Genomic DNA, 72089 nt, shown 5'->3' with positions numbered 1-72089 from the left:
TAATGACTATTAATACTGCAACAGTTCCAGCTAATGTATGGGTGACTGGTAGTTCCGCCTCCGGAATGATTTCGGAATGAATTTCTAAGAAATGAAAGTGAAAATCATGAAACTTTTTTAATTATATGTTTATTTCTTTAAATCATATGATCATAGACTTCAGCACGTCTTTGAAACGCGTACATGCTTTAGAAGAAGAGAAAAAACTTTAAAAAGCTCATGTCATTCCGGCTTTGGATCGAAGAATATTACCAATGGAAGCAGCGAAAAAAGAATGAAATTGTTCATTTGTTTACTACATTTCACTTACGTTTTATTTTGTAGCTTTGAGTTGAGTTAACCAAAACGATTTTTGTACTGTCATCATCTTCATGATTGATTGCAATTTGAAAATAATATTCCTTGCCAGTCTGTACTTCCGGTATAGAAAGTGTACTTGACATCTGAACTACGTCATTTCCGCCGCAAGTTCCAGATGTGCATACCGTTAAAAACCTAACAGTTGGTGAACCCATCTGGTGCAGTCTAGGTTTTTGGCCTGCCTGATTGTATGCATAATAAAATTGACTTAGTCATAATGTGAATGCTTATAGTTACAAAATTTACACAAAAAATCTACAAATATTGTTATTGTATAGTATAGTATGTATACAATATTGGATTTTTACAACTTGACACTAACATTTTATAAATAAACTTGTATCATAGCTCGGTGTTTTTTCTTCACAAATTTGGTGCATGTAATTCGTATACTCTGAGTACAGGGTGTGGTAACTAAACGTGTGCAGGTATTTAATACCCGCACGCTAGTTACCGCACTGTTAGATAGGAAAGTATGCCAGCCTGTCTGGAACAGTAGACAGCAAAGTGTATTTTATTGATTTTCTACTCTAGCATTGGTTTATTTTACCTGGGCTTTACACATTTGTAAAGCAAGGATTTTAAGTACTCACTGAACTGCTGTATATGGCAATGTGGACCGCCTACAACTACCATATATGGATGGCTATGATACAAAACAAAAAGAACATTAAAACTCTCGGGTAAACGATTTATACTCGGGGGGCTACGCCCCCTCGTACAAATCGTTTACCCTCGAGTTTCAATGCTCTTTCTATTACAAGTTCTATAATATACAGATTTTTAAGATAGTCACAAAATAAATTAATAGTTTAACCGTTCCTGCTTTATCCTATATGTTGCATTTCAATTTACAAGATCTTTGCGTAAAGGACCTCTCCTTTATGCCTGTTGATTTTGTATGAAATGACATTGTTCGTCTTTGTAGAAATGTTGTGCGGATATATAAACTGAAAACGCTTTACTCAAATGGTTTAAATTTCAAAGTTGTATTTGGTAATAACTGACCTATTAACTATTTGTATTAATCAATATAATGCAGAGTATATCGTTTTTTGTTTTTTGTTGTTGTTTTTTTTTTTCTTCTTATTTCTGTTTATATACATGTGATGAAATTATGTTTAAACACTATCCGACTTTTTACTCGACATGTTTGTTAAATTCTTACATGTTCGGCTAAAGAAACGTATTTTGAATTCATTTAACATTGCACAAATGTAGACCTCCGCATCGCTGTCATGTATACTTTTAACTGCTTTTTAAGGCGACGTTGTTGTAACTACGTCGCGTCTGTTGTTTTTAACGTTATTCTTCCCTGATGAAGGCTTTACGTTGAAACGTTGAAAGTTAATAACATAGATCTATAAACAAACACTGCGCGTGTTATTGTTGCATTTCCTGTTTATTTAAGATAGTTACATATTTGTTAACTCTAGTTTTGTAAAATGTTAAAGCAATTCAATAATGGCAAAATCCGCGATCCAATAAAAGATGCCATTATCCTTAGTCAGTGATGTCTGGTGTGCCTAAGGTACTAGTGTATTTTCACAAGGAATGTATAATGTCAGATATGCTTTGGTTGTTCCAGCACCGATATATAATGTCTGTAGTACTGGCTAAGGATGTGTCGCCTTATTTTACTTTATTTTCGCTTCTATTAAGGTAAATAACTGACAAATATACACAAGTTACTGCCTTAAGACTGCTATCTTTGAAATAAAACAACTGCCTTTGAATAATAAAGTATGATAAAAATTTGTTTCACAGCAATAAACCTTAAAAAATGTTTTAAATGATATAACAACACCTTTATATTTCTTGAAGAATAAAGTAAACATACACATGATAGAACTGTTTATTCTGTTTGAATTTTTAAATCAAGAGTTGTCAGATTGTGGTTGGGCTTGTTGCATATGGGTGATACAGCGGCTAAGAGCACTTTTTATAGGTTCCACGTCAACCTAAACACATATTAACCAAAATGACTAATGGCGAAAACGACAATTTACTTTTTCATGAGAACAGAATGTAAAAATGCGATGACCAAGTATAACATCTTTACGAAAATCTTTACGAAATAAAGGAAATAACCAAAGAAACTAACAGCCGACATGCACTGTTTGCTCAAATCTTTTCATAAAGTGTAATGACAAGCGAAACATCCCTCCTGTCCCCTATCACTGGCTAAAGCAGACTTAAATTGTTATACAGGTACATAGTTTAGACCTAGTGATCCAAAAGTATCGAAAATAAATTAAAACGAGTCAAGTACAGGATACTTTCAAGATCGCCACGCTCTTAAGACTGCTCTTGTGGTTATTTATATTATTAACAAGAGCCATGTCAGACATGGCTAATCCCCCCACCGGGCATATCATAATTGAAGGATGTGGTCCGCATCCGGGGGTTTTAAGATGTGGAAGAAAGAATAAGTCAGTAGTGAGTTTACTGCTAAATTTTATTAATTTTCATGAACAGTATAGCTATGATGTTTTTCTATATGGCTACTGTAAAAAGAAGGAATGGAAAGCTAACAGGGAACAAGAGTGCCAGAATGTCACAATATATGCCCGTCAAAGCAAATTTCTTTACTCTAGCAGCTGTATTTGCAAATGGAATGTTAATTTTGTGGTTGTTTAGTAATCATTGTAAGTCTTTTGTTTTTTAAAGTCCACAAAAAAACTCCTTACTAGATAGAGATACCTTATATATAATAAAATTAATAAAATACACCTAAAACTGGAGAGTAACATCTATGCTGTACCACAGAAAAGTGGTCTTGTTTTTTCCCTAGGGTCAATTATAAAAATGTTACAATATAAGTTATTTATAGTAACAACTAAGGGAAGTTAATCTTTAAAAAAAAAAAAAAAAAAAAATTGCAAGTCCACACAAAAATCTTTATCAGGAAGAGACTGGTCAAAATACACCTCAAAATTGGATTAAGCATGTTTGTTGTACTACAGAAAAGTGGTCTCGATTTTTCCCTACGACTAGTAATGAAAAAGTTACAATAAAAGCTATTTAAAGTAAAAACAAAGGGAAGTAATTCTAAAGAAGGGAACTGCGCATGACACTTCGTCTCATGATGGTGTATAATTGTGCCAAGTTACATCAAAATCCCTCCATGCTTGAAGAAGAAATGCTTCGGACAAAGTCATTCTTGTACCTGACCTTTGGCCTCTAAGTGTGACCTTGACCTATGGCCTAGTGACCTGGATCTTGCGCATGACACTCCGTCTTGTGGTGGTGAACATTTGTGCCAAGTTATATCAAAATGCCTCAATGCATGAAGAAGAAATGCTCCGGACAAGATTTTTATTCTTGTATCCTTTGACCTCTAAGTGTGACCTTGACCTTAGACCTAGGGACCTGGTTCATGCGTATGACACTCCGCCTCGTGGTGGTAAACATTTGTGCCAAGATATATCAAAATCCCTCCATGCATGAAGAAGATATGCTCCGGACAATTTTTTTTAAGAAAATATGATAAGGGGGAATAACTCAAAAAATAGGCAAGGTAGAGTTATTGTTCTTGCACACTGCACTTCCTCCCAATGTGTTCTATCAGTGTATGAAGTTTGAAGAAAATCCCTCCAGTACTTTTGGAGTTATGCTCCGGACAAAATGTTTTAAGAAAATATGATAAAGGGGAATAACTCAAAAAATAGGCAAGGCAGAGTTATTGTTCTTGCACACTGCACTTTCTCCCAATGTGTTCTATCAGTGTATGAAGTTTGAAGAAAATCCCTCCAGTACTTTTGGAGTTATGCTGCGGACAAAATTTTTCAAGAAAATAAGATAAAGGGGAATAACTCAAAAAATAGGCAAGGTAGAGTTATTGTTCTTCCACACTGCACTTCCTCCCAATGTGTTCTATCAGTGTATGAAGTTTGAAGAAAATCCCTCAAGTACTTTTGGAGTTATGCTCCGGACAAAGATCGTTGCGGACGCACGGACGGACGGACGGACGGACGGAGAGCATTTCTAATATCCCCTTCACCTTTGGTGGGGGGGATAAATAAAGTCTATCATCTTCATTTTAATTCTTTCATGTTTCTGATTTGCTTTGTCAATATAATTTTGAAAATAAATTATAGATTATAAATATCTACACTTGAATTGACAGTAAGGGGAAAATCAGGGTTTTTAATAAATAGTGGATAATATTTGAAAAGATTTCGCTTAAATAGAACCCCAGTATGCACTGACTCAATTATTAGACAATATATTCTCACCTCGTAATAATACCATTGCAAAGTTATGGCTGAACTAGGAAATACACATCCGGATATCGCAGTTATGTTGATCATATCCTGTCTATCATCTTTTGGTTCGGATATTATTGTTGTACTTTGTTCAGGAAAAACTAAAATAAACAATATGTTATTTATCAGAGGACTTTCATTTTTAATGTTCCCCAGCATACTTTGTAATAGCCTTTAACAAGGCCTTTGAAACCACTTAAAAGAGTGCGTAGAAAATGAAAATTCACCTTTCACTGCCAGTGTCACATGAACAGTATCCGAACCATCTTTACATTTTATTACTCGTCCATCAGCTTTAAATGTTACAGGATTAATCGTCATGTTGAATACTCCATTGCTTGTGTCATGGAAAAATTCAATATTTTGGAGTTTGTATGGCGGGTATTGAACACAGTTGGTTGTTGTACACTCTGCCGCTTTATCAGAGTCAATTAACCAGGTCATTGTGTATTGATATGTCGGGATCGAACAGATAAACGTGACCTTAGAACCACATCGGACATATCCGGTTTCTCGTAGGCTACCAACACTATGTATCCTGACAGTTGTGGATACTTCTGGAATAGAAGGAAAGCGACTTTAGATGGTGCAACAATTTCTATAGACTCGTCATACATACTTATAACTATGGAGGGAAAAAGAGAACAAAATAAACCCATAAAAACAAAAAGCAAACAGAAACAAAATACTTTTAGAGTGAAAACATTTATACAATGCTTTAGTTCCTCTTAATATGCATACAGTATTTCAATGAAATATAAAAAAAATGTTGTAACTGGATATATATTTCCGACCTTTTGGTCTCAAAATATTTATTACAATAAATGACATTCAGATAGTAAATAATTGACAACTTCAAATAGTATATTGTTCTTCTTAACTGTATTTAACTTTGAATGCATCTAATGACTGCTTTCGATATGGTACTAAATGGTATATAATTTCACGTTTTCTTAAATATGGTTTGTACGATGTGATACATAAACGAAATTTCCGCCCGGGTATGCTATATGTTTATATATTGTACAATGTATGTTGCACGCAAATGACTTAAGCGTGAGTGTATGATCTTTTATTTCAAAATTTCTCTTTTTAAGATTATGGAAAAAAACGCTCATTTTCATACAAATATATTGCATAAATAAGCTCTACTTTAAATAAATACACACTTCTTGTTTTAAACTTAAATCTATACATGTATTAGTTGATAAATATTTCTCAAAGAACGTTACACAGCAGTTTAATAGAAGGCTCGGATTGACTGTGTCTGCTTGTAATAGGTTATGGAAAGTGCAACTCTGCCTATGCGCCCCCCGCCCTTCTCCCCCTCCCCTAGCATAGCTCCGTTATCATAAAGCAACATTGAATAGGCGTCCTCATGCTACAGCCACCAGACCTACATACGTGTAACTATAATGTCCTGGTCCTTTGGGATCACGGATTATAGATTGAAGAGCGTGAGAAGTGTTGTAAATTCCATTTCCTCTCATGGTCAGACTTGATCAAACTAAATATACTATTAGTTTTGTTGCTTTCTGCACTTCCGGATGATCTGCATTGGCATTTCATTTGATTTAGTGACATAAATATGGATTTTAGAACATGACTGGTACAGAATTTCTGTTGAACACTATGCTTGATAGGAACTTATTTTCTACGATTTCATATGATTAAACAAAATCTAGTTCTATATAAAATAGCTAATTCACAAATTTATAGAATATCTATATGGAAGACAGAAGTGTATGTTATTATTATATATTGCTTATTTCTACTCAATATGGAAAATATAATCTAAACAACAATATTAATATTTATTTAGCATAAAGCACTAGTACACACAGTTTATATACATATCTATCCTGTTTCGTCAATTGCTTCGACAATTACATAATTATGCAAATTAATGTTGACCTTGAATGTTGTATTGATTTTCTACAGGACAATGGTTGCTATTGTATGGCGTGTAGTATGAAGATAAACGATTCTTCATGTACAATACAAGCAAGTTATATATTTAAAGTGCATGTGTATTAAAATTAATAATAATTAATTGGTGTCTCTTGAAAGGCAACAACTTACCAAATACAAATGTTACAGCACTCAACAAAATACGGCTCATCAGTACATATCTTCCTTCAAGTTTCATATTTCAACCTATAGAAAATAATAAATGTTTCATTTCGATGAAACGAACAAGGACATAAATACGAATATTTTAAATGGATTTTTCTTTAACATCTCTGAACCATAGCAAGCGAAGATATAGTTGCAAAGTTTATATGTGCAAAATCAGTTACTTTTCTACATAGCAGACAACATTTTATTAATATTCTTCGACTCAAACTAATGCATATGATATCTGCGCCAAAAAAAGGATTTTACTAATTTGTTATGGTTTTAAGAAAGATTTACCTGTCCTGATATTGTTCAACGGGTTTATATAAACAACTGTTAATTCTAATTGTTTTACGACCTCGTGTAAATATTTTACTTCCTCTTTCGGTTCAGTTTTCTTGTTATGGGGTCAAGGGACAGTTAAGGTATTAGATCACTAATAGTAATGTTTACAAAACGGCCTTTGCTTGGTATATTCTGAAAGGTAATTGTGTTTTGCACTATTTTGCATTTTTTAAATAATTTTTACCATGCCATTTTTTATCAATTTTGTATAACTTATGGTATCTCCTCAAGCTCAAGTAGAGACAAATTTCAAAGTGATAGCCACTATCCAAAACGTTTGCAGAGAACTTATTTTACCATTAATTTTAATAAAAGAAACATCAAACTATTGGTAAATAATTATAAAACACAAAATAAAAATGTCAATATCATTTTTTCTATTGTGCCTCAAGTAAATGGATTTAATGAGACATAATTCGTACTTCAACATTGAAAAGATATTAAAGGTCGAATGCCGCGTTTCTGTTTTGAATTTTGCTTACTCCATTTAAAAATAACCTATCTACATTTCTTCCACAATATACAATCTAAGAGTGAAAGCAAAATAGAGAACTTTCACCGCGTGTAACTCAATATTTTTAAAGATGTGTAACCCTACCCCTTCTGTTTAAGTAGTAAATTCACTTTGAACACCAAAAAATCGTTTATAAGATTAATCTGTTTCCATTTTTGTACAAGAAATCAATAATAAGTCTTGAAAGAAGTAAAACTTACTAGAAAAAAGGAAAATAAGGAGAAAAAAAATTGGTCCCAGTAAGGCTACGCACCCCTAAGAATTGCAGTAAAAGTAGGTTTATGGTAGGAATTGAATACTCTTCAAAAAGGAGGTTCTTTATTAGTGATCTAATACCTTAATTTGAAAATTCCACAAATCTGCGCTGATACCAGTGCGAAACAAATCATGAAAAATCCAATTTTGATAAATTCAAGGCAAGTGTTGAGCAAATGTATTGCACAGCCTTAGCGCTTCATTTTGTGACATTTTCAGCCTGTCGATTCTGTTGCTTCTGTGATAAAAACGTGTAAAAAGCAGGTTTCAGGACACTAATTTTTGAGGCAAAAATGGCCCAAAATGAACACCTTGCGCGACCTGTACCGTATTATCTGCAAATGACTGACCTAAAACACATGCATATTTTTAAGCATGTGGCCAGACGAAAATAATGTTGGGAAAAAATGGTCTCATAACCGTTAACTTTTTACGCTATCTTGAGCTGAATCTGGATGGATGAATGACCGTTTCCATTTCGTCTGAATTCCGTTACGTCAGGTAAGACTTTAGACCCGGCCGTCTACACGGAACTAGGAAAATCGATTCAAGTACATATTTACTTTACACAATAACTACTCGTACGCATGAATCCTCAGTTCTATAAACATCATAAATAACCAATTGAATATAAATGCCTTTAAAGTACATCTCTCTATCACAACACTATTATACTGAGTAACAAGAGCTATGGATGGAAATCAGTATCTGGTTTCAAATGTTTTGTCACATTATAACTTTTACTAATACTTAACCAAAATTGGCTAAGTTGGCAAAGGGACATATGTCTCTACAAAAATAGAGCTATAGAGTTGCTTCGCACAATGTATTAATAAGTACAGAAATGTATGAAGTTTCAGCCAAATAGAAAAAAAAATGTAACTTCACAGGTCGCTCAACACGACAATAACAAAAATGTTGCAGGCTCGGTTTGCTTGTATTTTTTAATAAGCCAAGGACCATAACAGTTACTATGGTCTTGATTAGTTTTATGACTCTAGGTCAAATATATTTAAGGATACGTAGAAAACAAACTTATGCTCTTAATGAGTATTTTTGACCAAGTCAAGGGCCTTAACTTGTACAGCGTAAATCGTAAATACAATGTGAATTTTCAATTAAAACACAAGGTACTAAACTTCACCTGCTGAATAACAATCATTTGAGGTGTACTGACTTTAGGTCAAACATTTATTGAAATATTCATGACATGAAATCGGACAGACGGACGGACGGACTGAAAAAGAAATTATAATTGTTTAATTTATGTAATAAAATGTAATGAAAAATAAGTAAAGAATATTGAAGTAAATGATTAACAAATAAAAACGCTTTTGCATTTGAAACACCTACACATCGGCTTATATCCAGCGCCGTTTAGTAAGCTAGAGAGCGGAAATCCAGTACCGAACTCGCAGCGCATTATGACAACATGTAAACAATAACTTCCTGTTATGAATTTACGTAGCTACGATGTGAATTTCCAATTAAAACACCAGGTACAAAACTTCACCAGTCCTGCAGAATAACAATCATTTCAGGTGTTATGACTTTAGGTCAACATTTATTGAAATATACATGACATGGAATCGGACAGACGGACTTACTGAAAAAGTAATTATAATTGTTTAATTTATGTAAAGGAAAGTTATGAAAAATAAGTAAAGAATATGGAAGTAATCGATTAACAAATAAAAACGCTTTTGCATTTTAAACACCTACACATCGACTTATATCCAGCGCCGTTTAGTAAGCCATAGAGCGAACATCCAGTACCGTACTCGCAGCTCGTCATGACAACATGTAAACAATAACTTCCTGTTATGAATTTACGTACCATGATATGTTCGGGAACTATAACTTAACTGAAATGAAAATTGAAATCAATATTTAAATCTTTAAATGCTCGGTTCGTTTATCTAGCATAAAAACATACCAAACATATCTATCTGAATTCGAAAATGACACTAAATGACACTAAATCTAGATTATTGTACGGCTCTCAGGGAAGTTATTTCATATATTTTAATAAGGAACTCTACTGGCAATTATTTCTTCGCCGGATTGCTTGCACAGTTTATGAATAATTGTATTTAAAATTAGATTACAAGTCTTGTGTTAAGTTCCATTATACAATTATAATAGCAGTTGGCTAAAGATACGGCCGCGGCGACACAATCAAAATATCACTAAGACGTAGAATCATGCCGCTTATCTGTCTCATTTACCGAGTTATTTAAGAATTATTAAAGACTACATCTTATATAATTTTACGGTATACGGACATTTAGAAGCATTCAAACCTTCTGAACAAACTGAATAATTTTCTCTATAGTTAGCTGTTGAAACACAGCAAGCGTTTTGATTTAAAGACGATGCCACCAACACTTCTTGGCACGTATATACCTGGACCCATACCGTTGTTTTCATGGACAGGTTTCCCTGGAATCAAACAATACAACATGAAACATTAAAAACACTATTCGTTTACAATACAAAATTGTATTCATAAAACTAAATTTCTCCACTATATGTCAGTTTTAGTTTGGCATAATTGTTGAATTCAAGGATTACGCGTAGATAAGATATAGTTTAATGTATTTTAACTGTTTTATAAATTTATGCATTGAACATATTTATTTGAAATTAATATATGTATCATGATTTCGGTGGAGCACACTGCATTGCGCAGTTAAAACAATAAAATGTTTTCAATGACTTTATATTGCTTAGTTTCGTTGCTTAATATACTGGGCTATGAAGTGCTGTATAAAAGCCAATAATTTTTTTTTTAGAAGTGGTAAATGTCTTAGCATTGTTTACTTACAGGTGGTTGCATTGCAAACTCGAAATCCAAAATTATGGTCGGCAATAAACGTGGATATGTACTATATTATTTTGTTCGTCGATAAATTGAAACAAACATACACTACAAGTTTGAAGTTGTGCTCAAAAGAAGGGTTCAAATCATGACTAAACAGTCTTTTATGTGATATGTATTAATAAACTTGCTGATAGAAAAATACACCAAAGAAACAAAGTTATTGCATGTATAAGGCGTTTATTAATTCAGTAGTTTACTTCCACTTACATTTTAGATGAAAAGGCTTGTCTGTTTCAATGATGATGTCTGTATTATCAGGATGTTTTACCAAAACCTGGAAATAATATTCGTCATCGCTAGGTTATTCTACTATGACGAGTGTACTTGTCACTTTCACAACCCCTTTCCCGCCACAAGGTCCGTCTGTACAGCCATATTCATCAGTTGATAGATAGGAATGGTTTTTATCGTATAAGACTGGCGAATTTCCAGCCTATATGGTGTAAAAATCGTAAAAATACTACTCTTTACAAAAACGATCATGTACAGCATATGTATGCCAACCCTTGTTACCAATAACAGTTATCATACTGTTTTCAAAGAATCATTGAACAAATAAGAATATGTGCTAGTAAATTCAACAAACTTTATCAGAGTTATAATGATTTGAATACTATTTGTATAATTTTCATAACTTACATATCCTACCTTGAAGTAATACCATTGAAACGTTATGCTTGTACTCGGATAAAGGCATCCTGATGTCGCTTTTATTTTAATAGAGTTGGATGGACCTTTTGCAGACGAGATAGTGTTGGCACTGTTTTCAGGGATAACTGTGAAAAATAGATGTAAAGTAGTTACATGAAAAGCAATCAATGTTTGCAGTACGAAAATACTTTAAAGTAAAAGTCGTACATAAAATTATGTACTCATATTCATTCAAAGCGTGTAAAAGCTACAACTGACAAAAGATAGATAATGTACTGTTTTTTTACTACTTTCGTCAATGTGTTATTAAGAAGGAAGTTACTTTCATGCTGTTAACGAATTCACTTTCATGAAACAAGGGTCTATAGTTTTTTATTGAACGTCCTACTCAGGAAGAGATTTCTTCCCTTTACCTTTCAAATAGTCATGGCATTTAGAGACGATTAAGAACGTCATGAAAGCAGCATAACGTCATCATGTATGGCATTTTTTTTTTCATGTTATCAATGGAAAATTGAAATTTATGCGTATTACTAAGTTAAACTTTATATCATATATTTGAATATTAAGAGAATATTTATGATGACTATACTAAAAAATAACTAAACCATATCTGTTTGGATTCATCACGTGTCTTTTAACTATACACCTCTATATTCTCATCATGTGTGGATGCATTGAAATTTGAATTGCCATGACAACACAACGTTTATTTGTAGATCATGGTAGAATTTGTCTTGCCTTTGATAACTAAATTGCAATATATGAACATGATAAACTAGCTTCCAGATAATTCAATCCTCATGTACGTAAGAAAAAATGGGCTTCCCTATTTTAAACTAATTATCATGCAATAATTAAATAATGTGAATTCTACAGGGTTTCACATGGAACGGCCAATATATATTTAGTGAGCTAAAGTAAAATGTATATGTACTGTCAACCTATATGTACTGTCAACCTTTCTGCTTCACATTCATCAAAAGCAGCATCCACAAAAATATAACAATTTCAAACAAGTTAAACTGACAATACTTTAATGGTCGATTGTATGAGATTAATATATACAAATAAAAAAAATTAGAGGACAATACTATTCTATTTGATGTCTACGTGTTTGTTTCTTTAATGAAATAAGTCATTCTTATTTAACATGAACTAGAGTAAAACTGTTTGTTCTATGTATATCTTGTTCGGTGACACAAATGACTGCTTTACGTGCAAATAGTAGGGTCAATATGTTTTGTTAAATACTTAAATGACGATATGCACATATATGCAGTGTCCATAGATTCTGATGCAGTGGTGTATGCATTATGGTGTAACTTTCCAGGACTCCTTATCTAAGTTTATGCTATCTATCGGTCTATAGTTCGACCAGCAGTTTGCTGAGCAAAAGTAAAAACTTGTATAAAATGTTTTTTTCTTTATTTTTCATAAGTCATGTTCTAATATGCTACATTAACACCTACGCAAGTGTAAGAATAATGCATGTTTTAGTAAGCCGCCTATGACACTAGGTTCTTGGGACAAAAACAGTTAGAGAATAATATATAAATCTCACCATTAACCATTGCGTTGAAAACGGCAAAAGAGGTATCACCATCATCACATTTGAATGTCCTCCCATTGTCAGCAAAGGTCACGGGATCCATGGTGATATTGAATATCCCAATACTCGTATCAAAGGAAAATCTATAGTTTATTCCTTCAATTTGATATATCTCACATGTTTTATATGTGCAATCGGCGGCTGGCTGACCGTCTATCGCCAAAGTCATGATATCATAGTCTTTAACTTCACACATCAACACCGGCATAGAGTTACATTTGAGATCGTTCAATGCTTTAAGGGTCACTTTTTCCTCTGAAAACATTTCCCATGAGAGAGATCAATGTAACATTTATAAAACATTAGCTTTATATGTGCAAATGTTATGTGTGTGTGAAAACCTTGAAAACCTTGATTTAATAGAAATCGTTAACAGAAATTAGAAAAATTCAGCAATATGTACTTTACAGTTCTCATTTTCAAATGCCAAAACTGGGTCGATTCTGTATCTAAACTAATAACATCATTAGAGTCTGACTAAGCAATGAAATCATTATCATTAAAGTTAAACTGCTCATTTAAGCCTTATTTAAGATGAGGTCCCGTTGAGTTAAGATGATATGGATACTACCCTACAGGTAAAGCTACGTTCAAATATGGAGTCTCCACAAAGGGCAACACCAAGCGGACTTGCACATGGCAAGCACTCTTACACAAACACAACACACAGACACAAACAAAGCAAGCAGACGAGGACAAAACGAACAAACAAAGGAAACCAGAGGAGCACCGCCTTGGAAACCACCAATGACAAACTTTAACCAGTATATGGAAATCATCCCAAACAACACTTATTTTAAATACATTATCCTTAAGTAGCAATCTATCGTACCAATCGTGGTATATGATATAAGCACGTACTGGAAAAATGTTTAAGCATTTTGTTTGATTGAGAACGTAACCAAAACTTTCTAAAATTTATACCGCATCGCTGTTCTATTTTACCACTTCCAAAGCAAAAGTGGAAATACCCAGAGAATACAGTTTATACTCGTCAGGTAAACACGAAAATAGTGTTGAATAAATGTGTATCTGTACAACCAGCAAGTGTTGTGTGTTATCAATAATATATATATACTGATGAAAAATATACATACTTTTTTTTATAGTTTTCATCTCAGTTTAGACGCTTTATCTCTTCTTCAACAAACCGAAACTAACTTTGCTTATGACCTAGAGGCTTACGTCCAATTAATGATACCATGGTATTTTTCAAGTTGATTTGAAATTGATACACCTATTTCATTAAATGTTTCGACTTACTGAAGTAGATAATAACTAATTTGACCAGAAAAATATAAGCGCAACTTTGAAGTGTCGCTTTCAGAGTTACATTCGCCTATATATAAATGTAAATGTACAACTTACGAGACATAATATTCTCTAGTATAAGCACGAATACGACTATTATATGTTTTACGTACGGCTTCATTTTTCAGCTTCTAGCATATTGTTAATAACACAAACTTACAAAATGTTTAACCAATAGTGCAGTAGTGTAGTTTAAAGCTTTATATCTTTCAAAATTATCAGTAAAGTATTGGCAAAATATCAAGTGCCGGGTAAAACAGTTCAAAATCTATACAAGGTTTATTACGTGATAATAACAAATATACAAGACCGAGTAATGGTATACCATACTATTTCATATTTCAAATTGAGAAACACATGTAACATTAGTTCGTTAATTCTTAATTAATGTTATCTTTAATTACAATGGAATAAATACCATGTTTGGACAGTCACAGGCCTATCTGTTTTAATTGTAATCTTGTTTTTTTTGCATACACATGTATAATTCTAACTCTAGGTTAATTAACATGTTCTGTACAATACGGCAACATCTTCGAACGAGTTCCCATTCACGCGAGCTGATATGCGAGTACAGTATGATTTTGGGATAGGTAAGAGTCCACGTATTTACAGGAAATGTTTATTAAATGGGTTTATTTCTCAGCCGTCAGAAGAACGCGGCAAACGAATATTGATATATATTGATATTGAAGCAGGTTCATTTATCATTTAACTGTGTTGATGGATTAGCTAAAATGTACATTCAAATTAATGCATAATCCGTAATGAAACAAAAAGTACGGTTTTCGCAAAATCCGATAAGTTACTTTTAGGGTTTGTTTCGTTTTCAACAGTAATCGTAAAAAAATTAAATCAATAAATGATCAATTTAATATACCTTCCTTCGTAAGGTAAGCATGATTTCCAGGTAGCAAAACAAAAAACAGATTCCATTTAAAGTATCCATGATTTATTGCACCCACCGAATTATAGATAAGTGTGTCTAGATCAATTTGTTGTTCGATAAAGTTTGTTTGATTTGTACTTACATATATAGATATTAAATCGTCCAGTGTTTAAGAACATACTTTCGCTTTAAACCGAATACTGATCAAAGAATGTTTCTTTTCTCCTATCTATTTCATACTGCAGACCTGGAAAATAATTTCAGTTTCAAAGGTTTTCTATCAAGTATGTATTTTTCATCAAATTCTGTTGAAAATCGTTGTTTCCCTAATAAATTTAAGATAAAAACATTCATCTTTAATTTCTGATAAGGGTTTCCCGGTTTATGAAATAAACGGATTCCCGTTCAGCAAACGTCATGCGATTATTAATAAAGCGCAGACGTATAGATATCGCACAATATTGTGACGTTTTGAAATAAAAACAAACAAAACAATAATTTAAAATGAAGTCAGCACTACTCGCGCACGGTATTTGTGACGGTAACATGATTATGTTATTACTGAGAAAAGGGGAATCAGGTAGTGAAACCATTATCCGTTACAAATTAGTTGTACTACTTTTGAATCGTACTGACCATAAAGAAAACTCTGAATTACCAATAAAGACATAATCGACTTTTCCAATAATGTTTTTGTTATCGTTTTCTATTTATACACTTATTATCAATAATATGTTTACGTTCTCGTTGGCCTGGATCGGTTACGGTATTCGTATTATACTTTTTCGTCGTGAGTTTGATTCTCATAACCGTTTAATTCAGTATTTATTTCTTTTCTTCAATACAATTCAATGCAGACAAAACAAGTTAGTAAATCTAGTTCTAGCATATTCACTAAAATTATATGTCACAACTGACACGCAATTATGTCTAAATACACCCCACCTTTAGTCTTATCTAATATTTTTAAGCTTTTTCCTGTGATGTTTTTAAACCTGTACGAGTTTGTTGTATAAGTTTTATAACAATCTTACACTTCACTTTAATAAACACATTGCCCAGCCATAATTAAAGGATTTATATATATTTTATACCAATTAGACCAATTTTATACGAAAATAAGAAACAAGACTATAAATTAGAAATTAGAGAAAAACAAACTTACACAAAGTATGTAAAGCCCACTGAAACAAATGGGGATCGAACTCCCGACGAAAAAAGGTACAATACGAATATCATAACCGCTCGGCAAACAAAGAATCACTGACTAAATCTTAAACTTAGTGTATGTTATTGCTTTGTTTTTACTTCTAAACGCCATAATACTGTGCTCTACCTATAGTTCGGTTTTGAGGTTAGTGATGTTTGCGTACTTTTAATAATGGAACGGTCCGTTATTTACGTAGTGTTATTCAGCACGCTAGTGGTTCTTACATAACTAAGGCAAAGTAACTTCCTTAATCGGAAGATGGGTAGATTACCTGAAACACCACACGATATGCGAATTTTTTGTTTGCTGCCAACGCGATGATAGTGTCTAAATATACTGTCGCGTCTCGTTCTATATTATATTTATTAATGTTTAAAAAATAAAGCGTTGTAACGGTTTATAAAGGTTCATGTGTAAAACTGCAAAGAAAACTCGAATTTTCTCGTACTTTTGGAAACTATAAACTGGTCAACCATTATTTTTCAGGTAAATATATAAAACAGTGGCGGCATTTTGCCTTACGGTGATAAATTATTTTAAAAATTACAAATCACAATATGTGGGTTAGTCGCTTTCAGCTTGGAGTCCGAAAGTTATAAACGCCGAATAGACTTAATATGGGGTACTTTTGTTCCTAGTTATATTAAAGTCCCTTCATGAATTACGCGGATGCGCAGACTGGTCTGGATCCATGCTGGTCGCAAAGCCACTATGTTTGTTATCTCTTGGCGCGGCTCATATAATTTTATAATTTGGTTTAATTTAGTCTAACTATATGGACAGGAGAGAGGTTTTAACTTAAATTAATTAATTAACTTCAATTAATACAAGTCGGAAAATATATTGCTTGGCTACCTTCTGTTTTTGTTTTACTATTTGATCTTCCTGTTTTGATGAGACCATGATTAGTTTTCTAAAGTTCGCTTCAGAAAATAATGAATTGAGCAAATGTAAAAGATTAATTTTCCAAAAATACCTCATAATAAATAAAATATGTTAACTTTGAGTTCAAAAAGACAGAATATAAAATATATTGAATGAACATATCACAAGATACAATCGTACAATGTTAACTTAACTTACATTACCGTGACAAACTATACAGACTATGTATCGTATAAACTTATCATATCTATAATACAAGATTAGATTTTTACTTTGTGAGATATTACTTAAACCACATTTCTTTTTTCATTGCATCTGTTCTCAAATGTCTATAATGATTACCCCAATTCGTTTACCTATACCATTGGCAACTAGTTTACGTTAAGTGCTTCCAACTGAAAGGAGCTAGTGAAGTTATATGCAGTGATATTTTGAAATAGGACTACTTTTAAAAGGTAATACATTATTCTACATTAGGAAAGTAAAAATGATAATAATTTGAATACCATGACAATAGTTGTCTTATATATTATTTCACCTTTAACGTTTACATGAAAATAAACTCCTTCCTCTACCAATAAAAATACACAAAGAAAGTGAATGTAAATATGTACGTTAGACGTAACGGAACAATTGCTCTTTTCCAAATTCACGTCTCTTCATTTAAAAGAACAGTGGTATTGTGGTTTAGGTGTTGCCGCTCAGCCCGGGATATGTGAGTTCGAGTCTATTTGTGGCCAAAACCGCGCCTTGTAATATGCAGTTCTGAATTTGATCTCATCGTTATCAAAATTAGTAAAATTTTGGCATTATACCACACCATGTGAAAAGAAAATTTAATCTTGACATATCGATTTTCCTCACTTTAATGGAGATGGGTTGGGTTCATTTTTTACAGCTAGTAACGTTTTTTTTCAGAACCACTATCAATGTTGAAAACTTTAATCAATAGCAGTAAGATTCTTCTGGAGCGCTACCTTTATCATAAAATCATAAATCATTTGCTTAACTATATCGCCGTAATTCGATATTAGTTATTAAAATCAATATCAATATATTAAGACTCTTTTGCGACAAGGTATTTCAAAACTCAAACTTAATGGAGACGTAACTGATTTATGATATTCGCAAAATGCTTTGACATAACCATTTCCGACAACTATTTATCGAACTTGTCAAACGTTTAATTGCTAGTGGCTATGACCGTATTGTTCCAAGACAAATCTTTGGTATGCAGCTGTTTTAGAATGAATCACTACTCTTCCTTTTTGATTGTGCGATGGCGGAACAAGTAATGGACACTCCATGCCAACTAGCCCTGAAACCCCCTACTTAGGACTGACTGGTTTCATTATTCTCCTTGTCCTGTTCGCCGTGCCTTTTACGGTTTTACTTGATGCTTTGAGTTCTTCAAAGTCAACGGGTACAAAGGTTTACATTTCAATGGTCAGTGGTTTATATATCTGTTCATGAGCATATTTTGTGTTTTACAATGTGATCTCGTGGTTACTATCACGAGTGCAAGGCATTCAGTATTTTACTTACTCTGTCCTTTTTACATAGGTGTTAAAGTCAAGAAGGCGAAATAGAGCGCCATCTAGTGGAACGTTGAACATTAGGTCTTTCCATTCAGAGCGTTCACAGTAAACAGCTTGTATGCTTAACATTTCAGTTATTCTTCATATTTAAACAATTAAATACTTGTAATTCATAAAAAGGAGTGTATATAGCTACTGCCTACTTTAAATATTTTCTGATATCATTATTTTCAATCAAAACTAGAAAAATGTCTTTCACAAAGTATTTATTCTGTATATTATGTAGGCCGGCAATAGAAATAATAAATGAAATGTATTTGTAGGCCCATTTCGGCGATGACTTACGTCAATGCCATCTTTACAAATCTACGATATATACCTTTGACATTATACAATATACTAAATATATGTTTCAACCTTTATTTGTTGAGGTTATAACATAACTGTATCATTGAGAGACAAAATTACTGATTTGATGTCTGGATTTCATATTCAATAATTGTTGTTTGGCACTCTGTCAGCATTTTGATACAAACTGAAACGTCACTAGTATTAACTATCAGTGATAAAAAATGCCATAATAAATTTAGCCCTAAGTTTAAAATTGTATGCGACATGATAATTAAAATCACTATTACTTTACTTTTAGAAGCCATTTTATTTAGATTTTATTTTTTTGGTTCTCCATGTCTGATTTTTAAAATCATTTCACAGCATTAATTCAGAATAATTTTATGATCTCTGTCAAATTGATTATATCATTGATTTTATTTTCATTTAATTGTTTGTATCAAAGGAAAATATGACTAGTAAATGCTTCAAGTTCATATTACTTTCCTAGACTTACAATTTATATTAAACAAAAAAAAAGAAGTATTTCAATTTTGTATAACTTATCTATTACCTTCTTTGTTTGCATGCTTATATAAATCGATAAATACTTCCAGGGTAACTGCTTTTCGATTGCATACTGTGGTTTCAGTGTTGTCATTTTAAAACCGTAAATCAATAATAGGACTTCTTTTCAATAGTCATTATATATTCAAGAGGATATTTTCTTACACTGAATCGCTGTAGTGTTTTGTTCCTTACAACTTACGAAAATAGAAACTTATCAGATAAGGGTGTAATTTAAATGATTTTGGAACCTTTTTGAATTCATCATACATAATTGATAATCAGGAAGTTAAGCCTGAACGAGGTATAAGTACGAGCATAGTCTATGGATGGTAAAGAATGTACTTAATATTTACTTAGTAATTCTTTATAAAAGAAAAGACATAGTACATTCTTCCCAGACATAGAAATTCCTACATTTTTCAAGTTCATATATCTACTTACCTTTATAATAACATTTCCTTGCCATTTCGAATAACGAAAAGAAAGATAAAACAAGGAAATCAATCCAGTAGGTATTAAACATCATAAGAAGAAAGCAATTTTGAAATGGAAAGGAAATTAATACATAAACAACCTTGCAATAATAGGACGAAAAACAAAAAAAAAATATAACGCTCTTTCCATCTATAAAATAAACGTTCAAAAGCGATGTAAACTTTAAAAAGCGATATTCAAGGGAAACAACTACGATAGTTTATTGACACATATTTCTTTTAATATATTTTAGCTTAAGGGAAACGATTCAGATTGCTGCTGTTACAGTTAATAAAATCCACAAGTTGTAGAACTTGTTTCACAATCGACCTAACATAAATTAGTGTTCACTACACCAGGGTCGATTCAAATTTATTATATGCCTGTATAAATTTTGTAAAACAAATCGCCTTGTATTTCACAATTAGATATTAATAGGCAGAAAATAATCCGTATTGTGCCTTGTAAATTCGTATTGTACCGAGCTTCGTTTGTGATTATCGCATGTCGTTTGATAATGTCGTCGTCGCGTTTGCAGGGTCGACACACGACAACGCGAAGTGACATCGCGACATTACGAAGTGACATAGCGACAATGCGATATGACGCTCGACAACGCGAAGTTACATCGCGATATATCGTGCTTTTGAAAGGCGACATTTCAAAGTCGATATAGCGACATCGTCGTTTGGGATTGTCGCCGTCGTTTGCGATTGTCGGGTGTCACTTCGTAATGTCGCTTTGTCGCTTCGCGTTGTCGTGTGTCGACCCCACAAACGAGACATTATAAACGGCCCCAACATGATTCCATATAAAATAGAACCGAATGTACTCCGTGAGAGGACCGGAAAAAATAACACCACTGAGTCCACGCACTAAGAGACATTTTACAACCGACACAAGACACTTGAAGGCTGCTGCTGTGATAGTTAATAAAATCCACAAGATCATTTGGAACCAAGCCGTTTAAAAGCAGACTCGGTTTAACTGACAGTTTATAAACTTTGGTAAACGTAATCTTCTGAACATATGTGACAGAGCATGAGATTTTGGGTCCAAATGCAATTTTGGTCAAAAATGGGGTTTGGGCTAATCTGACAGACTGACCCGTTCTGAGTAAAAATCTTCAATTTGACAACAAAAATCAGTCGTTGTCATGGAGATATTACCATTTTTCGGACACTATGTTTTTGTCTAACTGTATCAAATTGAGGCAGTATATCTTAACAATGACACCATATTTAAATAATATCAAGATAAAATACATGATAAAATAACAAAAGCAACATGCAATTTATGGAATGTATTTCTTTTTGTCTCTTTCTTTCATGTAGTATAAAAATATTTATGTTCTAAAAATCGTTTCTATAGCAACACTGTTGTTTAACCTCTTTTTTAACAGTCTCTTGATGAATCTAGCAATAAAATTACATAGAATGTGAAATAAATACACAATTAACTTTTTCTAGTGTGCAAACAGTTTACAGACAACTGTTTTATGACATTCTTTTGAACAAGATACAGAATTTATTTGATATCAAATTAGACAACATCTCAAAAACTAGGACATTAATCTTATTGTTATAGACACCTTATCTATTAAACAGTAAGAAAGAAAATCACGCAAGAAGATATAATTATTAGACTGTTATTATCAACTGTGAGTTTGCTAAAATTTCAAAAGACTTAGATATACTGATCAGTGAATCATTACCATGGCAACGATGTGGTATTTTCTTACAAAAATACTAACATTACCATGGCAACAATGTGGTATTTTCTTACAAAAATACTAACATTTTTGGCATTTTCTTTGTAATAAATTGAATATAGGAAGTACTTTTCCATATATTTACATCAAAAGCTGTCTGTTTTCTTAGTTAAAAGTAAGAGAATAGACATCATTCCATGGAAAGTAATGTAATATGGTTTGAGAAATACATAATTTTCAGATACACCTCTCCCAGTTACAACTATTGCCATTTTAAGGCAGGCTTGTGTAATAACATAGTGCTCTGTTGATGCATTTATTACATATGAATATATATTCACTAACATAACACAGATTAACATATATAACATATAAACAAGAAAGATGTTGTTTACATATGATGATATCCAAAATAATTTAAAAGTTAAATTAATGTTACCATGGCAACAATGCACTATTTTCTTAAAATAGTAGTTTTTTTGTAAATTTTCCAGAAAGAATCAGAACATTCATTTAGCATCTGTTCAGTATACATTTGTTTTACACCACAAATGGTCAATTATGATCATTTATAAAAAACAAACATCATTTTATGTAATATAACTTGTCTTTGAGAACTACATATCTTCCTGATATGCCTACCTGCATTACAGCTCTTCCATTTTATGAGAGATTTGTGTTATAACATGTTTTGTTGATGGTTACACATAAAAGATCTTTTCTTGCAGAACATAGTCTGATTAGCAGAATATAAACAAGACACATGCTGTTTACATAATCAAACAAATCTAAATTTAAGTCAAATTTGTGTTACCATGGCAACTCACAATGTTTTGCAAAAAAAATTAGCTATTTCTGCAAAGGTCATGTCATGTAAAAATATCTTTTAACACAATTATAACCATGGATTAACATGATTAATTCTTGAAATAAGATATATTATATTCAGCCAGTAACAAATATTTTCTGCTATATTGGTAGTTTTCTGCCATTTCTGGAAAAATCCTTCTTACAATCACACTGGCAAGGCAGTTTTTATTGTAAAAATGTTTCCTCCAAAGGGTGTGCTTTAATGTCACACATGTTGTAGTTTTGAAACAACTAGGAGTCATTCAACAGACATGTCTTAGTATTTCATGCATGCAGTTTTGGAAAATTTATAAGTTAAATGCTGTATTGTTAGAACAATTAGGATAGTGCTTCTCAAACAACTTCACAGCTGTCATGACATCAAAACACTACTTTTACCCAATATTTCTCATAGTTGACTAAGTTTTACTTTTTCTTGAAACACATTTGTAATTTGAACTAGAATTTTTCACTTTTTCAGGTCATGAGGGCAGGAAACATGACCTTATTTGTGCAATATGGAGTTATTTGCTCATATCAGTATTTGTGACATGCACTCTATTCCACAGGCATGATTTCAGCTGGATGATCAGTAGAACATATTAATTCCTTCTGTTTCATTCCCATTTGCATATTCATAGTTCTTTCATCACTGCAAAACAAAAATTCATCAACATTAGAACTTCATTTTAATAAGATTAGTATAAGGTTACAGAATATAAGACTATAAAGCATCTTTTTAAGCTTAAGAGAGTCTTTTTGTTAAAAGCTGAATGAAAGCAGATTTGATAAGTATAAACTCATCCAAGAATCTTACAGTATTATAAACTAGCTAAGATTCCTACAGACTAGGCATACAATTCATGCAATCGAACTGAATGTAAACACAAATACTGTAAAAATAATTTTGAAAATATGAAAAAATACATACATGATATATTCAATTATTGTATGTCATTACTTATTCACTTCTTAATATATTACACATTTTTGTTGAATGGGTCTATAATCAAAATCATTTCTCTTAAAATGTTATGAATGAAATAGATCATTTATGTTTATGCTACTTTAATGTCTTTATCTTTCTTAGAATAGCAGTATAGTAACTGTAAAAAATTACTAAAAATGTATGAAGAAATTTACAAACCCCCATAAAATCCAGGTTGTTGTGTATAGACCTTCCTGGAAAATCATTTCACTGTTTAACATCATTGCATCAAGCCAAACAATCCTCAGTGGTTGATCTGTAAAATGAAAAAAAAATACTGAAAAAGGCTGTAATGTGAGATAAAAATGCCCTGGGCAATTAGCTCAGTACATATTTAGCACAAAGACTTCTATAAAAAGAGTATTAGGTTTGAATTCCTGGAAAGGCTTTCAAAACAAAATGTATCTAAAGTTTATTTATTTTACTAAGTGGTTTTTAGTCACTTGCCAAGAACAGTAAAAAAAATGGTGAGGAATCCAGAAATAATGGCCAAGTGAACAGTATGCAAATTTAACATGAAAAGCTTTGGAAAACACTGTCTCTTTCCAAGTAAAAACAATATTTATGCCTTGTAGAAGTTTTATGTATGGACTGATTTGACATTACATGTAAGAAATTAGTGGTTGAAGCTGACAATAGATGTGTTTCAACTATTCCTAATCAGTCACTTTCATGGCATGACTATATTTATAAAATGATCAGGGCTTTAACTTTAATATGTAACTAAACATTATGACTGACTGTTGTAATTTTGTCTGGCACCAGAGTCACAAGGTCTTCATGTAATTGTCTTGCATACTGATTCTACTGAATACTTGTAATTGTCTTGCATACAGATTCTACTGAATAAGAGTCAAAACCGATTTAAAAAAAGTTGAATTCATGGCAGATTTAGTAAATAAAATATAGTCTACAATATATTGACACTTGTAAATAAAATGTGAACTGCGCTAAATCTACCTCGAATCTGTCATTAGTGTCAAATCCGGGCTATTTTTGGAAAAGATATCGGACAAAACTGTCGATATGAACTCAAATAATATTTTAACACTACATATCGCTTAAATACTTACTTACCTTGAGATTCGCCAACTGTCATTCTTTATACAATCGAAATAAATCTTCAAATAATTGTTTTTGGTAGTTTCATTTTCTCCACGACCTTCGATGTTTACAAATGGCGTGTCGATTCAAAGGGCGATAAATTATCAATCATTTAAATTTTTTAAAGAAACGGAATTGCAAATCACGGAAATGTTTATAAATGTCACTTCATTTTTTTCTTGTGGCAAGGTAGAGTATTATTGAAAACAAGAAATGCATTAATTGCCGCGAACACGTGGTAACGTCCACCATTTTTTGTGACGTAACTTTAATCGATGTTTTCTCAAATGACGTAACGCCGAATTTGGACCCAAAATGTCATGGTGCGTCACATATTTTGAAATGCTCAAAGTTCATCTGGTATCAAAAAACCACAAGAACATGTTTCAGACTCTGTATTGCACCAGTTTGCAAAATTTACAGCCGATATCACAGAAAGATTGTGTAAATAAAGCTTGGAAAGGTCATATTTAAAAATGCAGTGTCATATTTTAACAATCATTGGTATTAAGAACAAAAGACATATTATATCAGCAATAACTGAGTAGCAGTTAAATGATGAACAGGTGGTATAATTCAATTTGGACTACATATCCAGTGTTACATCATTGTCCTTCTAAAATCCACATCAAACTTATACAAACATTGGTTTCGAGTGAATTCTAGTTTCGGCAATTCTAATACTTTTTGTGCACGTGTGAAAAATTAAGTTCTCTTACCTATACCCAGTCCATAAATCAATGATGGTAATGCTTTACCTTGAGACCAAAAAGCAGATAAAAGTCCATTTGTGCATTCTTAGGACAAATATAGTAAGGGCAATGAAATATACATGTGTTTATTTAATGCAATCTGACATTTGTAAAATATATGCTTTCGAGTTTGTTCAAGGTTCAAGACTTTGACCTATTCCAAAGTAATGTAGAGCAAGACGCATAAAATATCTTACGCTTGTCCTCCTGTTCTACTATCATAACTTGTAAGGAATAAAGTATTGTTGACATAACTTTGATTTTAAGAAATGGTCATTGCTTCTATTAGCTATGAAACTGTGAAATAAGTCATTAAATTTACAAGTGAATTTGGCCATCAGTGGATTATGATGGACTTCTAAGCATATGGCGATATTGCATTGAAAGTTGACAGACACGTCACCGTGAGGTAATTGCATTGTTTTCCATATATCTATAATGATTTCTATTAAAACACTACAAGAGAGAACTAACTTTCATATTCTTATGCAGTGACATAGATTCGAATAAGAAACCGTTTGTTTATGTGGCAAGGGCACTGCGTTGCCTAGGATACAAACTTAGCGAACATTAGTTCTATACACTAGAAATAAGTTTAAATTTCCAGCTTTTCTTGTATCCGCCTGTTGTCCTTTACTCTCAATGTTTGTAAATGTTACAATGTAGCGGGTCCCGATAAGCATAAAGATTTATCGGAATCATGTGTTGAGTGGCTGCAATGTATTTTGGGACAGTTTGTCATTAAACCTCCAATATTTAAGGATTTTTTTGTCCTTTTATGCATTTTCAAGCCTTTTTAATATGTTTTGGCAGTGATTGCTGATTTTTGTGGCAAGGTTTTTTTTCATCAAATCGCTCCTCGCCCGCTTCAGAAATAGATGAAATCCAAAGAAAAATATTTATATTTTTATTTCGCTCGCCCGCTCCTAAATATTTTCGGAAAAATTCTGATGACCAAGAAATTAATTTGGGGTGGCCTCAGGTATTTGTCGTTAACCTAATAGTATTTAATATTTTGATTATCGGAGTTTTGAATGCCATATATGAAATCTGATATTCGTCAATACTTCTTTTTTTCTATTCATTCACGTCCGATTTTATCTTCACTATTTTTCCGCTTAGCATGTCAAAGTTGTGTTAGTAACTTGTTACCACAGTGTCTCATTAAGTTTATAAGCTATGTTATTATGTAAAAGTAGCGTATGATCTTTTTACAGATCATGGTATTATAATGAAAACATGTGTTATCTTGTTGAAATACCATATCATGCGCTTTTATGTTAAAACATCTATGTTATTTTGTCCTTTCTACTGGAAAATCACTTACGCCCAGTGTAGGAATTGTCATTGAATAACTAGGTAATTGGTACGTTGCAGGTTTTGTTTTCGATTGTTCGATTGCTATAGAAAGGACGAGCAATCAGGCGTTATAACTGCATTTAACAATACCTCTCGCTATATAGGTGCAATTTATATATGGATAACCGTTGATAACATTTATTAACAGGATCTTCAGTGGTAAATAAACCGACTTATTCGGCTATCAGTGTGTTGCATACTACTACATGTAGCAACATAGAGGAGTAGTGAGAAGATTTGAACACTCGTATTATATATTGTAAATATCCCGCGCTTGAAGTAGCAGAAACGCTTTCAACGTTGGTATAATGTAAGTGCCGCATACCGTATAACATTGGTACTTAAATTAGCTAGACATAGTCATCAACAAATGTGCTGCTGTAGTGTAATTGTTTAGATGATAAACCTAAATATATAATAATTTATCTCTCACAAAATAAAAGAAAAGAATTTTCTGTCTACCTGTACCATAATTCCAATATTTGAAGACGCTAATTATGCAGTTATATAAAGAAAGTGTATTAATCAAAGTACTAGGATATCTTTAGCCACTCATTATATATAGCGTGTTTGAAGTTACTGCCGAGGGTTCATCATCGTCAGAAAAAAAAATGTGTTATTGAAACATTACAAAATTGTATTGTGTAATTCATGCAATGACAATAGAACTCGATATCCATAGTAGAGAGTTTGAGATTTCAACCTTCGCCTTCCCCTTCAACGTCTCTTGCGAAGTTAACGTATGAAGTTGAAGTTCGATTAAAATTCCTTTAGATTTCAAACATTAGAATGAACATTACTTTTTTTAATCCGCCCATTCAATTTATCCGTAATTATGATCGTTTTTTTTTTCGTGCATTTTGAAACCAATTATCCGAAAGGGCAGGAATTTTACAAGAGGTTTTAAAAATGAAAAAATAAAAATTAAATAAAAAAAAACATTTCAATTAATATAATCATCGCATAGATATTAGAGCGATTTCCAAAACAACAAACCAAAAAAAAAACAAAAAGAAAAAACAAAAAAAAAAAAACGATAAAACAATGTGAACAATGTAAAAACTCGTTAGTGTTGCTCCAAACATTTAGGTTTTATATAAGGTATAGTCAGTATACAATGCACGATTGTAAATCATAAATGAGAGGAAATAAAAATGATTATTACATACCTAAAATTATTTTCCATTGGGTTTCAATGGACCGCGATCATGCAATATTTTTCCATATCATGACGTTGAACGCTTTCATATCGAACCAGTCCCAATCCTTGACTCTAGTTACCTCCCCTGACGATCCGTCCATTGCGGATCTACGTTTCTTTAGATTTTTGTTGCTATTGTGTGTTTGTTAAATTTGTAATTTATGAAACATTTTGTTTACTTTTACACTTTGATTAATCTGACCTATTAGATACTGGCACGTAGTAATTTATCAGACTGAAATGAAATGAAAGTTATAATTACGTCATGAGTTGGACTAATATAGGACGTGGAATGTTTTCTTAACGTTATAATGGAAAGAATCGCGTGACGTCCATGGCGTCCACGCGCATGTTGCGACAACAAGTTGACGTCATTTTCGCGGAAAACATTAATACGCGTCAGTTTGATTTGTTTATTGCGTTTTCGGAGAATTTTTTTCCCGTATTTTTTCCTGTCTTTCGTGACAGAACGATAATTTAGATATAAATTAATCATTTGATAGTGGATATGTAATAAAAAGGTTATTAACTTTGTACGTGGGTATATGCACTCGTTCTTTCGCGGACAATATTGCGCTCCTAAAGTCGAGCAATATTACCGCTGCAGAACTCGTGCATATATCCACGTACAAAGTTAATAACCTATAATGATCATATCAACGTGATAATGACACTCTGTATGACTCTGTATAATGCCAAACTCTCAGACAGCACAATATGATTTTAATAAACTATTTTATAAGTAACGCATCTGCGGATCCAGGAATTTTGGTTAGAGGGACACCAACATTAAAGAGGGGGTCACCAATTTCAGGGGGTGGGGGGAGGGGGTTAGGGGTAGGTTAGGGTCACACCGAGTTTCAAGACCGACTTTCTTTGTTAAATGTAAGAATCAAAGGGGAAATTAACCCACAATGTCCCTCTACCAGGCTCTGGTTCCGTGCATTTAAATAATGGAGTTATCCCATACGGCTAACAGGAAACGTCTCTCATCATGATATCATAGATCTGACATTGTCTTATACTTCAGAAGCATTTTCCGTCTTACTAGTACCATTTTATGTTTGTTATTAAAACGCAATTGTCGTATTAATTGTCCGACAGAAACAGATTGATTTTATTTGGATGTGAAAATAAAATGTTCCACCAAATGATAATCGCGCGTAATTATTTATTTTTCAAGTAAAATGACTGTAATGCCATGTGCCTCCATCCAGATTTCAGTCTTTAATGCCGAGTATATGGACAGAGTAGATGTAAAAAGGAATGAAGCTTCGACTTTCGTGATATCACATCTTCGGACGTTCAAAACTTCACTTCATACGACAAAAAGGCCCATCTGGTATAATTGATACCGCCTGGGGACACAAATATGCCGTAGAAGTTAAAGTTTGAACAAAATCTCAAAGTTTCTCAAAATCAGTTGATAACTTCATACTTCCAGGTTCAATTCAATGTATTTAGATAAAATTATTAGCCATACAAAACTTCATTATTCTTATACCTATTGATAGTGTTTCGCATCAAATTTAGTCTAATTATATATATGGATAATCAAATAACTTAATAAGCAGAAATCCTGAAACTAAGCTTTTTATTTCGCATAGTAATATAGAGAAGTCTTAGGCTTACGTGATATTACATGGAAAACTTTAGTAGCAACGTGTGATATAAATAAAATACACGCATATCGGTGACGTTTTACCCAAAATATATATGAGAGACGTTGAAGAGGAAGGCGAAGTTTGAAATCTCAAACTCTTTATTATTTTGGTAGTTCCGACGTCAAATGGTCACTTTGGACACCGAGGAGTTAAAAATGATAAAACTAAAATTGTTCCTGGTGATATAGTCGTCGCATAAATTGAGCACATAAATTGAGATACATGATTAATCTACATAGATTTTTTATCATTACCAGGTTTTATTCTTTCGTTTTCCAATAAGTTTGCAAGGAATATCATAGACAAATCAGTATATACATATAGACTTTTCTAGACCTAGTACAACACAAAGGTATGCCGAAAAGGTAAGTGAAAAAAAAAGAAATTTATGCAAACAAGAATAGTGTAATCTCATGGACAATCATTACTTACAGAGAATATTATGCTAAACTACATGCTTCATAACTTCTCTCAAGTGCACAAGCAATTTTTCCCGCTAATCTTACGTCAGTCACAATTCAACAAATCAGTCAAAAAGTTTTTCAAGTTATGCAACCTCTGCGACTTATACTGTAAAATATACAAGGTCTAAACTACAAATAAAAAAAACGTAACACAAAACAATGAAACATTGCTTAACACAACTCACTGGTGATTTTTATAAGACCAAGTAGAAAATGTCCGCCATTTGCAATGTCCGCCCTGCAATGTCTCTGCTACTTCCTTTAAGGTATTAGGCCCCTAATAGCAATGTTTAGAAATGGAATTTTCTTGGTATAGTCTTACAGTTGACCATGCTTCGCACTTTGTTGCAAATTTTTAATATGAAATAAGGCAAAGCCTCAAAGCGAGCTCAAAGAAATCGGATTTAGCTAAAAATATTATGCATCATTTTCTTGTCACAAAGAAACTATTCCCTACTCACAAGAATTCAGGAGAAACCATTCACTTGAAAAAGTCTACATTTAGTGTCACCATACCTGTAACAGTGAATATCATACGTTGCAAAAATTATGGGAAGCCGGTGTCACGGTGACGTCATTACCGCGTTCCCGTTTCTTTCTGCTTAATAATGACATTTTATCCATTTTCTGGCCGATGCTTGCTCTTTTAAATGAAAATAATATTTTTTTCAAACAACTGGAAAGCATTCTTTCATTATTGTTGAGTGGTGAATATATTTTAGCAATTGAATGAAGTTCTGTATTCACTCCGGAAAGAAGTACTTCCTGTGAGCACCTATCCGCTAGGGTGCGCTTTTTAAAAACTTCCGACGAAACTTTTCAAATCCATCACCAAGTGTGCAAGTATACTTGCGTTACCGTAAAGTTCGATTCTCGAGCAGGCCCTTCGGGCCTGCTCTTCGAGCTCGCTATAAACTTTTACCGTGCCGTTTTTTTGTTGTTTTTTAAATAAATTTTGTATTATTTATGGTATTTCCTCAAGCTCAAATACAGCCAAACTTCAAAGTGGCGGCCTTTATCCAAAACGTTTGCAGAGAATTCATTATACAATTATTTTTTTTATGAAATAAACATCAGACTATTGGGAAACAATTATAAAACTTGAAATAAAACTGTCAATATAATTTTTTCTAGGGTGTCTCAAGTAAACGGATTAAATGAGGCAGAATTCTAACTCCAACATTGAAAAACTAAGGCCGAATCCTGTGGGTCTGTTTTGAATTTTGCTCACTTCATTCAAAAATAACCTTGGAACAGGAGTAAAACCCACCTACATTTATTCCACAATAATGTAATCTGAAGGTAGAAGGCAAAATAAAGAACTTTTAACGCACGTAACTCAGTATTTTTAAAGATGTCTAAACCTACCCCTTCTGTTTCAGAGGTAGATTCAATTTGAACAGCAAGAAATCGCTTAACAAATGGAATTTTTCCACTTTTTTACAATAAATCAATAATGGACCTAAAACCTTAAATGTCTCTCTCATCCGCAGAGTTACCGTTCCTTACCCTCACTAGTTCACAGTAGCCCTAGATCTATATACATGAATTTATGTGTGGATACAAGGTGGAACTTTAACGTAGGAGAATTTCCTACAAAGTCATAACTTTTCTTAGAATGCACCTGGCTTTTATTTTGGAAACGAAGCGAGATGAGGGCTAAGTCCTTGGGCCCCTTCTATACTTAGCCTATATAAATTACCTCCCAGAAAATATCAACCCCAAAGTCCGCCTGTTTGCAGATGACACAGCAATATATGTAGCTCTGACATCTGCAAATGAATCAGTCACCCTTCAAAATGACGTTAGGCGGTTAGAAAAGTGGGACTTGGAGTGGGATATGGAATTTAACCCCTTCAAGTGTCAAGTTATCCACAACACAAAAAGGAAACATCCAATCCCCACCGAATACTTCCTACATGGAGTCCAGGTAGAATGTCAGTTCAGCAAAATACCTTGGCGTGGATATCTCAAATAACCTTACATGGGGTGAACACATCAACAGGACAACAAAGAAAGCAAACCAGTTATAAGGTTTCTTACGCAGGAACATTAAGATTAAGTCAAAGCCCATTAAGTCAATGGCTTACTAGACTCTAGTCAGACCCCAGCTTGAGTATGGCTCCGAGGTATGGTCGCCCCACACAAAACTCAAATAGACTAAACTAAAGTGTGTAGAGGAGAGCTGCTCTCTGGATTAAGGCAGATTATGGCCAAACATCAAGTGTAACAGATATGCTCCAATTCCTAAATCTCCGTCGCCTGGATCTAAGGCGCATAGACTCACGGTTATTCCTTTTCTACAAAATTCACCATGAACTGGTTGTTATTCCAATCACGGACTACTTTACCCCTCTATCCCACACTCCACGTTTTGGCCATTCCCTGAGTTATAGGCTAATCTCAGCAACCATGGATTACTATAAATTTAATTCTTCCCTAGGTCTGAATTTGGGGTCAATTGAAAAACAAAACATTTTTTATTGCTTTACATTACCATATATCCGGAGAGTAGTGATTTAAATACCTTTCCAGATTCTTTGTACTGATAGTATTTAGCTATACAATTTGAACATCAGTCAAAGTATGCATTAGATACGTGTATGATGGTCTTTTTATGTAGAAAGTATTTTGTATAACTCTATCATATATACCATATTTAGAAATGATATGTGGATTACCGAATCCACCCAAAATAGCCACATGATTCAATATATAAGGATTACTACAAATTTAGTTCTTCCCTAGGTCTGAATTTGGGGTCAATTGAAAAAAAATAATTTTTTCATTGCTTTACAGTACCATATATCCGGAGAGTAGTGATTTAAATACCTTTCCAGATTCTTTGTACTGATAGTATTTAGCTATACAATTTGAACATCAGTCAAAGTATGCATTAGTTACGTGTATGATGGTCTTTTTATGTAGAAAATATTTTGTATAAATCTATTATATATACCATATTTAGAAATTATATATGGATTACCGAATCCCCTAAAATAGCCACATGATTCAATATGACTATCAAATTATAAATGAAATCTCCTCTTCAAGAAGTTGCATAACTAGTTATAACTGAAATTGAAGATGACTGAATAACTCAGTAGAATTAAGCAGTTACGAAAGTGTCCGATTTGTTGGCCGTCCTTATTTGGTGGTCCTCAACCAGTAATGATAATCTATTAGAGGCACGATGATAAAAGAACGGGTATATAATGTATTACCCTCTTACGTAACAGAAATATAAAAGTACCAAATGGAAGTAACAAATGAAAGAGAAGTGCGCAATGGAATAGAAAAAGTGGAAACTTCACAGGTCGAACAACACGACAAAAACGAAAATGTTGCAGGCTCGGTTCGATTGAGCCTGATCATGGACGGTAGTGGAAATGCATGCTATCGTCCACGCCCTCTAGCCCCGGGTTGAGCAGAACTCAACATTTACACATGCTAAAAGTACAAAAAGCAATTTAGAGACATCCGCAGATATATTCAAACGGTGGTGAACATGGAACCTTTAATGATACACGGCTTGTGGCCTGTAATTCCATGAAAAGCGGCGTTTGGTCCCCAGATAAAGTAATGGGTTTGCCCCAAACGAGAAAACAATGGGCAGAACTAAACAAACTGAAAGGGGATATGAGGTTATGGAGTCTGCATATCACAGGAACTGTCAAAAGACAAAATTAAAAAGCAGGCACCATATCCAAGGGGTGATTATACAATACCCAAGGCTATGAAAGCGGGAGAATTGGAATCACCCAGGCCGAAATGGTCATGCTGAGAAACTAAACAGTACCAATAACACGACATAAAAGTCGTGCTGAACGATCTTAGTAGATCGAAATATAACAGCCCTGAAATCGGAAGTACAATGTATTTTTACTTACCTAAACTATATTTGCGCATAGATCTGATTAGATAATTTATTTTCATCGAAAGAAAAGTAAAATATTTTCTTAAAGTCGATGTCGCAATATTCTAAATTTTAGTCAAATTCAAATCTTGTTAATTGATTTTCATCTGAACAATGGAACCACTACATGGTAATGGATGTATCATAGGAATATAATCTTGCTTAATGTATGTTACAATATTGAGTACGGAATGAACCCTTGTAGTTTACTTTTTTATTTATTTTAGATATTCGGGTGTATTAATCACTATTAAACGAAAGGTATTAATAATTATATTCTATTACATAACACTGAAAGACAATGCTTTCAACGATAGTAGGCCTAAGAACATGAAAGTGGAAAATTATTGTTAAAATGTTAAAAAGGATGGAGCAAAGGGATGCCAGACAATTGCAATTAATTAGGAACTGAGCAGGGCAAGTGCCTCCTTGAAGGCTCTATTACACAAGACTGTAGTATGAGGAAAAAGGGAATATTTGAAGTAATCTAACCTGACATGACTCGAGGAAGACTTAGTAGATGTGCGTGTCTAGCAAACTTAGAAGGGGCTTTTAAGTAATTGGGATGGGAGTGATTACGAGGACATGGTATATCTTATAGAATAAGACGAGCTTGTAATCTAGACGTATATTCTCAAGCGTGTACCAGTTAAGGGTAGTTTGCATTTGTTTTAGGCTGGAGTAATGGGGGTATTTGTTTTTAACGCCCCTGATCGTGCGTAGTTCTGACCAGTGTTTTGCATGAGTTAACATTGTGAGGACAAACCGATATCCTGGTTCCCGCTCTTATTATCTGGTTCCCAAAGAAATGGCTAGAGAGAGTTAACATTGTAAGGACAAACCGATATCCTGGTTCCCGCTCTTATTGTCTGGTTCCAAAAGGGCGGGAAACCTTCGTACCACCTTGCTTACGGTAAAGAGAGTGTGATTAACGGTAGTGAGGACTGTTGTCCTCACAATATTTTTATTTTTGCACAATTTGAAATTGATGTTAATAGTTAATTTTAACGACCGTAATTGTTAGGACAAAGGTTTGCCCTCATAATGCATACAATGACCTCACAAGTTTGGTAAAAGAGCTAATAAATTTCCTAACAATAACGGATTTGTCATCTCTCTCTCTCTCCCCCCCCCCCCCCCCCTCTCTCTCTCTCTCTCTCTCTCTCTCTCTCTCTCTGTGTATGCATGTGCGAGTGCGTGTGCATGTTTGTGCGTCTGCGCGTGCGCAATTTCTACGATATTAATAAAACAATAATATAATAAAATAAGTAAAACCCAACACCAGTACAAGAAATATAAGTATGTAGTTTGATATCAATATTTTATTCTTTTCATGTAGCAGAACACAATCGTTTACCTCGCTTTAGCGCACTGTTTTTAAATCTTGGTATGTTCATTAAAGCTGGACGCCTCCAGATTTATATCAAATATACCAAAATTAGAAAATGCTTCCATGAGTTTGTAATTATTAAAGACAGCAATTTGAAATGATGTTATGTAATCTATAGATAATATTACTCCAATTAGTTTATCTGTACCATATATGAGTTTGTGTTTTAATGCACAGATGTGAAATGAAGAATACACCTAATTGTCGCCCTTATGGTAGTCAGCTATGCAAATCCACATCATTATTAGAAACTAGAAGGTGCTTTTGTAGAAAAGCACACGTCTCCCCCAAAGCATAGTCGTAATATGCAAGGCTTCAATATCTGACTGGGAGTGGAAGTCAAAGAGACACTTGCGGTTGGCTTAGTGACTAAAATGCAGTAGGGATCTACTCGGCATGTCCATTTATCCCACGAAGTTTCAACGTTCTAGGTCTTTAGTGGATCTCAAGTGTTAGATTGGAAACGGGTTTTCCATGTTATGTTCCTGTGAACCTGACGTTCTAGGTCTTTAGTGGATCTCAAGTGTTAGATTGGAAACGGGTTTTCCATGTTATGTTCCTGTGAACCTGACCTCTTTAAAGGATGGCCACATGATAAACAGCGGTCGTTTACTCCTTAAGCCCTATCACAATATGAAGCTTGAAGTTTCAAGGTTAAATGGTTCTCAAGTTATTGATCTGAAATGAAGTGTGACGGACGGATGGATGGACGCACGGACAGGGCAAAAACAATATGTCTCATCCGGGAGTATTAGGGGAGAGATATAACTATTTTACATTGAAATTAATTTTACGCTACGGCAAAAATATCATCAAGGAAATATTATTAAAACACATTTTAACATTGTGATAACAATCATCACTACTGGATGCACATGCTATTAAAAGCGTCATAAAATTGGCCTTAATTTTTTCAAACGTTTTTAAAAGAGTTTTAACAGGTCAGCATTAAAATTCACCCATTACTCCTTACTATTTAATGGGATTTTCATGACCATAGTTTTAATGCCATACATTAAAAAGCCATGAAATAAGTATATTAAAACCCTGGTAAAATATACATTGTTAAATTGATGTTGATGGCCATGAAAAGCTGCTTAAAATAAACCATTAAAATAAGTTTACCGGCTCCTTAAAACACCATGAAAAATATTAATTGGCATGAAATTAATGTGCCATTAAAAAGTACCTCTTAATTCCACAATAATTAGTAAGAACTAATGGGGCCATTCATTTTTAGTACCCTGGTAATGGCCGTTTATTATTAAAAAAATGTTTAATGGTCTCATTAAATACGTCAGATTTAATTTTAATTGGTTCGTAATATTTTAATGGTATATCAAATTATGGGCCATGAAAATTTGCTATCAGAATTATACATCTTAAGATAATCAACTTTATATTGATATTTGCTGTATTGATTTAAACTACGTATTACTACACATGTAATAGTATTTATACATATGTACTGTTTTGTAAAACGCTATCTAGAAGGACATTTGTTTCTTCTTTTTTCCCTCATTATTTTGTAATGTAAACACATGTAACAGCCTCTTACAAACATTGGTCATATTGTATCCTTATTTTGTCATATGTTCATATGAAATGAGAAAATAAATATATTGTATTATATTGTGTTGTACTGAGAAGGGTTTACAGGTACCGGTTTAATAGATCAAGTGCCCATGTGGGCAGTTTTAACTATTCAACATTATAATATTGACAAACATTCTGGCCAAGTTTTTATTGGTACAGACATTAGGCATCAGGTGTATTCAAAAAGCAACTGTTGTTGAAAATGTCAGCGCACTATGGGCAATCACAATTTAGCTCTACTTCAGTACTTTGTGCTCAGGTGCATGCACTTAAACAACTAATAGCAAGGAATTGCATCACAAGTAGCTTCCCCCATCCCCAGTCAAGCATACCATACTCTTTGATTCATTGAAACGAAGAAGCGATTGATCTGCCCATGCCCCAAATGAATTTAAATCAGACTGTAAATCTTCACAATCATGTGACCTGTTCACTTCTCTAGAAAAAAACCTTAGTTTCTACTCAAGGATTGGAAAATTTGAAAATCTAAACTGGTCTGAACACATTTTATAATATAAATTCCTTACCCCACCCATTTTCTTGTACAAATGCTGATTATTTGGACAGGAAAAAAACAAAAAACAAAAAACAAAAAAGTGGCATGCATCAATACGTATTTACTCTTACCAGAATAATGTAGATTGATGTTATCAAATAAATTAATATGTTTTCATCCGACTTTCATTGAAATAAATCCGAGTTTTTTTAGGAACACAATTTTGCAAAGATTTGAAAAAATGGCGTAACTGCATCAAGGGGAAATAACTTTAATGCAACTAAATATAACATCATGATATATTATAGAAGATGAGTGCGTAGTATGTATTTATTGTGATTAAAGTCCATTTTAGAACAATATGGGACTGGAATTATAAGCATTCAATGGGAGTGCAAGTCAAAAACCAAAAACAGAAAATATACGAATCACATTTTACAGAATGTAGGAATTAATGGGCATCACATTGCTGTTAAGGGCCATTAAGTTTACTCTTAAATGAAATTGTATAGAACCTGAACATTTAATGGGCATCAAATCAAATTTAAGGGCCATGAATAATCCTGTTAAATTCAAAATATACAGAATTTCACTATTTTTTCAAAGCCATTAACATTTTTAGCTACCAAACAAAATTTTTAATGTCATGATTCATGGTCAAAACTAGGTGTTTTAATGGTATTTTAACATGTAACCCATTAATATTGTGAAACCGGTTAAATAAAGTGATGCAAGAATTAATGGGGTTAATTAACGATTTTTCCTTTTTAATGGATATTGTACAAAGTTTTAAGCAATGTTTAATGGTATGTGCATCCAGTAGTGCATTAAACTCAAAATTGGAAGAAATCGTGAACAAATGTAGGGAGCACAAAATCGAGTACATGAATAAGAATTTGAAGTTTCCAGATCTGTGTTTTATATATATATATATATATATATATATATATATATATATATATATATATATATAAACCTTTAAATTAATGCATGTGTTTTTGTGTCTAGTATTTTAGCTATTCCAATATATTTTGTAATGTTGAAATACAACCATTTCTAATACCTTTCTTGTATCATACGTATCAGCTGTCAATATATATCTTTTTGCTAAAATAAAACAATGAAAACAAAGATGGTCAATCAGTTTTAATAAAGTAATTAAACCATTTGTACATATTTGTATTCTTTGAATGCTTTATATGATATTAGTAAATAATTATGTTAGAGACTTTAGATTTTCCTGTTCTGGTCATCCAACCAAGAAAGAATTATTTTAGCATAATTGCTTATTTATTTCTTTGGTTTTAAAGTCGCACCAACACGGTTACAGGTAATATGGTGACTTTACAGTTTTGATGATGGAGGTAGACTCAATGTGTCCCTCTATGTATCATTTCACGGGCTGGTACCTGGGTAAAACAACCGACCATCCGTGAGCCAGCTACATGGCTTCCTCGCATGGAGAATTCAACACCTAGAGTGAGGGCCGAGCCAACATCGGTGAGGGGCAAGTGATTTGAAGTTAGCGACTTTAACCACTCGGAGATGAAGGTCCCCTATTTTAGCAGAATTATGTATATTTGATAAACATGCTTTTTCTATGAAATGATATGAAAAATAAGAACTTTTGTATTTTTATTTTTAAAAGATTTGCATTTAAAACAAATCTAAACCTAACAAAATCTGGAAAGTAGATGCTGATCAAGTCTGTATCATAATTATAACCTCCCTTTACCAAACTTTATTGTGCAACTAGGATAAGTGAAAAATAAACAAATTTTAGAGCCTCATGTTGTTTTAAACACGCCTTTTGGTTCAGTTTGGTAACACTTCCTCATAGTTATCAAATGCACATTTTAAACTAGAAATCATAATAAAATCGAAACAATAAGATTTCTGTCTGAATACATTCATCTTAAACGGACACTATCATATGCTTCTAGCCTACATTTTAAAGGCAAAATTCACATTAAGTATTTAAACAATACCCAAATCGTTTCAAGTCAATGGTAAACCAATGTTTTAGTTAACTTATTACAGCAGAAACTGGTTTGTATCTGTTTCTATCAATATGTTTTTCTTATATTATCTAGGCCAGGGTATATTTTAAAAAAATGAAATGTTTAATTTCCGTAAAAGTATAATGTCAATTAAATATATGAATTCAAGTCAAATAAAGTGACAAAATCTGTTTATTTAGGAAAAAATAACATTTTTAGATTAAAATCCTATAAATAAATAAAAAATCGAACGATATTTTTGCAAACAATCTGTACTTGATTTATCTATACACTGTTCGTAATGTAAAGTTATTGATGCATTACATGTGTGAATATGTATACATGTATTAGTGACCGGTCAGTTTTATAACAGTAGTTCAGGTAGTTATTTAAGTAAATGTACATGTCTGTATAGTTCTGTTATAAGTGATGGCAGATATTTGTGTGCTGTATAACATTAATACTAAAGGCAGTCATCTTATCAAGGCCGTAGGCTTGGTTCTTGCTTGGGATAAGTACCAGTGGCACAGATAACATTTGAGCCGCGCCATGAGAAAACCAACATAGTGCAATTGCGACCAGCAAGGATCCAGACCAGCCAGACCAGCCTGTTTATTTTTCTACGAAACATTGTATTGATATGCGGTAAATATGTCCTAACTTTACGTCATACCTACAAAAATATTCACTTGCCTAGATTTATGGTGTATAGAAAACAGTTCAAATTTGATTCTCACATAGACAATTTGATTATCCACAGATTATTGCATTTAAACAGTATTACATCTTTATGAACATTCTTTGGCGGTAAAATCTTTAAATGCGCGAATAATGAGCGTAATGGGCAGCATTGCAAGCTAACTCACAATGTCATAAAACTATACAATGTTCAATAATAGTAGTATGAATATATATCAAAACATAACGTTAGACAATCTAAACAAATTATAATGGTTTTCCGTTTACATGATTTTTTTAATCAGACCTCTCACACCGGGTTTTCGTAAAATGTAATTCAGTTGCATTACGGTTATCACACGTTTATAAACTTTAAGGCAAAAACGTTGCTGATTGCTTTTATAATATTATAAGTCAGGTATACATTGGTAATACACAAACAGATCAAAATAGTACGATGCCATTAATAGCTTCTTCTTCTTCCCTTTTAAAGTCCCGTTTGTTTAACGTCTCTGTCCTCTTCTAGCGACGTCTTCGTTTCATGTGCGGCAATGGCCTTCGCCTGAAACACACGTTTTAAATCAAGAAGTACATTTAGTAAAACAAGACTATATTTCCTAAGAAAATCTTGAAATCATGTCTCATAGAAATCTTTGATTATGTTCATCCTTGCCATCGAATGTCAGCTATAAATTAGCCTTATCCGCATTTTGTTTATGTTTTTGTGCACTTTTACTTAAAGTGTCTATATTTTCACATTGACTCTTTGACAATGTGGTTTCTGTACTTTATTGGATAGACTTAATAAGATACGCTTTAGTATGTATCTTATCCTTAATATGTTCATTTGAAATATATTATCCTATTTAAGATCAAAACATTAAGTCTATTTGCGACATCGGTTCACAGTCAAATCAAATATATAGAGGACACGAGCGTCTTATTAATGTTGGATGAGCATTCTTTCTTTGGATATTTGCCACTTTGAAAAGAATTTCTTTGCATATTTCTTTGCAGCAAACTTTATGAGGAAGTAAAAAGCTAAATCATCAAAATTTGAACAGTAATGTACAATTTAACTTCACAGTTTCTACTTGCAAACATAAATTTTTGGCCCTTATTTTTGACCGAAATTTGCTTTAATCTGATGTAAGATGCACATTTGGGTAGAGGTCGGTAATTTTTAACATAACTATATTTTAAGTCATTTTTCTGAATTATATATATATATAAGATATAACGTTACAAAGGAAATAAAACAAAACGCACTTTCAAGTTATCTAGGAAAGTTCAATTAAAACAAAGAGGACTGAAATTCAACAGGTTTTACTTGTTTTCCTAAATACATCTTTAAATGGACGGTGACATATTTTTCTTTCAATTTGGAAGTGTCTGTAAGTGTCATTTAAACAGCAAAATAAGTGAAAAATATCTGCTCGACATATTTTTTTTTGTAGATTTAAGTATGTTTTCCCATTGAAATTAATGGACGTAGAAATTATGTCCACATGCAAAAATTGAAGAGATTTATAATGATATTACCATGCATTCATTGTAACGTGTAAGACCTCGAATCCCTTTGATATTACGTTTAATAAAGTACCCCCGTTTTATAAATTGTACTCAATTTCAGAAATGCTTCAACAATGTTCTCTAAGTTCACGGAGTATAAAACATCTTATTTGTAGAAAAGATTTTATCATACATACTTAAACAAGCTGAATAAAACATAAAATGCGAGACAGTTTTACTTATTTATTAAAGATTAATAAATTCAATATATAACGATACAAATATAACATTCTTTTCATTACATATACGCATATTCATCTGAAAATTGGGAACATTATTGTTTTATATCTTAGTCCAAAAGATAATAGGTAGAGTTTTTCTCGAAAACACAGAGCACCAAAACAGCCTCAGTGCCACGCATTTGCAAAGTAGGCCGGCAGCAAATATAAGCTGTGATGGAAAAGTATTACAGACGAGTTGCTTCAAAAATCTAACAAGTACAAACAGATGCCAAATATAGATAGGGGTGGGGGTGGTAAGGGTTGAAGGTGGGGGATCACTGGGAAAGTAAAACAAGGATGAATGAAATTTAAAAATGGGCATTAATTTGAACAAGAGAGCCATAAAGGCCCTGTATCGCTCACCTGACCTAAAGGTCATCAAGATTAACATTCTGACCAAGTTTCATTAAGATATGGTCATAAATGTGGCCTCTAAAGTGTTAACTAGCTTGTTTTCTTTGATATGACACGGTGAACCAGTTTTTTTATTGCCCCGACATGACTCAGATTGGAACTGGACCTAAAGATCATCAATATTAACAGTCTGGCTAACTTTCATGAAAATATAGTCATAAATGTGGCCTCAAGAGTGTTAACAAGCTTTTTCTTTAATTTGACATAGAGACCTAGTTTTTTATCCCATTTGACACAGATCTGACCGGGACCTATAAATCATCAATATTAACATTCTGATTAAGTTTCATTAAGATATGGTCATAAATATGGCCTCTACAGTGTTAACTAACTTTTCCTTCGATTTAATCTGGTGACCTAGTTTTTAATCCTACATGACCCAGATTTAAATGTGACCTATAGATCATCACGATTAACATTCTGACTAAGTTTCATGAAGATACAATCATAAATGTGACCTCTACAGAGTTAACAAGCTTTTCCTTTGATTTGACCTGGTGACCTAGTCTTTGACCCCCGATGACCCAATATCCAAGATTTTATCAAGAACAACATTCTGACCAAGATTCATTTAGATAGGGGCAAAATTGTGACCTCTAGACTGTTAACAAGCATTTCGTTTGATTTGACCTGGTGACCTAGTTTTTATTTCTACATGACTCTGATTCAAACTGGATCTTGAAATCATTAAGATTAACATTCTGGCCAAGCTTCATGAAAATACAGTCATATATCTGGCCTCGACAGTGTTAACAATCATTTCCTTTGATTTAATCTAGTGACCTAGTTTTTTACCCCACCTAATCTACATTTAAATGTGACCTATAGATCATCAAGATTAATATTCTGACCAAGTTTCATTAAGATATGGTCATAAATGTGGCCTTTACAGTGTTAACTAGCTTTCCCTCTGATATGACCTGGTGGCCTATTTTTTGATTTTACATAATCCAGATTCAAACTGGACCTTGAAATCATTAAGATTAACATTCTGAATAAGTTTCATGAAAATACAGTCATAAATGTGACCTCTACAATGTTAACAAGCTTTTCTTTTGATTTAATCTAGTGACCTAGTTTTTTACCCCACCTAACCCAGATTAACCCAAAGGTGAGTGCATGTCAGATCATGACAGTGAACAAGTACGTGAAGTTTCAATCCATTCCCATTAGGAAGTACTGAGATACCAGCTTACATACAAAACCTTAACCAAAAATTTCTAAGTCTAAAAACGGCCATAATTTTGTAAAAAAGAAAAATAGAGTTATGGAACCTGTGCAGTGTAAGTTCGTTTATCACAGTAAATAAGTGTGTGAAGTTTCAATCCATTCCCACATGTGGGTACTGAGATACTAGCGTACATACAAAACCTTAACCAAACATTACTTAGTCGATAAAGGGGCATAATTTTGTAAAAAGCAAAATAGAGTTATGGAACCTGTGCAATGTAAGTCCGTTTATCACAGTGAATAAGTATGTGAAGTGTCAATCCATTCCCACAAGTGGTTACTGAGATACCAGTTTACATACAAAACCTTAACCAAAACTTTCTAAGTTTAAAAGGGGGCATATTTTTGTAAAAAAGAAAAACAGAGTTATGGAACCTGTGCAGTGTAAGTCCGTTTATAACAGTGAATAAATGTGTGAAGTTTCAATCCATTCCCATGAGTGGTTACTGAGATACTAGCTTACATACAAAAAATTAACTAAATCGGGACGCGGACGCCGACGCCGACGCGAACGCACGGGCGAGTCCAATAGCTCTACTATTCTATGAATAGTCGAGCTAAAAACTAACTCAAAGAAAAGGGAGAGGGGATGCAAACAGGAGCGCCAATGAAAGGGGAAAAGAGGAGGCGGTAGGGGTAGTGAGAAGGAGGGAAAAAAAGCTTACAACACACAAGACTACAGATGCAACAGACAATTCAATGCAGACAGAAAACCATTTGAAAATATGGGCACCACCTTGGAACGGTCAGTAATCTACATAAAGACAACTAGCGATAGGAAAACGTAGCGATTAACTGTAGAGAGGTCAATCACTAAACATGCACCGTGCTTCACGATTTTCGCATCTTATACTCTTTTGATGAACTTTTAAACCCATGTTACAAATATTTGATTAAAATAAGATCTATGTTTGATTTTTCGAATTTTATAGACAACATCTCCATAGTATTCCGGGTGTGTAAGCCCAAGTTTTAAAAGTGCTTTTAGGTTAGTGTTGCATTTTTCAAACAGTTTTGAGCCATTCATTTTTTAAAATAACATTATGTAAAATGATATTATTATAGATACAACAAATACGAGGGTTGTCCCAGAAAATCGCGAACTTTTATCATTTCAAAAAAAAGCGGCGCATCAAATAATTATTTCAACTGATGATATTTCAATGTATACACGATATGAATATAGAGTTTAAAATTTAATACCTCTCATATTATTTGAGTATTCTTTAAATAATGGACGGCAGTTAGTGCTAGTCGGCGCACGCTCAGTTTTCCTCCTACAAAAAGAAGCGACTTCCGTTTAAACGCAGGTAACTTACCCGATATACATCTCATAGGATTAAAATTTATATCGTCGCTTATGGCAACGTGTGGTGCCTAATTATATTTCGTTTCAAGTCTTTGACATCACTTGCTTTAAAATGGTGATGTAACTTTGAAAGTAACGGTCGCACGCACTTTCAGAAATTCCGACGTCAAATAAGTTCGCGACGCAGGAAGTATTAATAAAATTTTGTGAATGTCGCGGTGTGACTCCTTCACAAACAAAAACGGGAAGCGAAAAATTCTGGAGGCCAGTCAAATGTTAGCAGGACACTTGTCTTTACGTGGCACAAACGTTTTAAGGAAGGTTGGGCGAGTGATTCAAAGACAGGGCGACATAATACTTTTAATACTTTCTGCACCGCGAACTTATCTGATGTCGTTATTTCCGGAAGTGCGCGCGACCGTTACCTTAAAAATTACATCACTGTCTTAACATAAGAAATGTCAAAGACTTGAAATGTAAAATATTTACGCGCCACGCGTTGCCATTAATTACGATATAAATTTAAAGGCTGTCAGATGTATATCGGGAAAGTTACATGAAATTAAAAGGAAGCCGCTTCTTTTTGTAGAAGGAAAAGTAAGCGTAATTTTAGAAAGGTAGCAACCATGCCATTGTTATAAATTTACTCAGATTGCTATTAATTCATTAAAATGTTTCTCATTTCCGTACACCGGATCAAGGCTTTCCTTTTAAGTTTTAGAAATAAATGACGTTACGCTATCACTTCCGGTTTATCAAACGTGCACAACTACCTTAACACTATTTTATGACAAATACAAATTAATGCAAAATATTAAAAAAAATGGCAATAATACTAATAAACAAATACACCACTGTATAACTGTTTTGATAGGAAATAATTTCAATTACGATTAATACCATGAAATAAGCAGGAATGTGAGTTCCATTGAACTGTGAAAAACTAATTATAGAGGAATACATATTTCATTTGGCTTAATGATTTAAATTAGGTAAATCTACAAATAGTTTAATTACATGTACAGTCTACATTGTGGAACTTTATCGATAAGCGAACATGACACCAAAAGTTCGTAGGATATATATGTGTACAACGATCTACATTCATTTCAGAAACAATGATACTTTGATTAATTAAACTGAACATTGCAGAGCAATATTTGTTTCAAAAGTGCATAAGTTCCTTGATAAAATCTATAGTAATACAAGTATGATTGAATAAGTAAAATTATATTGTTAATATAAACTAATAACGATTCATTTAAGTCAGTAGCGCTTTTAAATATGAAAGGAACCACTGATGTTTACCTGACGTATTACAGGTAGAGGGAAGAAAAACTGTTTACGCATAGAACAATCAAATTGTACAGATTGCAGGACTCCACCACTTGTAAATTCCCCAACCATTTCGTTGACCTGTAAATCAAATTGAAACAACAATTAAAATTTTACCTGCAATCTTACCTGGGTATATTAATCCTCTTAGCAGAACAATTTCAATTGTTTTAGTGTTGATTAAACAGGTTAGAACTACTTTAGATACTATCAGATCGATTATTTAACGTTCAATTTCAAATGGTACTCGCTGTACTTGGATGTTTGAACTTCTGTCTTTTCGATTTTTTTGATAATACATGTACAATAAAACCTTTAGCTTTGAAATGTTGTGCACTTGTTTAGAATTATTCGATAATAAAAGTAAGTAGAGAACCATTACATCCTCAAACATGTTGATAAATTAATTGTCCGATTTGTATTTAGAAAATGGTGAAATAATGAGCGGTTTACGCTCCAATGTAGTGTTTTTGCCACTTCCGATTTTGGGAAGCTACGTGAAACGTGGCATTCTATATTGGAGGTTTATCATTGTTTTATTTTCTTGATTTAGTTGTCGTGGTATATTACACATTACATCATTGAATATCTGAAAACAGTGATGTCTTTTATGTGTTTGAAAATATGGCCATAAAGACATTGAATTATATCTAAGACAAGAAGCGATAGCTTGTGTATAGCGCTCTTTTCATCTAGTCTATAAAATAAACGTTCAAGAGCGCTGTACAAACTACATATCACAGAATGATATGGACATACAATACAACACAAAAATGTATCAACAATAAAAGGTATTTAGCCTGAATCAGGTTTTACTCAACATTTTAATTGTACTAGGTATTTTAAAGAACAATCAACAATAAGAAATAAGTTCCATTGCAAAGCTTGTTTTTCAGTGCAAAGTGAGTTTCAATAGACCTTGAAGAAAAAGTGTGTTTTCAATGATCGTTTGAAAGCATCCAAGCTTTTAACGTCTCTAATGGTAGCCGGAAGAGCATTCCATAACTTCGGTGCAGCTGATGAAAAACTACGATCACCGTACCTCACAGTTTTGCTTTTGTAACAACTAGTTGTTTTGAGTTGTTCTTGGATCTCAAATTTCTTGCTGGCTGATAGAGTTCCAGCAAGTCTTTAACATAGATCGGTGATTGGTCATGCAATGCTTTGTATGTGTGAATTAGAATCTTAAAGTCCACTCTATGAGTAACTGGTATCCAATGCAGTTCTTTTAATACCGGCGTAATGTGATCATAACGCGACATTTTCGTTATAATTCGAGTGCAGTGTTCTGAAGACATGTTCAAATACAGTATACATTAAGTATAATTTGGAAAAATGCTAATTGTTGAAAATCATACATGAAATTCAAAACATTGTTCGCATAATATCGGTAGTTGAACACTATACTATTAAGATTGCCTTACCAATTAAAAATGATGATATATGTAATCGACAAAATATGGCTATATAAGAGCCATATAAGTACAGAAAGAAAAACATAATTAAAACAACAATTACTTAGTACTCTATACTATTTAAAACACAGTTAAATTAGTAAGGCATAAGACATTGGACACACATCGAGATATTTGATAGCATATATGCTCCTATTGGAATCATACAGGTCTCAATGCTATTGCAGAGTCCGTTTAGGCTCGTGCTAGGTGGTGTATTGACTGTTCTTTTGTAAGTTAGCTTTTATAGAAAGTGTGGCATATATTTAATTAATTAATTTGATGATATGATTGCCGTAGTTTGGTAACGAATACATTAATTTTTATGATTAAGAAACAGTTTTAGTAGACTTTGTTTAATTAGCATTACGTGACACACACACACGCGCGCGCGCACACACACACACACACACATACACATGCACACACGCGCTAGCACACGAGTAAGAAACATTTTAGCGGGCATTGTCATAATTAGCATGGCATGACATATAGCACACACACGCACGCACGCAAGCACTCACGCGCGCACAAGCCCCCCCCCCCCCCCCCCCCCCCCCCCAACAAAAACACACAAACACACCTAGCCCAGCATTAAGCTCTGGTAATTTAATATGTACTTACATGAATATAAGAACTAGTTTTTTAATTCTCTACTTTATCATATCGATATTACCACCGCATATCCCAAGTTATAGTTCTGTAATCTTTACGTAGATTGCTACATAAAATATTACATGCACATAGAAAAAAGTACCATCATATCTTGGATTGCTTTATACAATATTACTTTCATTTGAATAAATTACTTACCATTAAAAGCATGTCTAAAATGCTATATCTGCAAGCATTTTCACTGACCACTTTTACGAAACTTCGACAGAATCTGGACCCATAGTTCCGATCGCAAAATGAAACATAATCTGCATAAGAAATACGGGAATAAAAAATTACAAACTCAAGCAAAACATGCAGAGGAAATAAATGATTAGAACAGAAAACATTTTTATTCGCTATTTTAGATCTTCGATAAATTTACTTACCATTTGTAGTTGCATGGGCAACTAAAATATCAGATTTTGTTGGTGGAATCATTGTGTAGTTCACTATTTTCTTGGCTTTCAGCTGGACCAGGTCTACACCACCTGTTTGGAATAATAAGAAATTATTGAAACTTACTTTTCCCCTTGGCATATGTGCAATCCCATAATGATAAGCTTGAAACAGTATGTATCATTGGAGAATTTTAACGTAAATAGATCTTTCATCAGGTATCAAATATGAAATTCGACGCAGTAATGTCATAATTATGACAGTTTTGTTCACATAGAGATGACCCAATACGATATAATCTCGAATTTACCATTTTTCGATAGTAAAGGAACTAATATATAAATAACAGACTTTCACTGAAACTGCAATAAAAACAGTGATAATAACATCTATGAAATTTCTACTGGCAAACAAAAAAAACAAAAAACGCTCTCTAATTTCAATATAATGCAATGTAAAAAAATCTTGCCGCTGAAATGCAAGTCTTTTAAAAATTCGATGTGAATCTAAGAGTGAAGTGTTCTTGATACTATTCTATTTATATTTACAGTTTAAGTTGTATATTCATGAGTTTAAATGGAAACGATAAGTCCAGTGTCTGGGGATTTTGTTACAATACAATTCTACACTTGATGTCAAATTTATCAAAAAGCATTAGAAACAAAATGTACTGGAACAAAACACATAGCAGACACAATTTTATCAAGTCTATTTAGGACTTTGATTTTACTTTTCGTGAATCCAGCTTTCCTTTTGGAAGTAAGTACATTATGTTGACTTCATGACGTAATGGCGGACGCATTGGTCGAGACGGCTAGGACGCTTTCCTGCGGAGGTGAAGGCCCCTGGTTCGAATCCTGGCTACACCCATTGCGGTGTGTCCTTGAGCAAGGTACTTTATCACGATTGCCTCAGCCGATCCAGCTGTAAATGGTTACCATGAAATTGCTGGGGGTAGGGTATAATTGGTTTTAACTGTACTTAATATAGGATCGGGTGTTAATTGTTTCCCAAAGCGACGGTAAATAAAACTTACTTTTACCTTTTACCTTTTAATATAAATACCCCCAAAATTGTCAAAGCTACCACTTGGCCACCTTTAAAATGCTGTACCGTCCAGACTCTGCGCAATACAGACAATACAAGAAAATGTTATTGTAAGAGAAAATAAGAAGTGTATTAAAACACGTTACGTTTACAATGTGCTGTTATTGGCAAAAAAAAGTAAACTAACTTCTTCGACAGACATCAAAGAGAAACAGTTTTGGCTTGTTTGCCAGTTCAGGGCAATGGTCTCTGTCAAACATGTCCAGAATGTTCTGAAACTCGATCACTGCGTCATCAATTCCTAGAATTCCTCTTGGATCTCCATGGCTCGTTATTACACATGCAAAACACTCAAGGTCAACGTCAAGGTGTCTTTTCTTGTCTTCTAGGAATGCCTTTATTCCCTTTTAATGAATATAAATATTGACAGCTGTTTTACATGTATAATTGCATATTTAATCGAACATGAAATCATAGGTACTTATATTAAACTTAGGAGGAAAATATGTGGTCAGACGACAAATATCGTAGTAAACTAAAATAAAGTATACGTGTTTAAAAAAACAAGGGTCAACTAAACCGCACGTATGGGTCGTTTAATGTAATATTACGGGTCAACATTTGACACCGTTCTGTTGATATACGTCAATATTGTATGAGAAGCAATTACACAGGTCAATAAAGAGCGTGACTTTATATAGAAAGTAATATTTTAGTTTATATCACGATTTTCTAGACTAAACAGCATCATATATTTGGTAAACGGTTAAAATCGTCAATACATATCATTCCAGACAGAAGCAGGATTTAAACACGCGTCGATACAATGACAGCGTCTAGAAACAACACATTCCATCAATTCTAAAATTGCATTTACACTACACATAATGAGTAATTGTAAATATAAATAACTTCAGCCGGTTACTAGAATCTTGTTATGTCAAAGAGTGTCGTGATGGCTATAGATCGCTCACCTGCTTGTACCGTCTTGAAAGATGGTTATAGAAGGTTAATATGAGTGACATTTTTTTCAATAAGTGTCAGTGTTTTATAAAAGTTTCTGCTTTATAATGTGTACGTGTGTGTGTTTGTGCGCATGCGTGCGTGCGTTTTTGTATGGAGTTTTAGGCAAGTGTGGCAAGAGGTTAGAAAAATGACGACATAGGATATTAAGATACAATATGAAACCTTAAGATTTCTAAGGTTTCCACTACATACATACGAGTAGTAAAAGGTTTCCACAATTTTTGGCAGCCATATGTTTGACGAAACGAAATAATTTGTCAAGTCTTTGTCAAGAGTCACCCAACAAAAAAAAATGTATATAAAATCGGACAAGCAGTTTCAAAAAATGATTTTATTTTTAGAATTTCTACAATATACGTATAGGGAAAAGTGATCACTCGGGCTAGCAGTTTCTAAAAGATATTTCCACCGTATACTTGCCAAAAGTGACTACGCCTACTGTAGGATATGTTGTTGACGAAACGGATTAATTTGAAAAGTCTTGGTGGAGGGTAGAGCAAGGCAGATTATTGTGAAATTATTTTAAACTAGAACTAACAGTTAATTACAAGACGATTTATAAAAATTCCATCATATACAGGGAGGGGTGACCAAGGCCCTTGGCAGCTATGTTTCTTACAATTCGGAATAAGTTGAACAAGCTTCGAGCCGATAAAACATAAATGCCGTGCTGAACCATCTGAACAGATCAACATATAACAGCTGATTGAATATACGTAGATACCTACTTTAGGCCGCCGCAAGGCACAAACAACAATCTTTTGATAATAAAATAAAATAAATATGTGGAAAATCAACAAGTCGGATATAAGGACCCAATAGCAATGTTACAAGTTAGGATGGAATCTTAAAGCCTAATTAGAAGCATGTGCCTTTTCGAACATACTCTGATCCAAAGCCTAAGAACTTTATGACAGCAAGGCTCATCTAAATTCAAATGTTTAAGTTTACTACAGAGTGTTATTCGGCTCTGCAAGCAAAATGGATACACTTGCAAACAGACATGACTTCATAAAAATACATGTATGTGTTTACCACTGAAATGTGTTTCGACAAAGGAGGGCAAGATGCAACATTTTCATGAGTAATGAAAACAAATATAATGATTATATATATCAATATCATTCCATATAAATATACATTGAATTAAACTGTAATATATGCAATAAAACTTTCTATTATATGACGAAAATAAAACTTATCCTACGTAAAATATTGGTTATTCAGAAAATCAATTTTAGGAGTCAATACAAACCTGCTGTTTTAGAATCATTTGATGAATACATAAGCTTACTGAAAATGTCTAGAAACAACATTATCTTACCTCAGCGGTAAGATTTTCTTTCCCCTCTACATCGAAATTAAGTCCTGTGAACAAAGCTGTTAGGTAACGACAATCTAGTTTACATGCCTCCAACCTTGCCTGCCTACTAAACTTTGAGTTTGCAATAATGAGACACATTTTTCTCCCGCCTTCCGTCATCTTGTAAATCTGATACAAAAAAACCCCAAAGAAATAGTCATTTGGTACATGATTAATAAGCGAGGCTTGTGATTAAAGAATAATCTTTATATAAGTAATTGTCATGAGAAATGTAATGCGTTACAATGAAGTACATTTGTGTTTCAGATGGAGAAAGAGCATCCCTGAAATACACTCGATCAAGCTATTACGAACACTATGTATCCATTCATACCCATATGTTTGTCGTCGTAGCGGTGTCTTATTTTAAATCGTGCACTGAATGTTTGTATTCCCTCTCTGGTATATTTAATCTTGGAAACTATCTGATTTATTAAACTGGTATATCCGTGTATATTTGTACAGTTATAGACACTGGCACCAGAACAGAACGAAAATACCTCTGCACAAGTTATACCCTACTGCTAGGTATTCTATAACAAGCATGGTCATAAACGGGACAATAAACTCATTTCAACTGCGCATTTCATACCTAAAACGAGCAGTCCGGTAAATGTGCACTATTGATATTGAACAAGAGGTAATTTACCGGTATCTTTAATTGTGTACCGGTCACATTTTTTCAATATTTCTCATCTAAGAGAAACAACGCGTACTTTATAGTTTTACAATGTTACACAAAAACCTTTGTTGAAGTTCCCTGGTGAAGTTCCGGTCTTGATTACAAAACCACTCTGCTTGGCTGATATAAAATGTATGTCAGTCGTTGTTTAACTACACGTGTACAGTCCATAAAATAAACAAACGTGTCTGTAAACATGGACGGATCCAAACGGAAGGGGAAGAAGCATTTTATAGAAATATTCTGATGGCAAAATACAATACATATCCGTAGCCCTGACCAACCTATAAACCGGGCAAGTCTATTTTATAAGTACATCAACACGGCTGACCCATTTAAACGAGCTGTACGCTAATATGTGTATATGCATTATAAATGCGCAATATGAAAATACTTTGCGTTCTGTTTTTGTCTGTTTACATTTCGCTTAACATGGGGGAGTTCATGCGATTTTTTTTTCTGTAACGTGTACGGAAGGATAAAATATGTGGAGTATCTCTGCAATATGAAGTATTGAGACAAAGTGACTGGTACGCGATGTAAGATATATTACCGCTTGTTCAATGTGCTGGGTACCCATTCACCGAACTGCACGTTTTAGGTGAGAAATGTACGATTGAAATGGGTTAGTGCACATTGCCATTCATGACAATGGTTCTTATAGAATACCTAATGGTAGGATATAACATGTAAAAAGGCATTTTTGTTTTGTTCTGGTGCCAGTGGTTATAGAAAAAATTTCAACACCTTATTTAGTTGGTACCTTAGTGAATATATTGTCTATTTACTTAACAAGAAATTTGTCACAACAGCCTGTAAAAGTCGAGAAATGGTAAGACTGTGCACAGTGTTGATATATTTTCTGGTAATTGGTTGTAACAGGTTTAATTAGAATATCATGTTTCAATAGAGGATGCGGAAAAGGAGAAATATTTTAAATATTGTGATTAATCTTACTAATTTTGCTTCCTCCAATTGCTCTATCCGTATTTCCATGTCTTCTGTTCTTTCCATAACTTTAAGAGCTGTATAGCTTTTATTCAGCCAATCTAAAGTGCAATATGATAATGAGTTACAGGTTATATCTGATAGCAAAATCAGCTATTCATACAGTTCAAAGCTTACTTTCAATGCCTATACATCTTATGAACTGAAAGTGAAAAAAAAACAGATTTATAAATTTAATAATATTATAAAGTCTTGGAAAAATAAAATTGCATTAAGTTTAAGACTTACATATATGCCTAAAACCTTTTTGGATCATCAGATGACTGATAAATATTTTAAATTAAAAACTGTAAAAAAATATTTAAATTTATTCAAAGCTTCGTTAAACAGAATAGGAAAAACTTTATCTGGAAGTGTTCAATTATTACATTTTAATATGAAAATATAGTTCTGAAATAGATATATCTCCCACACTATTCTTTAAAGTTGCTCTTAACCCAGAACAAAGTGACAAAGGCAAGTATATACTAAACAATATTATATGTGTCGTCACGTACTAGCATTTGCCTAATGTTCAGGAAAGACCAAGAAGGTATGCCTCAAACTAGTCAGGCCCTTTTAATAATTATGTTTATTATTTTACGCTTGAAAAAATATTATGATCCAGAAACTTACGATGAGTGTTTCTCAATAATAAAAGCTGTCACTAACGGTGACAAATGTCCCCACAACGCCTTGACCTTTGACCTGGTGACCTTGACATGTGACCTGGTGACCCCAAAGTCAATAGGGGTCGTGTAATCAATAAGTACTATCAGTATGTGAAGTTTAAAGGTCCTGGGTGCAGTGGTTCACGAGTAAAGTGCCTTCATGCAAAAAGTTAACGTTGTGACGAACGAACTAACGAACGAACGGACGGACAGTTGTAAACTAATATGCCTCCCTTTGGGGGCATAAAATTGTCCCATTAAAATCAGAATTTAATACACCTTGTTGAATAAATGTCTTTTTAATCACTTTTATACCTTAAATCCATGTTTGAATAAGAACGGACGGGCAGTTGAAAACTAATATGCCTCCCTTTGGGGGCATAAAAATGTCCCATTGAAATAAGAATTTAATACACCTTATTGAATAATTTTTAATCACTTTTATAGCTTAAATCCATGTTTGGACAAAGATAGTAATGTTTATTCATGGTAGCTCTGCTGAAAGAAATCATTAATTCATACATTTTCCTTGGAAAACATCATCACCTAGCTAATGGCTTGACAAAAAGTAATCATTTTACAAAAATCTGCAGAATAAACAACAATTTACAAAATAAAATCATAATTAACAAGAGCTGTCGGAGGACAGCAACGCTCGACTATTCAACAGCCTTGTCAATTGAATGAATACAAAAGTCGAAAAAGGGGCATAATTTTGTAAAATGCAAAGTAGAGGTATTGAACCTCTGTACTGCATGTCATATCATGACAGTGAACAAGTGTGTGAAGTTTCAATCCTTTCCAATTTGTGGATACTGAGATACCAGCTTACATACAAAAACTTAACCAAAAACTGCTAAGTCAAAGGGGCATAATTTTGTAAAAATGCAAAGTAGAGTTATGGGACCTTCACAGTGCATGTTAGATCATAACAGTGAACAAGTGTGTGAAGTTTCAATCCAATCCAATTAGTGGATACTGAGATATCAGATTACATACAAAAATTTAACCAAAAACTGCTAAGTCGAAAAAGGGGCATAATTTTGAAAAAAAAGAGTAGAGTTACGGGACTTGCTTAGTGCATGTCAGATCATGACAGTGAACAAGTATGTGAAGTTTCAAGCCATTCCCATTAGTAAGTACTGAGATACCAGCTTACATACAAAACCTTAACCAAAAATTTCTAAGTCGAAAAAGGGGCATAATTTTGTAAAAAAAAACAAAATAGAGTTATGGAACCTGTGCAATGTAGGTCAGTTCACCACAGCGAATAAGTGCGTGAAGTTTCAATCCATTCCAACAAGTGGTTACTGAGTTACCAGCTTACATACAAAACCTTAACCAAAAATTTCTAAGTCGAAAAAGGGGCATAATTTTGTACAAAAAAGCAAAAAAGAGTTATGGAACCTGTGCAATGTAAGTCAGTTTGTCACAATGAATAAGTGTGTGAAGTTTCAATCCATTCCCACAAGTGGTTACTGAGATACCAGCTTACATACAAAACCTTAACCAAAAATTACTAAGTCGAAAAAGGGGCATAATTTTGTAAAAAAGCAAAAAAGAGTTATGGAACCTGTGCAATGTAAGTCAGTTTGTCACAGTGAATAAGTGTGTGAAGTTTCAATCCATTCCCACAAGTGATTACTGAGATACCAGCTTACATACAAAACCTTAACCAAAATCGGGACGCGGACGCCAACGCGGACGCCGACGTATGGGCGAGTGCAATAGCTCTACTATTCTATGAATAGTCGAGCTAAAAATCATACAAAAATCTAACGAATAAACTTCTTACCTCGATCGAACAAAATTTAATTTCTACAAAAAATGGAAAAGAGTGACAAAATCATCAGTCGGTATAATGTGGTGTGCGCTGAGCATATCTGGTCAATTTGTATGGTTATGTCCCGCCAAATGCTGGTTTGTGCACGGGAATCACGACATAGACGTGAGCTCGGACTATTATGGCGCGAAAGGGAAACGGATAGTTTCAGGCCAGTTATAGTGGTTTTGGAGATAAAAACATACATTACTGAAGTTTAAAACATATCAACTTCTTAATTACTGAATCGTTTTGCATTGATATTTTTGTAATTACTGATTTTTCTGCATTAAAGAAAAATAAACTGGCGAGGTTTTGTCGTTCAAACAGTACTACATTACAATATTATTCAAAATTGGAAACAATAAGCGGGACGCTTGAATCAATAATGAAGAAACCCAAATCACACCGATTCCATTAATACCGCGAATTTTCAACTCGTTAGAATACGATAGAATAAGAATAATTTGTTTTCTTTCTACATATCTATACCGGTAATGCGGCGCCTGTAGGTCTGCTTATGATTGTTAATAAGCAACTTTATTTGATCGAATGTCTTCCTGAAAATTATTCACTGCGGACACCACGGCAGCAGTTCCGGGAATTGTGGGTAGAAACAACAACAACAGAAAACGGTGAAGGTATAGAACATATTCCCAAGTCGAACGGTATATAGGTTTACTTTGACATATAAACACGTACTCATTATCTATAGATGGAAAAACCTTTGGTTTCCCGTATAATCGCGCAGATTAATCATTCTGCCCCACAGTTTAATATTTGAAATTACAACAGTCAAAGAAACAAATATATTTGAAAACAAATAAATGTTTTACCAAAGGTAACATTCATTTTACTACTCATATTGTTACTGTATATGTATAGTGTGCTATAAAACAAAAAGTGCCGGCAACTTCTAAAAGAATATATTAGTATGATTTCAGTAAAGAGTACAATTTGACCTTCCATTAAAATCAAAACGCAAATGAATTTAATACAAAAGCCACTGTCTTGAAGATGCCACATTAAAATGAAACCATTCTCCATCCGTTTTAGTGTTACTTAACGTTCTCTGTAATCCTGGTAATGTATTTTGATAATGTTTCTTATCATCTTTGTAATGCAGATAAATTTCAATATGTTAAGTCTGTTCGAAGCAGAAATCATGAACAAGTCTTTGCTATCTGTACAGTGATGCCGATAAAGGCCTCAGTGTTGCACTGTAGTTTGTTGATATCCGATAAGTTAGTATAGTGACGTGATAAACAAAATTACAACGGTGAGTCAGTCAGTTAACATGGTTTCTTCAAATAAAAAGCATAAAAATGTTATCGTTGATGTGTTTTCAATGTTGCAATTTATACAAGTGTCGACAGTAACGTATGTTACATTTAAAAGAAACATTACCCACTTTAAGTCAAAATTATACAAGTAAGCTTAATTTGGCATCTACAAAAAAGAAACTGCTGGTACCGAAAACCTTTCTGAATGGAACATAAATTGGCTCAGTTTATTGAAAAACCGCGTATTATTTATACATTTGTAGGCACGTTATCAGTAATCTAAACTGATTCCAGGATATCATATATTACATATATATATTTATTAATCTTAATATAATTGCTTTATGATATCGTATTTAAAATAAAGTTATTTTGATAATTTTGTTTCTTATTAAAACTGGCAAAAATGTAGCTCAGGTAATAATATTTGTAAAGAACGGTTAACAAATAATTATTGATTGTCTTCGAGAAATGACACAGATCCTGACAGACATTGAGACGCAAAATCATTCGAAAAAATCAAGAGGTTCATGATGACCCTAAAGCGCTCACCTGAGTAATATGAGCTACATGTTTCAAACGTCAAACTGATGCTAAAATATTAAGAAAGTAGGTCAATAGATCACATTCATGCTCACTGAAAGTCAGTTTTAAGATCGGTATGCAAAACTGAATGTCATCCAAATTTCAAGGATGTACCTTTAAAAAAACAAGAAAGTATGTCAGTAGATCAAGGTCACAGTCAATTGACCCCTACTTACTTAGTGTCATCCGGTAACTCTAATTTAGCAGTCTAGGAAATATGATCAGATAATTTCTGAAGTATTTTTTCCTATTTAACTCATATAACGAGTGACCCCCGGAGCTACAAAGTTACCAGTCGAATATATAAAATGATGTTTGATACGGTAGTTATCCCATTACTATAATCTTTACTTTAAGCGGTTTTATCTGCTCCTTAAAATGAATTATGAAATTAACAACAAAAAATTCTACAGACGGAGGAAAATCGACTGGAAATTGTAAACTTATTTAGCATCATCTGATATGCCGTTCACACCCTTGTGTTCACGCTGTGACTGACTGGTAGAATGCATGGTGCAATGAATTCGTTGTTTACTTAACAAATAATCAAGGCCTTCGAGTGGTTTATCGTCTGATTTACCACGGTTCAAAGTTAAGATGCGTAGGAATTGAACCACGAGGGCGTTAGCCCGAGTGGTTAAATACTGAAGCATCTGAACGATGATCCGTGGTAAATAAGACGATAAATCATAAGAAGGCCTTGATTGTTTTCATTCTGACATGCTCATTGACATACCGGTATTTTAATAAATATTAAGCTGGACTTCATTTACACGAGGAGTAATGTATCGGACGTCATGTGGCAATTTGACGTCATAATTGACGTCATAATGCTCCCTTACCGGTCCGCGCGTCAACCGTTGTTTATCGCAGAATATACAGGGTTTGATTTCCTTCTTTGTTTAACTGGAAATCAGACCGAGTCATGTTAGAATATTGTGTATATAAAGGTAACAAGGTATCAAATCTAGTTTGAATTTACCTAATATTTCATGGGAATGGTCGATATGTTCTTCTTCTGTGACTGTTGCTTTTTCCCCTGAAAAGAAGATCATAAAACATCATTACAGTTGATACGTTTCTCTTCAAACTAAAGGCAATAAAATGCGAAAACGATATTTGACAGAGAATATTTAGAACTATCTAGTTACGATAAATGTATGAAGTTTAAATAAGGATATCAATACTGTACAAAATAGTTGCAAGCCATTGGGTAAATGCTTACGTTTTTGCAAGATATTCAAAACATAGTTTAAGACGGTTGCCGGGAAACGCAAAATGTATCTTAATCAGGAAAATACGCTAACGTGTAGACATAATTTTTAAAAAAAATCACGGTAAATATGTATAAAATACTTTATAAACTTTGTTTTATTATAATAAAGTCATACTAGAGCCAAATTTGATATATGAAAATATGAAAAGTTGCTACTTATCGTTTACATAATCATATAATTCTAATTTACCAGTTTATTTGTATTAACAGTACTTTGCATTAGGCTTAACAAAGAACAAACTTAATAAAGGTATAGCTAGATGCAGTGTTAATGTAATCTACCATTACAAAGCTGGGATTGTCATAACAACATACAGTTGATGAAGATTTTCTTCATTAAACTGAATATCTAAAAGTTAAAAATGAATTAGTGAAAGATAAGCATTGGATATCTTATAAGTTGGTTGGACTGTAATTGTGCATCATGTTAGTGCAGGTATAAACAAAATAAAATACATAACGTAGCGAATGACAAATGGATCAAACAAGTCTCATAATTTACAAAATACTACTGTACGCTTGTTATCAATTTTCAACATAGTTCTTACTAATTCCTTTTCATGGATGCTTGTCATAATCTGCATTCTAGCTTTGTTAAAGTGGTATATTATTGGCATTTATCATTCAAATATGAAAATAATTCTTCATCAAAGTTAATCATTTTGACAATCATTTTAATTCTGCATTTGAACATTCACAAACTAAGCCGTGCACCAAAGGTGAAGTCTACCAACTGGACCATAACGCCATAGTCATTTTGATTATCAATTAGAAGGCTACGCGTGGATAATACCTACTATGCCAGTATGTGTAATAACCTAAGAGTTAGAAATTTTGCAGCCTCAAGGCCAGACTGACATTGCGTATGAAAATGTATTATCTGCTTATAACAAATAATCAAACTAAGTTTGCTGATCTATTGAAAACAAACGCAGGATCAAATCGTTTGAAAACTGAATCTAAAGGTTATGCATCTTTTACTGTTTACTGATAATTATCATGTATAAGTGTGCCGCTCGCATTGGCTGTTGTTTTTTTTGGCATTTGATTACAAAGTGCATAATTTAAAAAGGCAGTTTCGAATTGACTAAATATTTAAATATTATAGCAGCCGTTGTCAATTTATTGGATGTAAGATGACTGACAATTAAAGGCTAGAAGAGTTTCTTTTCTGACGATTTTGTTCGGATTATACAGAAATAGTCTTAGACAATCAAATTGGTTACCCAGCTTATCGGCAGACATACTCAGATTTGAATGTCGCTTTTTTTCAACGCCAACTATTCACATCATGAAAATATATTTTAAAATCTGAATACATTGCATCCGAGACAAATTGTTTCTAGGAACATAGAGAACGAATATACCTAATTTGCATTGAAAACATTGACTTTCTTCATTGTCTGTTTGTCCCTGCATTGCTGATACTTCTATATACCAGGCTTTGATGTAACTTGGTGCGTTTGGCAAAGAATTGTACTTCGCTTGTTTGATAAGCTCACTAAGTTCGGTGTAGAAGTCACCAGCTGTCTCGTCTTCTTTGTCTGCAAGTGTTAACGTAGCTTCCTCTAGCTCTGTCCACATACTTTCAAATACATTGCTTGGTACTGAATCTGTTGCAGTTATTGACAATATAAGAAGTAAATAGTATCTTCTCTGTATACAGCTTATCGCATGGGTTTGGTCTTCAGACAATACTCCTTGAAACAGATATTGCAGAAGCACGACTAGCGAATGTACATCCAAGTCGTTTATATTTGATTTCCCGCCAATATGATATATACGATGGTACTGACTCTGACTTATTTTGTCCCTTTTTACCAGATTGTCAAGCGAGGTCTTTTCGGAACGAAGGAAACTGTCAAAATCAAAATGTTTACCCGGTGTCACTGTTGCACTGGCTAGACTATAAAGAAGTCGACGTAATGGCTGTGGACAAATGAACTGAATAAACACCACGAGCTGATCATAATTACTCCCAGGCATTCTTAACGCTGTAAACAGAAGCAAAGTATATCATCGTACACCAATCATTTTGATTTATAACCAGTGAATTTCGTTTAAAACAAACACATATTTGGAAAAGTTTTACATAGGCTTAGACTAATATTCGATAATGTTCATATGATCTAAAACTGAAACGAAACGGATTGATAAAAACGGTCCGTGGAACTCACTATTTACCAAAATAAAAGAAAATGTTTTGTGCGAAAATCGTCATATAACATGTTTGAATCTCGACTGTTACATAGATAGTGTGATCTTAATGTGTGTTGTCGTGTTAAGGTTTTAAACATTTTATATTGCATCTGGTGTTCACTAGTAAAAGGTATCGTAATCTATATACTAGTATTTGTTCGTAAAAGTTTTCTCACATACACTGCTATACTGTTTTGATTTGGTTGGAATGCATTCTTTAATATGGACAATTTAATACAATTTCTATTTTTAAAATGCACCTACAATTCCATTTCATACTTTAACATCCTTGGATGTCGTAAAATTTGAAGAGCTAATTTTAAACGATCAAAATACGTTACATAAAAATGGACCAGGAAGAAATTTATAAAAAAAAAGTATATGCAGCACGAGTTTCAATGTACTATCTTGATTTAAACAGGGGCAAATGTACAATTTTAAAGGCATCGTTTCCTTTTTTACTTACTTGAAATTACTTTATCCTCAATAGTGTTCTGCACGTTTGATGATCGGAAGTAATGGCGTAACGTCATTTATCGGGAACCCTAACCATTTATCGGGATAACATTGAATAAAGTGCCTTAAAATCAGCATGTTATGTGTGGATCTTTTAAATCAGGGGCAAATATCTCAAAACCAAGCTCCTAAACCTATACATTTTACGTAACGCTAGTCAAGCCCATATGTTTTTCTACGACTATGAAAGTGTCATTAAAATCTACATTGTTGAAAATATTTCATTCGCCAAAAAATGCCATCAAAATTGTGATCATCTCATAGACTCAAATTGTAAAAACTTGTTCGAAGTTGTCTAGCAAAAAAGTCAAAACAAGACCCTATCTTTTTTATTTGCCGAATTTTCTCAGTACATTCTGACTTTTTGAAAATAAGTGGATTTTATCAAATTCTACTTGTAGAAAACATGTAAAGCGAACATGCAGAACTACCATAATGGGTGAAGTAATGTAGTAAATTACACGTAAAGTTAAATACTGTTGTTTAAATTATATAAGGCAAAAAAATCAAAGCTTCACATTCTGAATTCTAATTGCTGTACAAGGGATAATTACGATAGAAATATATTATACAATCTAAACGATTGGTCAAATATTTTATTCAGTCAAAATCTGTTGATCAAAATGTAATGGATTTTGATAGGTTTATTTCTGTAATTCCAGTTTTAATGTGGTCAGACTTTTTTCCTTTGACCTTCTTTTACAAAAGGAAGTGAATTCTCGGTGTTACATATCGAGGGTTCAATGCAATAAGGGCGTATCTGCATATAATAATTATATTAAGATACGCCCTTATTGCGTTGAACACTCCATATGAAGTAGTTTAAAATGTTGACTAATATTAAGTATAACGAGGCATTTAAGGATGCGGTTATAGGTTATCGTATTAGGAAAAGATCTAGACCACTTGCTTTGTGAATCTGCATGCTGTAGTTGTAATATTGCATGTACTTTTAGCATGTGTAAATGTTGAGTTCTGCTGGACTGTAGCATGCATTTCCGCTAACGCCCATGTTTACCATGCGTCTGCTTGTGCAGTTTTGAAACAAACGTTACCAAAATTAGATAAAGGAAGTTACTGGACTTAACTAAACACACTTCATACTGAGGTTCACTATATATAACAAAAGAAAAGCATCTTTTCGCTTGAATTGATTAATGTTTTGTACTTATTTACATTTTTAAAGACGCATATTGACATTTTAGTAAGAATTCAGAATTGACAACAATGATACCACAACCATAATATGAACAGGGAGTCTCGTAGATCAGTAATTCCATCACACAGTTTAAGTGATATTCAAAAATCATATATAGTCAAAGAAACAGATCTAGTCGAAGAAACATGTTTTACATAAATAACACAAGTTTCACTACCCATGTTGTACCTGTATATGCACGATGTGCTATACATTCAAAATGTACAGTGTTTATTTACATTAGGAATACGATCAGCAACATTGATGATTGAACACGTAATACAAATAAACTGATAATTTCAGTTAGTTTATACTAATTTGCTTTAGCTCGATTTGATGAAAGCTTCGAGCTTATTGGAACCTACTCTCGAGTCCACTTCCTGGAAAAAAAACAGTACTCTTGTCATATGGGAAGTCATGTTAGTAACCCCAGTGAGGCTCGAACCCATGACTCCTGGATTGAGCGGCACCTTATCCGCTAGATCACCGCTCAGTTTTCAGTTAAGAATGCAATCTTTCCTTCAAATAGATATGAACACACAAACGCATTGAAAATAAAGAAGCCTCAGTACAACTAAACCCATACACTATCCTGGGTTTAGTTATCTCTTTTAACATTCGGAGTAATCTTGGTAGCGCATGTTTCATAATGTATGTTTCATTTTATCTTTGTCACAGTGTATAGACTCTCTGTACGCCCAAACGGAAGTCGCCAAAAATTAGGCGTTCAAAAATCAAAACACAATTTTTTGCTGTCGCGGATGGCTTGGATTTTCTTTGTTTATTTTGTTAATATCGCATAAAGTAAGTGTATTTTTTTTCTAATTTACGTATTGTCTACGCTACTGTTTGCGTAGATACCAATCATGTCTGATAAAACTCATTTTATACTTAACTTCAAGTTAAATCAAGTGGTGATATTTGTTAGATTTCGTAATGAAACTATCAATTCTTTGAAATACATGTGCAGTCGACATTGTATTAAGAGACCATCCAAGGGACTGCTAAGAAGTGGTCTCTTAATAATGGTCGCTTAATGAATTTCAGTCAGATGAAAAGGAAAGTTATTTTTAACTGTTAATGTAACTGATTTTATTATGAACATACATATATGGTTTCAAAATCTGTTTTAACATCGTAAACACTTTTCCAAGTCCACAAACCATGAAAATAAGGCTAGATTGTTTGTCAGTTTGACTGATACAAAGGTAAATTGCATTCAGTCACGTGCAAAACGTACTCGCTAATTACACAGATGAAGAAATGCCCGGTAGGATTTTGATACCCGGTCGCTTAATTAATAGATACTTTTGTCGAATATTTTACCTGTCGGGACTACATTAATGTGGTCGCTAGTCGTTTAATAAAAAAGTCGTTTAATGGAATGAATTTATATACTGAAAACGTTCGGGGGAGATTTTGCCTGGTCGTTTAATACAAAAATCGCTTAAAAGAGGTGGTCGCAAGTACGATGTTGACTGTAGCTTGAGCTATTGCTAAGGTTTGAAACCTTTGCTGTTTCGTAGATAAATATATTACACATCGGCAAATACTAGCATGGCTCTATGGTAACAATTACATTTTCAGGAAAATGTGTTTTTGCTGGGACATGCATGCCGATTACACTGTACCATTATTCGATATATTACTGGCCCACTAATTGCAATTCTTCGATTCCGGACTGTACGCTTAGCCGAAAAACTGTACGCCTATTCAAAATTTCTTTTTATTATCATATTTCAATGTTTTGACTTTCTTTTGTGATAACGAACAGTTGAAAAATAATAGTTATTTTGTCTTTCATGTTCATAACAGTCACAGTTCAGGTGTTATAACTGTAGTTTAGATTCCACATTTCTTGAAGTAATACATCACACCTCAACTTACTTTGAAAAGTTTAAATTAATGAAAAAGAAAACATTTTCCCTGTCCACAAAGAAGCTTTCAAATTATTCCAGCAAAAATTTCTTCTCAAAACATATTTATAACTTCCATTCAAGAATTAGGGGCTTGGAAGTAAAATAATTAGAAGATGAAGACATTTTACATCACCCGATGAAGACGCAGATCTGAGTGCATATTTTGAACACATGCACATGTTTGAGACATATTTTGGTACACAGACAAATGACTGTTTCGGTTGTTGATTACAGCGACCAATATGATGACGAAATAAAAAATCTGACATAGTGAATAGGAAAATGCATTCCTTATCATTTCTTGTCTTTAATCCGCCGGGCAGCAACAACTCTTCCTCAAGTTTGCACAGCGTTTGCAGAATGTTTATGTGAAGTTACAGTAAGATATAAGCAATTATAATAAAAGGACGTGATAAAAAACAAAGTTTGCCAAAAAACTTTAACGCCGAAGCCGGGGCGAGTAGAGTTGCACAACTATTCTCCAAATAGTGGAGCTAAAAATACAAAGAAAAATAAAAGAAAAACAAAGTGTCTTGTTAAATTGAGCGACAAAAATGTACATATTTCTCGTACTTTAACGGAAAAACGTATAAAGAATCTTTTTCTTGTCGAAGACAAGGACATCGTTCAGAAATAGACCAATAAAATACAGTTTGACTGCCGCAAGTAAAATACAGTACAAAGCCTATATTTATTGAGTCAATGAATACAGTGTATGGAGCTTATAAGCCCAACACTTCACCATTTCATTATTGAATAGGCGTACTAGACAGGAATTTGGCGAATAGTGGAACAGTTTTATATCACGTTTTGCGATTAGGCGGTCAGTGCATAATTCACATGCATGTTGATTTAAACAAAATTTCAAATATTCAGGATTGTAAATGCATATTTGTAAGTATAAACTCATCTTCATGGATTGATAATGAAACATTCAGAAGCGGTTCTGACATGAATTTCCTTCGCAGTTCCAAAATAACGAGCTTTTTTAGCCTGAATGCTTCGTCTTTTGCGTTGACTATCTGTGATTTTGGTGAAAATACATTTTGATTTCAAGCGTTAATGTCTAGTTAACGACTGTGTGTTACAGAGACATTTATCATACACTGAAAAAGATATATGCAACAAGAATATTTATTTCAAATAGCCAGAGAAAAACTAAAAAGACCTTCTACTGACAGCTTCAAAACATTTGGAAAACGAAAGTAAACGCCTAGACTTTGGCGACTTCCGTTCGGGCGTACAGAGAGTCTATACATTGTGTCTGTAATGCTGTAAAAATGACTGAGCAGGTGCTTTGCAATTCCAATAAGCAGAACGTATGCATTAGCAAGGCAGAATAATGCACAAAGATATGTAATTGAATAGGTGACCTTTAAAATCTAGGGTATATTTGACTCGTGGATACCCTCATATTCAGTCTTTGCACCTGCAGTAAATTATCAATATGATAACTTTGTTTAGGGCAGAATTCATGAAAAACTGCTTATTTATGATATTTTTACAGTGACGCTGACAGAAGCATCATTGTTTTACTGTAGTTAGTCGAAATTCGATAATTCCAACAGAATCATTACAGTCATGCGTGCATGTTCAGTCAACATGTTTTATTCAAATTAAAAACATACAAATGCAATTTTTGTGTATTTTCAATGGTGCTAGTTCTCCAAAGTGGAAAATTTGACTGGCGACAGTTACGTATGTCACGTTTTTAAAGTTTATTTATTGATTAAAAGTCACATTATACAAGTTAGTATACTTTGATATCTACAACAAAAGAAACCTATTGATACCCTAAAACTTTTTGAATCAAGCATTAAATGGCTCGAATTATTTTATGCTCTTCGGTGAAATACTGAAATTTATCAGTGAAATAAAATTGATATTTTCACTGTTTCAAACAGTGAACATATCATTCTGGAAAAGAACTGTTAAGTCAACTTTTAGTTACCATGCACATTTTGAGTACATTAGTAGTTTGGTAAATGATGCTAATTTATCTGATTTCTTAAGCATTCATACCGAAATAGTACTGTAAATTGCTTCGTGGTACGGTCAATTATATCGTGATTATATGCCGCACTTTTGTTACAAGTCAATTTTGTACAAGAGATCGTATCCTAGTACGCCCAAATGTCGATGCTGTATAGGAGGACAGTGATACATCATGTTGTCTTATTTTGTCCATAGACATAAATTATGGAGAAAAGTACATGCTGTCATAGGAGGTGAAAAGTTCACCACTTTCCATAAACTGAATTACGAAGATCGACTTGTAGAAAAGCGTAGAAGCAATAATTTATGTTTAATATATATCTCTTTGTGCTGCAGTGACTCTCTCTCTCTCTCTCTCCCTCTCTCTCTCTCTCTCTCTCTCTATCTATCTATCCGATTTGTCGGATCGAGATAGTTCCATTTGAAATAAGCACTTCATCTGAATGCTTCTCAGACATTTGGTATCAAATACGTTTCAGCTTTCAAGTAGTTTTTCACAGGAAGCGCAAGATGCATTTTATAGCAGATTTTGGGTATACTATTCTGTTATAGGATTTTCTTAGGTAATATCTCTTCTGTTAAACATAGTATAATTATGTCTTATTCTAATTATAGCAATTTACAAGGGTAAATATTGGGTTCGCAGCAATGGTGTTCTACCGAAACCTTTAACGCTATTTCCTTTTCCTCGAAATCAGAAATCAGTTTAATTATTTTTTATTTTGCCCAGTTATTTGCAATATAGGTCCAATTATATCTGATATTTTACTCAAATATTTGTTCAAGTTTTGTAATCTATTCAAATAGTATTAAGTATTATTTTAGATATGATATCTTCGTTTTCCGCATAAGAAGGTCATGGACGGTTTCGGTTTACAAGCCTTTACGTGATCAGCAAAATACTATAATAATTATAGAGGTAAATTCAAGTATCGTATTTATGTTTCTTTTGTCATGTCAATTTTAGACTACTGTAAGATTTTCAAATGATACGCTGTGCATTTTGAAAAGCTTACATTAACTTGCTAAATGTTATTGTGTAACGAAACTGAACTATATAAAGTCATACACAGGTAACATTGACATCATAAATTACCATAAATTACCATAAATTTCATTTAGAACAAAACTACATAGCATATTCATAGCCAGTCTATACAAATACGTTGGTAAGCTACAGAAGTAATATGAAATAAGGCACTGCCTCAATCGGGAATCGATCCGACTTCAACTCATCCCTTAAATATAACTGTCTAATGACAGTACCGAAAGACAAACATTTCTATTTCGATAGTAAATATCTCATTCGGTAAATCGTATGTTCCGGTAGAGGGATCGATTCCGTATCATTTTAAAGGTAGAGTTTGGGATAAAAACAGCAATGCCCATATTTGTACTGATCTGCAAGACGGTTCGGACAAGTTATGTGGATGCTTATTAGGCACAAGGAAAACGCGTATTCTTTCAAAACATCCGGAGTCAGACGCTCTGTGCACGTGTCGGAAGGGCACATTTTTAATCCGACAGTATATATCTCATTCAGTATATCGGATGTTACCGTTGATGGATCGATCCCGATTTTCCTTATGAAAATAGCGATGAATCTCATTGCAGACTTGGAGCGGTCTTCTGCGCATGCCCGAAAGTGATTAACAATTGTAGCGCACGGCAAAATTATGCATATTTTTGCATGTCCGCATGCATTTAGTGTACAATATGCATAAAATACTGACTAAAAGTTAGGGTTAGTATCACCATGGTTACAAAATATGTACATTTAAGATATTTTCGTTCAAATTTAGTTAATCCGGTATGTACCGGAGTCTGTAATTAATACCGGCGCTCCAAGTCTGCATTGAGTCACAGTCATGAAATATAGTATTTTGCTCGTAAATAAAAATATTTTAAGCAAATTAGAATGAAATGAAACTGACTTTCTGTTACAGTCATGAACATTTTGGATTTTCATTTCTTCTTCAATTCGTTTTACATAGATATTACGTCGTCTACCTTTTTAATTGCAAGGTTACTGACGAGAGTCAAAATTGCCAAATAAACTTTGAACCTGTTTGTATTTATGACATGATGATGTTCTTGAAGTCGTGTTTATATATGCTGTAGAGGTGTTAGTACTTAAATACCGTTGTTGTTATATATATATATATATAGTTCACTTGTCGTGGAGATAACGTAACATTGAAATATCGCAAAGATGAGCATTGCGAATATATTAAACAATTTGCACTTCTATTGATAATGCTACTATGTACGTTTATGATATGTATAGTCTCTTGTAAATCTTATAGATTGGCAATGTACAAATGTAATATATTTTACTTTTAAATATTTGTAAAAGTGAACATTGATGACACTAAATAAACTTAATTAAAGTGAGCTATTTTCATCAAGTTTAAAGTAAAACCAACAATACGATCAAAAACTTAAATTAATCTTCCTTCAGCTTTCGGGGTGGTATTAATACGTTAACGCAGCTTTCTATTGGTATCGTTTGTTTTGATGTTGTAATGTATAAGACATAAGTGGGTACTTTGTTAGTGCTACAGACCATTTTAACCTGTTTATGCCTAGAGGCAAAAATATCAATAGATATTTTTTGAGCTTAATCGTTTTGTTTCCATCTTAGTACTTTAATGTCTTATAGACAACTAAAACAGCAAATAAGAGAAATAATACTCTTTCAATGTCGCCCCAACCGCAGTTTATTGTCCAATATAATAAACACATTTAATTTGGTTTGATATAATCTGTAGCAAAAGGGACCATCTGCCATGAGAAAAAGCCACCCAGCTGGCTTTTGGAAGGTCAGTAGTTCCAGCCAGGTATTTGTCCGTGGATAAAATCATATTCAGAGGAGCATTTGGGAGGGATCTTAGTTGAAATGCCACCATATTATCATATGATCTATAGTTGCTACTGTAGGTGGGACTTTTACCCACATCCCCACCCGCCCCCCTCCCCCCCCCCCCCCCCCCCCCCCCCCCCCCCCCCCCCAAAAAAAGAAGAAAAATTGTAACAAAACATAAGGTTTTTCCTTCTTCATTAAAAGGCGATAATGAATGCAGGCAAATTTGGTCCTAAAAGGAATAACCTTAAGCATTGAAGTGATTGCGTAGTGGAAATGATTAATGCATTAAATTTAGGTATTTACAAAGTTACTTACGTTTTTATAGTGTCTGAACTATCCCAGTGAAATATATCTTATGTGAGAGACACGTAACAAAATAATCTTTATATCATCTACATTATCGGGTAATTCAATAACGCAATCTAGTTGACAGTCAAGTAGATCTATGACAAATATTTACATGCAACCCATAACAATCTATAACACTTTATAAACTGCATTTGTTCATTATATACTCGACTCGACAACACGAGAATATCGGTTATTTGTCCAATACGGAAGCCTATTACGGACATTTTGTCTTAGTTTTTATGCCTTACCTCTTATGTATGATGTATTATGTGTTACGTATTATTTATAACTCCTAAGATAATACACGTAGGGAAGAGGTGAAGCCGGAAACGTGAGTTGTTAACAACAAGAGGGCCATGATGGCCCTATTTCGCTCACCTGTTATCATTGCACTTGAGGGCAAGAAGGTCCTCAGAAAACATATCTAAGTCCAAAGGACAGGAACAACAAAGAGAAGAAATTTAACCAAAAAGAAAAAAAATTCTTACAAGGTACAGATATGTCAAAATACACCTAAAAATTGGAGGTACCATCCATGTTGTACCACAGAAAAGTGGTCTCGGTTTTTCCCTATGGCCAATAATAAAAAAGTTACTAAAAATAAGCTATTTATAGTAACGTAAAAGGGAAGTAATTTAAAAAAAGTGAACAAAAGAAGGATCTGCCAAATAAATCTGTTGACATAAATGAAATTTCAGATTAGTATCTTCATTAGTTACGGAGATATACCCATTTTAATTTGAAATAAAGGGAGGTAATTTGACATAAAATCAGTCCATAGTTATCTACCCTGATTAACTCAGTCCAACTAATGACAATAATGAAATTTCAAATAAGTCCTATAAGTACTTACTGATAAAAATCCATTTTGATTACAATCAGGGGAGGTAATCAGATATAAAATAACTCTGGAACCTACGATTGGATCTGATTTGTCATGGAATCCAAGATTTATTGTTGTTGAAGATATTTTGGAAGTTTGTATCAAATAAAACCATAAATGAAGTATCTATATGGCTGCAAAAGCCAAAATAGCCAATTTTGGACCTTTAAGGGGCCATAATTCTGGAACCCATGATGGAATTTGGCCAGTTCAAGAAACGAACCAAGATCTTGTGGTAATACAAGTCGTGTGCAAGTTTGGTTAAATTCAAATCATAAATGAAGCTGCTATTGTGCAGACAAGGTCAAAACAGCTAATTCTGGCCCTTTCAGGGGCCATCACTCTGGAACCCATAATGGAATCTCGCCAGTTCAAGAAAGGAATCGAGATCTTATGGTGATACAAGTTGTGTGCAAGTTTGGTTAAAATAAAATCATAAATGAAGCTGCT

General features: G+C 33.4%; 3 protein-coding genes and 1 long non-coding RNA gene across 7 annotated transcripts in view; all 4 read right to left on the bottom strand.

Moving 5' to 3' along the window:
* Positions 1-13276, bottom strand: part of LOC123528262 (uncharacterized) — a 16354-nt gene extending 3078 nt beyond the window's left edge. Inside the window, exons 1-12 of one of the 4 annotated variants that reach the window (XM_053523931.1) lie at positions 12960-13276; positions 11393-11520; positions 10952-11177; positions 10164-10302; positions 9583-9725; positions 9214-9378; positions 6711-6785; positions 6033-6180; positions 4856-5185; positions 4599-4729; positions 311-542; positions 1-84 (exon numbers count right to left, since the gene is read on the bottom strand). The exon at positions 1-84 is cut by the window's left edge and continues 46 nt beyond it. In XM_053523931.1, the coding sequence (XP_053379906.1) occupies positions 1-84; positions 311-542; positions 4599-4729; positions 4856-5072 (664 nt within the window). In that variant the 5' untranslated portion in view covers positions 5073-5185; positions 6033-6180; positions 6711-6785; ... (4 more) ...; positions 11393-11520; positions 12960-13276. Of the gene's footprint in view, positions 85-310; positions 543-4598; positions 4730-4855; positions 5186-6032; positions 6181-6710; positions 6786-7043; positions 7161-9213; positions 9379-9582; positions 9726-10163; positions 10303-10951; positions 11178-11392; positions 11521-12959 lie in introns of those variants that run through there. The other 3 variants (XM_053523928.1, XM_053523929.1, XM_053523930.1) reach the window with 3 other exon arrangements.
* A 9494-nt stretch (positions 13277-22770) lies between these two features.
* On the bottom strand, positions 22771-25201 carry LOC128548603 (uncharacterized). Its single transcript, XR_008367188.1, has 3 exons — positions 24840-25201; positions 23922-24018; positions 22771-23426 (listed from the first exon to the last, which is right to left on the bottom strand). It is a non-coding gene; the product is annotated as an uncharacterized LOC128548603 (long non-coding RNA).
* Positions 25202-39326: 14125 nt separating this feature from the next.
* On the bottom strand, positions 39327-54828 carry LOC123527736 (cell death protein 3-like). The gene is made up of 7 exons (XM_053523927.1): positions 54046-54828; positions 52368-52535; positions 50205-50421; positions 48961-49062; positions 48731-48840; positions 46437-46544; positions 39327-40944 (listed from the first exon to the last, which is right to left on the bottom strand). The coding sequence occupies exons 1-7, from the start codon at positions 54100-54102 to the stop codon at positions 40870-40872; spliced, it is 837 nt and encodes a 278-aa protein (XP_053379902.1). The 5' UTR covers positions 54103-54828; the 3' UTR covers positions 39327-40869.
* A 3960-nt stretch (positions 54829-58788) lies between these two features.
* On the bottom strand, positions 58789-70843 carry LOC128548243 (uncharacterized). The gene is made up of 4 exons (XM_053522721.1): positions 70721-70843; positions 61080-61706; positions 59419-59475; positions 58789-58808 (listed from the first exon to the last, which is right to left on the bottom strand). Exons 2-4 carry the CDS (start codon positions 61696-61698, stop codon positions 58789-58791), a joined length of 696 nt encoding a protein of 231 aa, XP_053378696.1. The 5' UTR covers positions 61699-61706; positions 70721-70843.
* Between the last annotated feature and the right edge of the window lie 1246 nt (positions 70844-72089).

The sequence above is a fragment of the Mercenaria mercenaria genome, chromosome 14 (genome assembly GCF_021730395.1).
Source record: "Mercenaria mercenaria strain notata chromosome 14, MADL_Memer_1, whole genome shotgun sequence".
In the NCBI taxonomy this organism is placed as follows: Eukaryota; Metazoa; Mollusca; class Bivalvia; order Venerida; family Veneridae; genus Mercenaria; species Mercenaria mercenaria.
Note: the sequence above shows the minus strand (reverse complement) of the source record. Positions and strands in the feature narration are given on the sequence as shown.

Coding starts and splice junctions, on each gene's coding strand:
- LOC128548243 (XM_053522721.1), bottom strand. CDS start 61,698: ATGCCTGGGAGTAATTATGATCAGCTCGTGGTGTTTATTCAGTTCATT. Junction 59,476..61,079: donor ATGTTTTCAATGCAAATTAG/GTATATTCGTTC, acceptor TCTTCTTTTCAG/GGGAAAAAGCAACAGTCACA. Junction 58,809..59,418: donor CCATTCCCATGAAATATTAG/GTAAATTCAAAC, acceptor ATTCATTTTAAG/GAGCAGATAAAACCGCTTAA.
- LOC123527736 (XM_053523927.1), bottom strand. CDS start 54,102: ATGGAAAGAACAGAAGACATGGAAATACGGATAGAGCAATTGGAGGAA. Junction 50,422..52,367: donor AAGAAAATCTTACCGCTGAG/GTAAGATAATGT, acceptor ATTCATTAAAAG/GGAATAAAGGCATTCCTAGA. Junction 49,063..50,204: donor CTTTGATGTCTGTCGAAGAA/GTTAGTTTACTT, acceptor TATTCCAAACAG/GTGGTGTAGACCTGGTCCAG.